General features: G+C 40.5%; 1 non-coding gene across 1 annotated transcript; it reads left to right on the top strand.

Annotated features, from left to right (window-relative positions):
* The first annotated feature begins 49,722 nt into the window (after nucleotides 1–49,722).
* LOC145080778 (small nucleolar RNA R71) lies at nucleotides 49,723–49,829 on the top strand. Its single transcript, XR_013695363.1, has one exon. It is a non-coding gene; the product is annotated as a small nucleolar RNA R71 (small nucleolar RNA).
* The last annotated feature ends 22,260 nt before the right edge of the window (nucleotides 49,830–72,089 follow it).

The raw sequence follows: 72,089 nt of genomic DNA, 5'->3' as shown, positions 1-72,089 counted from the left end.
TATGTATGAAGCTGTTTTTGTGAGGATAGAATTGAATCAAGTAGTATGATAATGTCGTAATCATAAGGAAACTTAAAGACATTAGATTTGAACAAAAGATGTTTACAGACAAAACAACCGTGCAACCATCAACAGAGTTTCGGTACTTTAGATTTACCACAAGACTATTGCTGCGAATATGATATACTACAAAAGACAAGTATACGCAGGACGAGAATTCCTATACAGACAGGATCTCGCAAAAGGTAAGACTCTAGTTGCACTAGTTCTAGATGGTTTATAAAAACATACATATTACTGACGGTTGGAAGTGAACCTATACTATATTAGGGTCCTTCGTTGTCTCTTTCCATAATGAGGTCAAACACCATCATTCTCCTCTGTTGGACAGTCCCTCTTAAAGTGTCCCATGACGCCACATAGATGGCATATTCGAGAGATTTCGACATTGGTGGTTGAAGTAATGTGTTGGATCCGACTCTTGCAGTAACGGACGGTGTGTCCCTTTTTATTGCAGTTTAAGCACTGCATTTTCCGACAAAATCCATGATGGTGATATTTGCATTTGCTACACTTTGGGAGATTGCCAGCATACTGTCTGGCCGGGTTAGGGATGGTAGTATGAGGTACAGAAGTCGTGGCTGCGAAGGTTGCCACATGTTGTTGTCTTTTGCTCGTCCCTTGGGGTGATTTGCCTTTAGTCTTAGCCCAGAACTTTCGTTTGTTATTCTTGGGCTTGGGATTCGGGGTGTCGTGGTAGTTTGTTTCTCGTTGAGGTACTTGACTGTTACTTGGATTGGAATTATTGTTAACGATCCCGCTAACATTCGCGTTGTTAGCGTTTAAGGAGGGTCAGAACAGCTGACACGGCAGCCGAGACTGCAGCTTGAAAGGTAGCTGCATCAATCTGAAGAGTTGGTGTTTGGTAGATGGGTTGATCATTTTTCTTTGGCGACATGATTATGTTATACGAAAAGAAAAATGAATTTGTGAGCGAGTATGGTTGAACCTAGACGTACTTCGATCGTCCATGTAAATAATAGAAGTATGTTTTTAAAGGATTGACCTACATCCCTATGATGCAGTCCTAGTGCTGGATGGAAGTGTGTGTATAAAGGGTTGACCCTGATGTACTTAGATTGTTCATGTAAAGAGTACGACGATGTTCTCGAAGGTTTGACCTACATCCCTATGATGCAGTCCTAGTAATGAATAGAGGTAAGTTCGTAGAATGGTCTCAAGACGTTTGTTGTACAAGTTGAGGTATCGTGGATTGGTGAAAAACAAAATCCAACCACTGAAAGAGACTTGGAAATGTCTCCGTATCTAACTTGCTATGGTCCAATGACTTAACTAAAGCAGGTTTCATATAGACTCCAATGAGAGTATGATAAGAGTACTTGAATGAAGGAAATGACACAAAAGTTAGCCGGCTGTCAATATCTTGGATATTTACGGCGTAAAGGTTCAGGAAAATGACCTTGTAAAGGTCTTACATCATATCCACAGGAGATAGTTCCTGACAGCATAAAGACCTAACTAAAGTACTTACGGTACCAGATAATTTCATAGAAAATGCCACATCAGGCATAGACAGAAAAATACGATTCCTCTTTTTATAAGGGAAATAAAGTAAAGCGTCTACTACTGGTGACGGTAATTCCTCTGGTGAATTTTTAGTTCAACCAATTGACGTTCCATGTCAAGTAGGTATCTCTAGTACACCCTCTGGCGTACTTGGAGCTCTATGACTTTGGCTCGGGTTTTCAGCTAGTGTTTGCAGCAGGTTCTCATGGTTTCTTTATGATCTCTTGTGAGCATCTTCTAGATGAGTGGTGTGGAGGGTATGCATTCTCGCATCGGTGACAACTTCGGCAATCTGATGTTGGGCTGTCCTGCCTTGAATCTCGTTTTGGGCCACTCTGCGGACCATAATTGGCAAGATTCTACCTGCTGAGCCCCCATTGCTCAGGTCGTAAAAGTTTCGGTCGCCAATAAATGGCATGGGCTGATCTTGTTCTTGGCTCCATGTTTCCAAGCATTCCACCGAATCAGGCGTCGGGCCTTGAAAAGCAAGACGAGGGTTAGGAATTGGGAAGGGAGTTGCTCGGGGTAGGTTCTCAACCTCTAGTTCGGAATTAGCATCGGCTGAAAGGTTTTCATCATGGTGATCATCCAAAGGGATAGGATGATCATTCTCTAGTTCTTCTCCAAACCAACCAGTTATGACTTCATTCGGAAGATACTGGTTGTCAAGGGGATTGAGTCCAACTATGATTTCTATGCGAGAATTTAGGGTAAGTGGATAATTATTAGATGAACTATCTAGATAATTATTTAGAAAACCCTCATTAGTTACATCACTATTTGTGAAGTGCATACCAGCTATGTGTAATCTAAACAGGATAGACCTTTGAATAAGTTACCTTATTTCCAAATTCACACAGAATAGGGGTAAGGCAAAATTACCACTGATTCTAAGTCTATAACATCCTAATTACATGTAGCCTTAGTGTATCCTCTTAGAAACTATCAACTTAGTAATGAGGATCCCGTTTTAATTCTCAAGTATAAAGTACTTATAGTAACACCAAATACTCCTATAGTATTTTAATTTTTATGTTATGTTCTATTGTTCTCATTGTGGTAGGGTTGGTAAGATTTTAGCATTGCTGCGACTACACACTTAAACTTAGGCACATGCTAGTCAACCCTCGGATAATATAGGCGATCAGGCTATATCTTCCCAGTTTTGACCATATGTCTCTAAGCCTACTTGTGTTGCCCAACAATCGTAATTCTTTTGTACTGTCCTAGTGACATTGATTTTAGTATGAATGCAGCACGTATACTTACTTATATATCTTATTATTTAAAGTATATACTCTAAATCAGAGTATTTTTAATCCCATTGTATTTATAGTTAGTATATCTTTTATGGGTTGATATACTCAATTCACTATAAACAATGCTCTGATACCAATCTGTCACACCTCAAAACCGAGAACGGCGGAAACGTTCTGGGGCGGAGGACGTCATGTATGCATCACAACAAATGTAAAGTAGTAAACAAGCAACAACATCATCCATTGCATTAATAGTATAATTTTAGTTACAAGTGTTTTCTTTCATAGTACAAGACATGATGATAACTTATCAAAATAAAAGACGAGTCTTGACTGCTCCGTCTTCTCTAAACCTTGTATCGACACCTGTCTATTTGTAACCTGAGAATACAAGTTATTTTGAAAGAGTAGATCAGCATTTAAGCTGGTGAGTTCATAAGTATTTAATGTCATTGCTTTGATTAGTTGATATGAAAGACTGGTAAATGAATGATGAAACATTTAGTATAAGTATGAAAAGCTCTAGAAAATCCCATATTTCTTACTAGTATAAAAGTAGTCTTCTACCAAGACTCGAATGTTTTGAAAGTAGTCTTTTACCTAGACCTGACTGTTTTGAAAGTACGCATCTCTTGAAAATGTGATGGTTTTTCCCTATTTAACTATTATTAGTAGTTTCTTAAGTATACCTGAAATGGTATCAACTTTAAAACATCCGTAGATTGTTCATTTACCTCTGTTGCTAACAGCCAGGTTTAGGAATAGTTAGTCCCTTATGTATACCCACGATGGTATCAACCTAGAACATCCGTAGATTGTTCATTTACCTCTGTAGCTAGCAGTGGTTGTCGGAATGGTTAGTCCCTCAAAGTATGATGTGGTACTAGGAGATAAAGTCCCAGTCTACCTCGTCGATGATGTGATTGAATCACAAGGTAAAGATAGAAAGGCGAACAATATAACCGTATCTAGACATATAACATGTAATATTAAATTGCCATATAATGTCTATGTAAAAGTATTCATGTATAAGTATTCATGTAAGAGTATTCCTTCATATAACATGTAGTAGTAATTTTCCATATAATGTTTATGTAAAAGTATTCATGTATAAGTATTCATTGATATAACATGTAGTAGTAATTTGCCATATAATGTTTATGTAAAAGTATTCATGTATAAGTATTCATGTAAAAGTATCCCTTCATATAACATGTAGTAGTAATTTGCCATATAATGTTTATGTAAAAGTATTCATGTATAAGTATTCATGTAAAAGTATTCCTTCATATAACATGTAGTCTGGACTCATGAATGAACTGACTCTGGTGTAATTTCTTGTAGTAGTGAAAATGTTTTGTTTACTCTAAACTATTCCTATAATAGTTTACTAGAATGTAATTGATGAGTGACCAAGTAGGTTTTTACACCATTGATAACTATTTGTATCGGAACTAAATTAACTGATGTAACATTTATGACCATATATGTATACATGATATATAACTAATATTTAATCGACTTTCGGACGAATACCCAATATCCCACCAGACCACATCTCAAGGCGCGAAAAGGAAATAGGGTGGATAGCCTTCCTAAGTCTTTTAAACATTTCTTATATAACTATACAGATAGAGGCATGCAATTTATAATATAAAAACATAAAGAAGTTTTGTAAAACCGTTGAAAAGTCTAATAAAGAATTTGTGACTTGATGTCAGTTTATAAAATGATTGAAAGTATTTTTTTTGATAAGACAGTTTAAGTACACGGAAAACCATTGTTTGAAAACACCTTTGTAACCGATTTTGAAAGGAAGCTTACAGTATGTAAGACAGTTTGATAACGAGCTTTAATCATGTAAAAACGTTTAAGAAAGTCATTTGAAGTAATATGTTTAGTGAAAATGTTAAACTTGTAGTAAAGCCATTTGTATACTAGTTATAAATCACATAAGATTGATTTATTAACAAGAAGTATCCCGAAATATTGATGTTTTTCGTGCCAAAATAATCGTATGTTTGTAGTATGATAGGTGGACACATATACATACAGTATAAGCAGTGTGTTTGATTTATATAAAAATAACAACACTTTTCATTTCAAAAGATATGATGTTATCGTGATACATTTTGCATACGAAAGTTTCTTTATAATAACTATAAATCACATAAGATTCCGTTGATAAAAAGTATAAAACGAAACTTTATATAACATACGATAATCATCGTGTGTTTTACTTGTATTCCCCCCCTTAAAAGCATATAAAAATATTTATAAAACATTTAAAAGTGTGGATTATAGGGGTATGAACTCACCTGAAAGTTTGAAGATAGCGAGATGGAAAACCGGGCAGAGTTTCGTCTCGGGAAACGGATTTTTCTCGGGATTCTCGGGAATCTCGGGAGTAAAATCGACCCTCGGGACTTGAGCAAAAAGGCCAGAGCTTCGGGTTTGAACGGGCACGGAAAACGAGGCAAGACGGGCACGGATTTTTTTCGGAAAGCCTCGCATCCTATTTATAGGAAGGCTGAACCGCCTCGGTACGCGGGGCGTACGCTCGTACAAAGCGCGTACGCGTACGTCATGCATGACCGAAGCCTCGACTGCCTCGGCTTCGGATGGGACGGGTTGCTGGGGAGGCGGGTCGGATGGGACGGCGGGTCGGACGGGTCGGCGGGTCAGACGGGTCGGGCGCTTCGGACGGGTCGGACGGGTCGGATGCCTCGGATAGGGCGACGTGGACGATCCGAGGCCCTGGATCTCATTACGCGGGGCGTACGAAGGTACGCAGGGCGTACTTCGGTCCTATCCATGACTCCCCTTCGGATAATACCGGAGGTTTTTAATTAAATTTATAATTATTTTAATTAAACTTCAAAAATTCATATCTCCTTCATACGAACTCCGTTTTCGACGTTCTTTATATCCCCGCGAAGGTGAGACTATGATGTACAATTTTCGTTTAGATTCCGTTGGCAAATTATGAAATAATTTTTATTATTTATTTATTAAAATGACGTGATTAAGAAATTTCTTTAAAAATTCATAACATCTTTATTTGACGTCGGTTTTTGCTAGACTTTTTACCGCTGAAATACCATTGACGAGACCTTCAATTCTCGTTTAGGTCATTTCGGCCAAAAGTCGCTCGATCTCCGATTCGAGTTTTACGTAACTTCGTATTGTCGTTTTTCTGTCGGAAAAACTTAGAATGGTCATAACTCCTTCGTTATAACTCGGATTTTAGCGTTCTTTATATGCTTGGAAACCTTGATACTATTCCTTCTACTTTATTTACCCCAAAAAAGATTTTAGGAAAGTTAAATTTTGACCTTAATTTGACTTGCGTCCCAACATATCGTCTTGAAATATCGGGTTGTCACAAAGTCCCTGAAAATTCAGTTTTCTCGGTTATAACCCTTCTTTTTCGCAATTTTGACAATTTTGGCCCAAATTGTAAAATTTTTGCAACTTTGGTCCTTTTTAAATTTAAAAAGCATTTTAAACCTTTGAAAAGAACTTGGAACACTTATATTCCACTGTTTTACAGAAAAACACAGTTTTGGCCCTCCAAAACAGAAAATTTCGCATAATGGGCCTCATTGGGCCGAAAATGTCATTTTTAGCCCATTAAGCTTGAAATTTATGTTTTTAATCCTCTAAATGAGTATATTTCCAGAAATTGTTTTATTGAAACTGTTTTGACACACCTCATCCATCAGAATTGGTGATATGTCAATTTGGGTCCTTAATTTTGTATTTTTCACATTTTAGGTCCAAAAATTGTGTTTTTAGCCCAAAGAATTTGTTACTAAACCACTTAGCTATTTTTTCTAGAAACACTTTGTAGGTAGAAATATATTAGATGCTAAAATCATTTAACATAAGGTATATCTCGGTTTTGAGGGGTTTTATGGCTAAATCCAACATTATAACTCACAAAAGCACACATATAAGCATGGAAATCATACAAAGCATACAAACACATATAGATCTACACTTTCACTTGTATTCCCCCCACCCCCACAAAACTCATAAAAACAGAAAATAGGGGGTATGAAGCTCACCTTAGGATGTAGTTTCGGTTTTTGAAGAGAATATGGAAGAACACTTGGTGATTTTTGGCCTTAGCACTCTTTCCTTGAAGATCTCGAGTTTGAGTGTTTCTAGGGTGTAAGATCATGATTTTTGCATGGATTAGGAAAAGATTTTGATAACAAAAAGAATCTAATTCATAGATCCAAGCATAATCTTACCTTAGATGAAGAATTTATGGAAATTTCCTCTTGAATGCTTCCTAAAATTCGAGATTTATGAGTGGGGAGGGAGGAGTTTTCTTGAGAGAGTTGAGACATTTTTGTGAATGTGTGTGTGTTGAGTATGGCCGAGAGTGAGAGAGAGAGAAGAGAAGAAGAAATGATATTTGAGGTGATGTGCATGGAAGAATGAGAAATAATGCATGGATGTCCAATGGATAAAAATGAGGTGGCATCCAAAGTCAACTTCATCTCTTATCTTCTTGGATTTGGGCCTTGGGCCGAGAATGTGAAAGGAAAAAGGAAAAATTTGGGCCTTTGCCCCGAAACCCACTATTAGAGTTAATCTTGGGTATGTTTTAAGTCTGAAGGAATGTGGTAGGGTTTTTATATTTTTATTGGACTAGTTTAGGTTATTCATGTATTAAAGCTTTTACTTCATTTCATTCTAAGCCCAACATGGCCCAAAATGTTGAAATAAATTAGTGTGGGTCCAATTAGAGCCCAAATAGGGTTCTAAGCCCATGATAGTCTAATTGGAAGCTTATTGGTCCATTTGGATCCAATAAGGGAGTCCTAGTCCAAAATGGACTTAAGCAAGGACTTCTAGGGTCTCCAATTATTTGATGACTATTTGTAGTACTTTGTATGATGTATTTGATTGAAGTTTTTGAAGTCATAATCATAGGTGTTACACATGTTCTTAAGCTTTTGATTCACTTTAGCTTGAGTGTATAGATTACATGACACAAAATTTCCAGTTGTGACATCATCCCCCCGTTAGAGGGAATTTCGTCCTGAAATTCTGTTTGAAAGCTAGATTTGAGAATGCTAGAATAGGTGAGGGTACTTTTGCTTCATTTGGTCTTCGCGTTCCCAAGTGAATTCTGGCCCACGCTTTGCGTTCCACCGTACCTTCACGATCGGGATGCGGCTCTGTTTAGTACGCTTCACCTCCCTGTCCATGATTTCGACTGGTTCTTCGACGAACAGGAGTTTCTCATTGATTTCGATTTCGTCCAGAGGAATGACAAGGGTTTCGTCTGATAGGCACTTCTTTAGGTTTGAGACATGAAACACGGGGTGTACACCGTTTAGCTCCGCGGGTAGTTGTAGCCTGTAGGCTACCAGACCTATTCAGGCGACGATTTCGAAAGGTCCAATGTATCGTGGGTTCAACTTTCCCCGTTTTCCGAAACGTATAACCCCTTTCCAGGGTGAGACTTTCAACAATACTCGATCACCGACCTGGAATTCTAAGGGCTTTCGCCGTTTGTCGGCGTAGCTCTTTCGTCGGTCACGCGATGCTTGTAATCGAGCTCTGATCTGGACGATCTTTTCTGTGGTTTCGCGAATGATCTCCGGTCCCGTTAGTGCCCTGTTCGACGTATGCGTTTTTGCTAGCTGGGTGTCACCTACTTCAGCCCAACATAACGGTGATCTACATTTACGCCCGTACAGTGCTTCGAAAGGAGCCACCTTGATGCTCGAATGGTAACTATTGTTATATGAAAACTCGATCAACGGTAGGTGGGTACCCCAAGACTTTCCAAAGTCTATCACACATGCACGAAGCATGTCTTCAAGCGTTTGAATGGTTCGTTCACTTTGACCGTCCGTTTGTGGGTGATATGCGGTGCTCATATCGAGATAAGTGCCCATTGCCTTGTGGAGTGACTGCCAAAAGCGCGATGTGAACCTACTGTCCCTATCCGAGATGATAGATTTTGGCACTCCATGGAGTCTTATGATTTCTCGTAGGTACAAACGCGTCAGTCTTTCCATTTTGTAGGATTCTTTGATTGGTAGGAAATGGGCAGATTTCGTCAGTCGGTCGATTATTACCCATATGGTGTCCAGTCCGTCCGACGTCTTGGGCATCTTGGTCACGAAATCCATAGAAATCCCCTCCTATTTCCACTCAGGGATTGCCGGTTGCTGTAACAATCCTGAAGGTTTCTGGTACTCCACCTTTACTTTGGCGCACGTAAGGCACTTACTAACATAGGTCGCGATTTCCGCCTTCATGTTAGGCCACCAATAGTGTTGTTTAATGTCCAGATACATCTTCTCCGAACCAGGATGAATGGAGTATCGTGTCTTATGGGCTTCCTTCATAACGGTCTCCCTAAATCCTCCAATTTTTGGGACCCAAATACGGTTCATGAAGTAGTATACCCCATTCTCTCTTGCTTCTAGGTTCTTTTCCATCCCGCGCAATGCCTCGCTAATTCTATTTTCCGCTTTCATAGCCTCCGACTGGACTGATGCAATTTGAGTGGCCAGATGAGATTGAATGGTTATCGAGTGCGCTTTCGTACGGCGATTAGTGTACTCTTTCCGACTTAATGCATCAGTCACCACGTTGGCCTTAGCTGGATGGTACTTGATCTCGCATTCGTAGTCATTTAGCAATTCCACCCATCTTCATTGTCTCATGTTCAGCTCCTTCTGATTCAAGATGTGTTGTAGGCTCTTGTGGTCCGTAAAAATGGTGCACTTTGTACCGTACAGGTAGTGCCTCCAAATTTTTAGAGCAAAGACCACGGCTCCCAGTTCTAGGTCATGGGTCATGTAATTTACCTCGTGCGTCTTTAGTTGGCGGGACGCATATGCTATCACTCTTCCACGTTGCATGAGAACGCAACCTAAGCCCTGATTCGACGCGTCACAGTAGACTACAAAGTCTTCCGTTCCTTCAGGTAGAGATAGTAAAGGAGCGCTACAGAGAGCTTGCTTCAAGGTTCGAAACGCAATCTCTTGTCGGTCTGTCCACTTGAACGGCACGCCCTTTTGCGTAAGCAAGGTAAGCGGCTTGGCGATCTTAGAGAAGTTTTGGATGAATCTCCTATAGTAGCCTGCTAGGCCTAAGAACTGACGAATTTCTGTGGGCGTAGTTGGAGTTGCCCATCCTTCCATGGCTTTGACCTTAGCGGGGTCCACATGAATTCCGTCTTGGCTAACCACGTGGCCTAGGAAATTCACACTCCGAAGCCAGAACTCACACTTGGAGAGTTTGGCGTAAAGCTTTTCCGATCGCAGAGTGTCTAGAATTTGTCGTAGATGTTGGCCATGCTCCTCTCTGCTTCGAGAATAGACGAGGATGTCATCGATAAATACAATGACGAAGTTGTCAAGGAACGGTCGACAGATTCGATTCATTAGGTCCATAAATGCGGCAGGTGCATTTGTTAGACCGAAGGGCATTACGACGAATTCATAATGTCCATAGCGGGTTCGGAAAGCGGTTTTGGGAATATCCTCTTCTCGGACTTTGAGTTGGTGGTATCCGGACCATAGATCTATTTTGGAGAAATAACTAGCTCCTTGGAGCTGGTCGAATAGATCATCGATTCGTGGGAGTGGGTAGCGGTTTTTAACAGTGAGTTTATTCAACTCTCTGTAATCGATGCACATTTTGAAAGATCCGTCCTTCTTTTTGACAAAGAGCACCGGAGCTCCCCACGGCGAGTAGCTAGGTCGGATAAACCCCTTGTCCAGAAGCTCACTGAGTTGGCTGGACAATTCCTGCATTTCAGCAGGAACCAACCGATATGGTGATTTAGCGAGAGGAGTCGCTCCTGGAACATGGTCGATTCGGAACTCAACCTGTCTCTCTGGGGGTACTCCTGGAAGATCTTCAGGAAACACCTCCGGGAATTCACACGCTACCGGAATATCTTGGATGTTAGTTTCTTCTTTGGTCCTGTCCACTATGTGAGCCAAGAACGCCAAATTGTTCTTTCGCAGATGTTTTTGTGCTTTGATGCACGAGATGAGGCGAAGATTCGTACTGGGTTTGTCTCCGTAAATTACTAGGGTTTCGTGATTCGGAAGACGAAGGCGAACGGCCTTCTCGTGGCACATAATCTCAGCATGGTGGGGGCTTAACCAATCCATGCCGATAATCACATCGAAACTCCTAATTGACACTGGCATTAGGTCTATTCGAAAAACGTGTTGGTTAAGGGTTAGGGTACATCCGGTGTAGATCTCCCCAGTGGATTCGGTTTTCCCATTGGCCATTTCCACCGTATAGGTTTCATTTAGCTTCTGGGGTTGTTGTTTTAATAAATGTTTAAACTTCTCGCTTACGAAACTTCGCTCCGCTCCGGTATCAAATAAGATGCATGCATAAGTGTGGTTTAGGAGGAACGTACCGGTCACAACTGCGGGATCCTGAACTGCATCACTCTGACCCATAGTCAGCATTCTTCCTGCTCCTCTGTTTCCTGAGTTGTTGTTAGGGCAATCTCGGCGGAAATGCCCCGTCCTTCCACACCCGAAGCAGGTGTGGCTAGGCCCTGCATTATTGCCGCCGGCATTGGTGTTGTTGTTATTGCGGTAGTTGTTGTTGTTGTTGTTGTTGTTCTAGTTGTTTCCCTGACTCTGGTTCCAAGGAGGGTACGTCCTGCAGAACCTTGCAGTGTGTCCCCTTCGGTTGCAACTGGTGCACTGGAGTTCCCTGCATTCGCCGTGATGGTGGAGGCCGCACTTATTGCAACTGGGAAGATTACCGGAGTAGGGTCTTGAAGCATTTGAAGCAGCTGAGGATGGAGCATGTGGTGTGGCTGGAACCGGTGTGGTGACAGCGTTAACTGCCACTGTTTGCTCTTTTTAGAGGTCTCGGGGCCCTGACGCCCCTTCCTCTTGAGGTTCTTCCCTCTCCTGCCATCACCCTCCTTTTTCTTCTCAGTCTCTACTGGCTTCTCGCCCCTTTTGTTGTTATGATCGTACAATCTCTTGGCCAATCTCTTCGCACTGTCAAATGTTTCAGGGTTCGCAGCTATCACATTCCCTTGAATGGGGGATGTCAGTCCCCAGATGAATCGTTCAACCTTCTTTCCTTCTGACGTGATCATACCCGGGCACAACAGAGATAATTCGCTGAATCTCGAGATGTAGGCATCGATGTTCACAGTCTGCACCGTGAGGTTCCATAGTTCCTGCTCCATCTTTTGTATTTCGCCTCGGGGGCAGTACTCAGCCATTAACATTTCTTTCATTTCTGCCCATGGGATAGAGTTGGCGACAAGGAGCGTCATAGCTTCCACGTGTCCGTTCCACCATGTGAGGGCTTGGTCCACAAAAGTGCAGGCCGCGAACTTCACCTTCATCTGCTCGGGGCAATCGCATATCTCGAACACCGACTCTACCTTCTCGATCCATCGCTTCAAGGTAATCACCCCTCCAGTGCCGTTGAAAGTCCAGGGTTTAGCGTTCGCAAAGTCCTTGTAGGTGCACGTTTTAGTGGGACTTTGATTCGTCCCGTTGTTCGAACTTCCGGAGCCTTGCCCATTGCCTCCCCCGTTGTTCCCTCGGTGAAGTTGTGCCATAGCTGCTGTAACCGCAGCGGACACGGCTGCCTGGAAAGCAGTGGTGTCGACTTCGGGCGAAGTTGGCTCAGGATTTCCGCGAGTAGCTCGGCGAGGCATCTTTCTGTCTTGAAACAGAGAGATGTTGAGTGTATGTGGTCTCTGTGAGGTCTTGATCCTACTAACTAGATGTATGGTATGAACCTAAACATTACTATCATCAAGCATACAACCATAACTTCTCAACACATAACAACTTGTAATATCATAGCAAAACACATAAAAGTTTATTAATATCATCCGCGTTTAATACAAGAAAATTTGCTCGTAAGAGCATACATAAGTGACACTAATCTGACAGCATAACGGCTCCATGAGTAGTGTAGTCACTTAAACATAGAGCCGAAGTACATAATATAGTTCCTAATGACCTACCATGATGAGTCTATCCCTAATCGCGAGGAGTTGCGTCTGGAGGTGGTGCCGAGGTCATATGCCGAAATGTTGCGCCACTAGCTGCGCCATCTCTGCCATGTCTCCGATAACCTCGTCCCTTTCATGCTCTGCTCGCACCGCCCGAGCTTCCATAGCATACAGCTGTTGCCGCAGTGCGGCGATCTCCGCTTCGAGAGAACGGTTCTCTCTTGGGGGATTCACTGGCGGATCGGGGTGATCTGGCTGTGCCTCGTTCTCACATGGTGGGACGGGGTCTTGATCCCCAACCTGACCTTCCTCGTCGTCGTCGTCGATCTCTCCAAATTCGTAGTCAGTGTCTACATATTCGTCGGGTCCGACGCCGTGTGCTTCCCCCGGATTCTCCCCTGGTTCCTCCCCAAGTATCCCGTGAGCTACTAGGATCGGATGAAGCTGGATACCCTACTGTCCTTCCTCAGGCTCCTCCTCCTCTAGCCACCCGTTGTTTCCCTGATTAGGGAAATAGGGGTCTCCAGGGTGATGAAAACCAGCCATGCTGTCTGCGCGAGTACGTAGATATGCTAACATTCTTCCTAGGTGCTATGACTATTGTACAGACCAAGCAAACGTTCTCTTGTTGGTGATAAAGGGTATAGTTTTAGGTTCCCTAGCTATCCCGATCTCATCAAGACGTGTGTTAGTTTTACTTTGGAGAGAATGTAGTTGATCAGGCTACATTCACTCCTTGGTATCACTAAGAACAGTCCCGAATTAACCGAGATACCAGCATTATTGTGTTTGATTCGGCGTTAGGTCCTTATTCCTAATGCAAGCAAGCGTGTTTTATTTACTTGTTTTGTTCAGAGTTATGTTAGTCCTACTTTTTGGTTTATAGTTACATATCAATGTGTGGCTCGACATGCTAGTTCACTATAAACAAAGCTCTGATACCAACCTGTCACACCCCCAAACCAGGCGGCAGAAACGTTCGGGGGCTGTCGTGACTCAATTGAATACCATAACATCGTATACATATGAAACGTAACAACATTCGTCACCATGCATTAATATAGTACAACCAATAAGTTTACATGAAGTACATTGTTTAAACATTACATTCCCAAAATAAATTGTTCGATTCGTACATAAATAATCTGCAAGCCATCACTGAATATGATTTCCTTTGATTCACTGGTTCCCTGAGAATACAAGTATTTTGAAAAACGTCAACATATGAAATGTTGGTGAGTTCATAAGTTGTATTTGAAAAACAATGTTTCGTATCGTTTGAAAACCACCAAAAAATCCGATATTTTCTGAAAAGAGAAGCTTTTGAAAACGTTTGTGAAGATCCATAAGTATGCCTGTTTGTTTCTATACTTGTAAAAATTGTTTATTGAAGTTGTATGTATTTCGAATCTGTATGTATTGAAAAACCCTAGGAAAACCCGATGTTTTCCTAATTCTTTGAATTCCATGAATTTACATTGAAACCATTGCAACGCGTGAAGTTATCAATACCAGGAGACATTGGATTATTTTTGAGCATGATTATCTGCTACAAACACGCGTTACACAAACGACTAGTCTGCAGCAATACTAACGATCCCGTAGGCGTCGTCCGTACTAATCACGTTATCCAACCGCCCTGACTACGTGTAGTCCCACATCCGAAGAGAAAGAGGACACGAAGGCCTCGATGACTCCATTAGCCGGTTGGGGATAAAAAGGTACGAGGGGTCCCAGACCCGCCTCGCATAAAGAGGTAGACTCTACTAGTGATACCAAAGGACCCTTGGGGACCAGTAGTATACAATCCATTGAAAGTCCGGTTACGTTGTGTCGGATCGGTAAAACCCAACACTTCGTAAGATAGAGGTCTTCGGGCCTTAAGATCAGGTCATTGGGCTAGCTAGGCTCAACAAACAAGATTTTACACTTTTGGGGCCCAAAGATGGTGCGTAGACGTCTGTGCACACTCGCATGTATATTGAATTCCCAAACGTTATTAGTATGAATCGTAGCGTTGTAGTATCATAGTGTCGTCGTGTTAGTAGTTTCGGATTTTTATTGGTTCGAGACCGAACCAATTCGTTTAACAACGACTTTTGGTGTTGTAATGTATTATATTTCATCGATAGTCGTGGTGCCATCATTTGGTCAAATTGCATGTATTGAATTAGCCTTGAAAGTTTTCTGTTTTCAGCCCCTGCTTGTTTGTAAAATTTACTTTTTCAACCCTTTATTTAAATACTTTCCGGTTTGGTCCTTAAATCAATTTTCTTGACATTTTAACACCAAAAGTTATTGAAATAAATATTTTCTAGCATATTTTTCATAGAAAACAGCTTAAGTCCCTGAAAATTCAGTTTTCTCGGTTATAACCCTTCTTTTTCGCAATTTTGACAATTTTGGCCCAAATTGTAAAATTTTTGCAACTTTGGTCCTTTTTAAATTTAAAAAGCATTTTAAACCTTTGAAAAGGACTTGGAACACTTATATTCCACTGTTTTACAGAAAAACACAGTTTTGGCCCTCCAAAACAGAAAATTTCGCATAATGGGCCTCATTGGGCCGAAAATGTCGTTTTTAGCCCATTAAGCTTGAAATTTATGTTTTTAATCCTCTAAATGAGTATATTTCCAGAAATTGTTTTATTGAAACTGTTTTGACACACCTCATCGATCAGAATTCGTGATATGTCAATTTGGGCCCTTAATTTTGTATTTTTCACATTTTAGGTCCAAAAATTGTGTTTTTAGCCCAAAGGAATTGTTACTAAACCACTTAGCTATTTTTTCTAGAAACACTTTGTAGGTAGAAATATATTAGATGCTAAAATCATTTAACATAAGGTATATCTCGGTTTTGAGGGGTTTTATGGCTAAATCCAACATTATAACTCACAAAAGCACACATATAAGCATGGAAATCATACAAAGCATACAAACACATATAGATCTACACTTTCACTTGTATTCCCCCCCCCCCCACAAAACTCATAAAAACAGAAAATAGGGGGTATGAAGCTCACCTTAGGATGTAGTTTCGGTTTTTGAAGAGAATATGGAAGAACACTTGGTGATTTTTGGCCTTAGCACTCTTTCCTTAAAGATCTCTAGTTTGAGTGTTTCTAGGGTGTAAGATCATGATTTTTGCATGGATTAGGAAAAGATTTTGATAACAAAAAAAATCTAATTCATAGATCCAAGCATAATCTTACCTTAGATGAAGAATTTGTGGAAATTTCCTCTTGAATGCTTCCTAAAATTCGAGATTTATGAGTGGGGAGGGAGGAGTTTTCTTGAGAGAGTTGAGAGATTTTTGTGAATGTGTGTGTGTTGAGTATGGCCGAGAGTGAGAGAGAGAGAAGAGAAGAAGAAATGATATTTGAGGTGATGTGCATGGAAGAATGAGAAATAATGCATGGATGTCCAATGGATAAAAATGAGGTGGCATCCAAAGTCAACTTCATATCTTATCTTCTTGGATTTGGGCCTTGGGCCGAGAATGTGAAACGAAAAAGGAAAAATTTGGTCCTTTGCCCCTAAGCCCACTATTAGAGTTAATCTTGGGTATGTTTTAAGTCTAAAGGAATGTAGTAGGGTTTTTATATTTTTATTGGACTAGTTTAGGTTATTCATGTATTAAAGCTTTTACTTCATTTCATTCTAGGCCCAACATGGCCCAAAATGTTGAAATAAATTAGTGTGGGTCCAATTAGAGCCCAAATAGGGTTCTAAGCCCATGATAGTCTAATTGGAAGCTTATTGGTCCATTTGGATCCAATAAGGGAGTCCTAGTCCAAAATGGACTTAAGCAAGGACTTCTAGGGTCTCCAATTATGTCACACCCCCAAACCAGACGGCGGAAACGTCCGGGGGTGGAGGATTTCATTTGTAGTATCACAACACATGCATCATAGTAATCAAAGTACAAACAACCATTGTATTTAAAAGTGTAATATTTACATGTGTTCAATCATTGTATATTGAAATCAAAACAGTTATACAAAGGAAGAAGATAAGACTCCTAATGGCTTCATCTTCTCAAAAAGCTCGGGGAGTACCTGTTATTATTTCCCTGATAATACAAGTAATTTGAAAAGAGAGTATCAACAATAAGTTGAGTGAGTACATAAGTCTTTATGTTTTGAATGGGTGTATTTGTATTTTGAATATGAAAACACTTCTAGAAAATCCCATATTTTCTGTGGTATGTGAAAAGTAGTTTTATTCCTATAAAACCGTCTTATTTGTAAACCATTGTATTTGTAAAACTTGTATTTGAGAGTGTGCCTGGCTTCACCAGCTGTTATTGAAAACTATAGTATAGCATTGTACTTTGCATTTTGTAAACTGGTACTTTGAAGATATACTTACGTTTAGTTGTTTATACACTAACGTGTTGTTAATATCTTTTTAATGAGTTATTATAACCATACTAAGACATGAACGCCTGAAACAAACGCCTGATGAGCGCTTAAACTGTTGATAACAATTGCCACTCATTGGCATGTATGCCTGACTGTAGCTAGCAGCCTGAGTGCGGGGTTGTCAATCCCGATATAGATCTACACACAACTTGTTTCGATCCCCGGACTGGAGATTCTGGTTATAATGTCAGGGCTTTACCTTGGTTGTCTAGACTGAATCTAAACAACCTGAATTGAATGTCTCATAAAAAGCATATAAACGTTACATGTATATTAGTTATGAAAACCCAATCATTCTGAGATAAATGATTGACATTATGTTCTTGACTTAGTATCCCGAACATGTATTTGATAAGTGTAAACCCTTAATTTGTTTTGAGTTAAAACTCTTGTTGCATGTAAAACAATGTATTCATATGAATTATTGCTCTATGTATCATAAACTATACCTATTATAATTTATATGTACTTTATGAATTGGTAAATAACTATTTTTGCATGTAATCCTTTGCTCAACATGTTACAAAGGGTGATTAAACTGATGAAATAACTTTTAATTTTATATACATATACAATTTTATAAATAAGTAAAATTTGAACGACCTTCGGACAAATAACTGGTACTATAAGTCCACATCCAAACAAGGAAAAGGACCTAGCATGAATTATTAGTCCTAAGCCTTTTAAATCTTATTTATATTAAATTATATATACAAATATGTATATTTGGGAAAAATATAAGTTTATAAAAGAGTTCAAAATTTGAAGTATTTTCGATGCTTTAAAATCATTTTATCGTGATTTGAAACCATTTATTTATAACACAAAGTTGTTGTGTTATACTTGTATTTCCCCCCTTAAAACAATAGAAATTATGAAAATACGGGGGTATGAACTCACTTGGTAGGTGGTAATTCGGACAGGGTTTCGTTTCACGAAAAGGAGTTTATTTGTCGAGAAACCGGCTCAAATTGGGCAGAGTTTTGACAGGAGAGAGGATGAATTCTCGAGAATTTCGGGGCTTCACGGCTTACTTCGGGCTCGAGTCTTGATACCGGGGGTTTAAGGGTTGTATATAAGCTTAAGGATGTGGAAAAAGTGAAAGAGAGTAAAATTTGGGGTGAAAAGTGTAAAAAATCCGGAAACCCTCGCATGCCTTATATAGGCCGAAGCCTCGGATCCGAAGCTAGTGCGAGGCTATGCGAGGCTGACATTCTGCGAAGGGAAGCAGCTTCGGTTCGGAGGTGGTAGGCTCGGATTGGTCTAGCCCTCGGTCCAATGCAAAGAAGCCACGTGCGAAGGGGTGTCCGAGGGTGGTGCGAGGCGTGTGCGAGGAGCATCCCCGGTGTGTCTCCTTGCGAGGCTGTCCGAGTGGGATTGGACCGCAGCAGTGGCCGAATCAGGAGGTGACACGCGAGACTTCGGTCCACTCAGCAGCCGACACGTGGAGGCTCGCATGTGAGGGGTGAGGTGGCGCTACTGTTCATGCGAATTTTCCCGTGTATTTCTATTTTTCTTTATTTTTTTGCCAAAACTTGTAAAATTCATAACTTTTGCATACGAACTCCGTTTTTGACGTTCTTTATATGCACGCGTAGCTAAAATTATACTCTACGACTTTCGTTTTGACTTCGTCGGCTAATTTTGAATTTATTTTTAATATTATTATTTTAAACAGATCGGGACGTGAATCTGTTATAAATTCATAACTTCTTCATACGACGTCCGTTTTTGTCTGTCTTTTTACCGTTGTACTACTAATGACGAGACCTTCAATTCTCGTTTAGGTCATGTCGGCTAAAAACCACTCGATCTTTATTTCGAGTTTTTAGTTGTACACTGCTATATTGAAACTTCGAAAAATCATAACTTCCTCATACGAAGTCGGATTTTGGCGTTCTTTTTATGAAAGTTCTCGGTTTAACATAAACTATAACTTTCATTTAGATTGTTAAGGCTAGAAAGCCTTTTATCAAAAATTCAGTTTTTACACTGAACAATGTTTTGCCGGTTTTGTCGCGGATTTTCGATTGGTCATAACTTCTTCGTTATAACTCGGATTTTAGTGTTCCTTATATTTTTGGAAACCTTGTTACAATCTCTATCACTTGGTTCAACCCAATTGAGATTATTTAATAATTTATTTTTGAGGGTCAATTATGTAAATATACATAGTATGCCAAAATTTCTCTTTATTTAATTAAAAAGAAGAACAAATTGACCTCCACTATTACATAAGTTTGAAATAACGGTTTGTTACATTATCCCCCCGTTAGAGAGAATTTCGTCCCGAAATTTACTTTACAGATAGACTAGGGAAAAAGATGTGGGTATTTTTGTTGCATTTGATCCTCGCGCTCCCAAGTGAATTCAGGTCCCCGTCTTGCATTCCAGTGAACCTTCACTATCGGGATGCGGCTTTGTTTGGTTTTCTTAACTTCCCTGTCTAGTATCTCTACGGGTTCTTCCACAAAATTGAGGCTCTCGTTTAACTCGATTTCCTCGAGTGGTATCACAAGAGTCTCGTCGGAAAGACACTTTTTCAAGTTCGAAACGTGGAAGGTAGAATGAATGTTACTTAGTTCTTCGGGTAATCGAAGTTTGTAAGCTACAGGGCCGATTCGGGCAAGAATCTCGAATGGTCCTATATATCTTGGGTTCAGTTTGTCACGCTTTCCAAAGCGTATCATGCCTTTCCAGGGTGAGACCTTTAGCAAAACTCGGTCGCCAACCTGGAATTCCAAGGGTTTTCTCCTTTTGTCTGCGTAGCTTTTCTGTCTATCTCTGGAAGCTTTAAGTCGTTCCCGAATTTGTACGATCTTTTCGGTAGTTTCTCGAATAATTTCTGGACCAGTGAGAGCACTGTCAGGAGTTTGACCTCTAGCTAGCTGCGTGTCACCCACTTCAGCCCAGCACAGAGGGGATCTGCACTTGCGACCATAGAGGGCTTCGAATGGAGCAGCTTTTATGCTAGTGTGATAACTGTTGTTATAAGAGAACTCAGCAAGGGGTAAATGAATATCCCATGCTTTTCCAAAGTCTATCACGCAAGCTCGTAACATATCTTCTAACGTTTGAATCGTCCTTTCACTTTGTCCATCAGTTTGCGGATGGTAGGCTGTGCTCATGTCTAGCCTAGTTCCCAGAGCGTTTTGTAAAGATTGCCAAAAACGGGAGGTGAATCTACTATCTCGGTCTGAAATAATAGATATTGGTACACCATGTAATCTAACAATCTCCTTGAGGTACGTTCTGGTTAGCTTTTCCATCTTGTCGGTCTCCTTGATTGGTAAGAAGTGTGCGGATTTGGTTAATCTATCGACGATTACCCAAATAGTATCATAACCACTTGATGTCTTGGGTAACTTGGTTATGAAATCCATTGTAATCCGCTCCCACTTCCATTCAGGGATTTCAGGTTGTTGTAATAAGCCTGAAGGTTTCTGGTACTCTACCTTAATTTTGGCGCAAGTAAGGCACTTGCCCACAAAGGTAGCGATTTCGGCCTTCATGTTAGGCCACCAATATAACTTCTTAAGGTCCAAATACATCTTGTCTGAACCTGGGTGGATGGAGTATCGGGTTTTGTGTGCTTCATTCATAACCACATCTCTGTAACCACCAAACTTTGGTGTCCAGATCCGATTCATGAAATAATAGACTCCATCATCCCTGACTTCGAAGTTCTTATCCATTCCTCTTAGAGTTTCACCTGCTACGTTTTTGGGTTTCAAGGCTTCAAGTTGGGCTTCCTTGATCTGCGTGGACAGATGCGAATGGATTGTCATGGTCAACGACTTTACTCGGAGTCCCGAGTATTCTTTTCTACTAAGGGCGTCAGCTACTACGTTTGCTTTACCAGGGTGATAACGAATTTCACACTCGTAATCGTTCAGTAGCTCCACCCATCGTCGTTGTCTCATATTCAGTTCTTTCTGGTCGAAGATGTGTTGGAGACTTTTATGGTCCGTGAATATTGTGCATTTCGTGCCATATAAGTAACGTCTCCAAATCTTCAGAGCAAACACCACTGCTCCGAGTTCAAGGTCATGTGTTGTATAGTTGACTTCATGTGTCTTTAGCTGTCTTGAGGCATAGGATATAACCTTTCCTCTTTGCATAAGAACACATCCAAGCCCTTGATTAGAAGCATCACAGTACACTACGAAATCCTCTGTCCCTTCAGGGAGAGACAGGATTGGTGCACTACACAAGGCTCGCTTCAGCAATTGGAACGCTGTTTCTTGCTTTTCTCCCCAACTAAAGGTTACACCCTTTTGGGTCAGAGTAGTAAGAGGCTTAGCTATTCGAGAGAAATTTTGAATGAATCTGCGATAATAGCCAGCAAGACCTAAGAATTGACGGATTTCTGTAGGTGTTTTGGGTGCTGACCAGTTTTCAATTGCCTTTATTTTGGAAGGGTCGACATGTATTCCTTCTGAACTAACCACGTGACCTAGGAAATCTACCTTCCTGATCCAAAATTCACACTTTGAAAACTTCGCATAGAGCTTCTCCGACCTAAGTTTTTGTAATATTTGATGAAGATGTTGGCCATGTTCCTCTTTGCTCTTTGAGTAGATAAGGATATCGTCAATGAAGACTATAACGAATTTGTCCAAGAATGGACGACACACTCTGTTCATTAGGTCCATGAACACTGCAGGTGCATTCGTCAATCCGAATGGCATCACTATAAACTCGTAATGACCATAACGAGTTCTGAACGCGGTTTTGGGAACGTCTTCCTCCAAAATTCGTAACTGGTGATACCCGGATCTTAAGTCTATCTTCGAGAAGTAGTTCGCCCCTTGAAGTTGGTCGAACAGATCGTCAATGCGAGGCAGAGGGTATCGATTCTTAATGGTAAGTTTATTCAGCTCGCGGTAGTCTATACACATGCGGAATGATCCATCCTTCTTCTTTACGAACAAAACCGGTGCTCCCCAAGGTGAGAAGCTCGGTCTTATGAAACCTTTACTTAGGAGTTCGTTAAGTTGGCTGGATAATTCCTGCATTTCAGAAGGTGCAAGACGATAGGGGGATTTGGCTACAGGGGTAGCTCCAGGGATTAAGTCGATTCGGAATTCGACTTGTCGTTCGGGAGGCACTCCTGGAAGATCATCGGGAAATACATCGGGAAAGTTGCAGACTTCAGGAATGCTTGCGATGTCTTTTACTTCTTGCTTTTTATCTACCACATGAGCTAGGAATGCACAATACTCCTTGCGAAGGTATTTCTGTGCCTTGATGCTTGAAATGATCTGAAGGTTTGTTCCGGGTTTGTCACCATAGATAATAAGAGTTTCGTTAGTTGGTAAGTTCAAACGAATAGCTCTTTCATAGCATAGGATGTCGGCATGGTTGGGGCACAACCAATCCATACCTATTATGATGTCAAAACTTTTGATAGAGACCGGCATAAGGTCTATTGGGAAAGGCAAGTCATTTAACATAAGGGTACATCCTATGTATATATCGTTGGTGGATTCTGATTTCCCGTTAGCCATTTCTACTGTGAAGGTTTTATTTAGTGGTTGGGAGTTATGATTTAGTAGATGTTTAAAGTTATGGCTCACGAAGCTCCTCTCGGCACCACAATCAAAAAGAATGCATGCATAAGTATTGTTGAGAAGGAACGTACCCGTGACCACAGCAGGGTCTGCCACCGCTTCTTCGTGACCTAGTGCTAGAATTCTCCCAACCCCACGGGCATTTCCAGCTTTTGGACAATCTTTCTTGAAATGCCCCACATCACCGCATTGGTAGCATGCTCGACTTACTCCAGCGGCAGGTACTTGGTTAAGGGGTTGAGGCAGTGTTCTACAGAATCGGGCAGTATGCCCTTTCCTGTTGCAGTTATGGCACTGCATTTCAGGGCAATTTCCGGTGTGGTGAAAATTGCACTTGTTGCATTTGGGGAGGCTACCGGCATAGGGTTTAGTTGGTGCTGAGTAGTTAGGGGCAACAACAGGTGTAGTAGTAGGTATGGTAGCAGGCACAGTAGTAGCATGGACTGCCACTATTTGTTGCTTCTTTGAAGGTTCCAGAGGAGATTTTACCTTCCTTTTGTTCCAGCCCTTCTTGTTGTTGTTGTTGTTCTCCCTAGGTTGTTCTGGGGCGGTAACCACAGAGTTTTGACGGTTTCTGTGGTCAATAAGTGACTGTGCCAGTTCCTTGGCACTGTCAAAGGTGACAGGTTTTGATGCAATGACACTTGCTTGTATCTGGGGTGACAGTCCCCAAATATACCTTTCAATCTTTTTGCTCTCTGGAGCAACCATATCTGGACACAGAATCGCCAAGTCACAGAATCGATTCGTGTAAGTCGTTATGTCGGCACCGGCCATAGTAATACTCCAGAGTTCTTGTTCCAGTTTCTGGATTTCCCCTCGCGGGCAGTATTCACGCATCAGCATGGTTTTTAGGTTCTCCCAGCTTATAGTATTAGCCACCACCAAAGTTAGTGACTTAACATGGCCATTCCACCATGTTAGGGCCCTATCTAAGAAAGTAAAGGCAGCAAATTTAACTTTGCTACCCTCTGGACAGGAGCAGATTTCAAATACTGCTTCTATCTTCTCAATCCACTGCCTTAAAACCATCACTCCTCCAGTTCCATTAAAGGTCTTGGGTTTGGCATTCGAGAAGTCTTTATAAGTGCACTCCCTCGAGCGCTCATGACCCTCGACAAGGTTAGAAGGACGTGGATCAGCTCCCGACCCACTAGTGCCGCCAGCATTGATATGAGATAAGGCAGCCGCTACAGCTGCTGTGACTGCCGCTTGGAACATGGCAGCATCGAATTGAGGGGGTGGTGGTGGAGGTGGTGCCGGTGCTTCCGTTTCATTGTTACGTCTAGGATTCCTACGAGGAGGCATCTTTTTCTATAAAAGTCAATAGATAAAAAGATAGTGAGATATCAAGAATGAATATGAATTTGATATCTCTGAACTTAAACACTTAATTCAACAAGAATCTTGTAAAGAATTGAAAATAGATGTCCACTGCAAGTATAACTTGCAATAGGATAATATAAATTGGAGTGGTTATTTTTCAAAGAATATCTAAATACATGTCGATTGTGTTGATATCTATGTAATCTGTATATGTGACCTTCAAGTAGGTCCACAATACTATGAAAGTATCGACATTAAACCGACCTACCGAAAATAAAAATTTTCGCGGCCGTATCGAAAAGTATGAAAAACAACACTGGAACATATCCTTAATCCCAAAACTTTGGAACGGAATGTATGTGAAAATTGTAATAGCTCTTGTTGAAGTAAGGTGCTTATTATTTTATTGATGCTTAATTTTGTACATGTCCTGAAAGTAGTCTATACATTCAGTATATTAAACTAGAAAAGTAGTGTAAACACTACTTGCGACGGTTGCTACGACGGTTACTGGGTTCTGCTTCGTCTTGTGATTTCCAACGCCTTTCTTGGGCAGCTTGATGCTCCCTCAGTCCTCTGATCTCTGATTCGGCAGCATTAAGTTGCCTTTGAAGGGCTTCAGTATGGTGTTGGGTATCATCTTGCATCTCGTCAAGACGAAGGATATCGGCAGCGTTAGCCTGTGCAGCCGCATTCACCTCTAGAATACGATTGATTGACATCCTTGATTGATCGAATTGTCGGGCAATTCGATTCACTATAACTGGAAGAGCTCTGTCAGCTGCTCCTCCTTCTGAGACGTTATAGAAACCCTGTTGCATTCCGTAGGGAGGGCGTTGGCCGTCTTGTCGACTCCAATGGTTTATGTATTGGCCCCACTCGGGTATAGGTATTGCTTCCTCTTGTCTCGGGGGACGTATCCCCGGGTTGCAGACTTGTGGCTCTGTATCGGTACCGCTTGACTCGCTGTCCTCAAATGGTTCTTCATCTGAGTCTTCTTCTGGATCTTCCACTATCCATTCCTGATTGCCATGATTTGGAAAATAAGGGTCCCCTGGTGGATGATGTCCTGCCATTGTGTCTGTACGAGAATAAGGTTATGAGAAATGCTTGAAAAGAAAACTAAAGCATATCGACGTTTATAATATTCTTATAGTATTTTATGTTCTGTTCTTAGAGTTTCTTTGGTAGTTGGTAAGTTTTAGATACGTCACAACACTACTATCACTCCCAAACATATGTTGGTCATGTCTGAAATCAATATAGTTGATCAGGCTATATTAATTCTAGACATGATTACATAACTGCTTGGGTTTAACTATAATGTTCAACATTCAAATACTTTTAAGTTCTTATGACTATGTACTTGTAGGGATGAGGGTTAGTATACTTCTTGTAAAAATACTTAAAATTCTTAAAAGTATACTTGTAGTCAGAGCTCTTAGCCCCAATGTATTTATAGTTTGTATATCTTTTATGGATTGATATACTGAGTTCACTATAAACAATGCTCTGATACCAATCTGTCACACCCCCAAACCAGACGGCGGAAACGTCCGGGGGTGGAGGATTTCATTTGTAGTATCACAACACATGCATCATAGTAATCAAAGTACAAACAACCATTGTATTTAAAAGTGTAATATTTACATGTGTTCAATCATTGTATATTGAAATCAAAACAGTTATACAAAGGAAGAAGATAAGACTCCTAATGGCTTCATCTTCTCAAAAAGCTCGGGGAGTACCTGTTATTATTTCCCTGATAATACAAGTAATTTGAAAAGAGAGTATCAACAATAAGTTGAGTGAGTACATAAGTCTTTATGTTTTGAATGGGTGTATTTGTATTTTGAATATGAAAACACTTCTAGAAAATCCCATATTTTCTGTGGTATGTGAAAAGTAGTTTTATTCCTATAAAACCGTCTTATTTGTAAACCATTGTATTTGTAAAACTTGTATTTGAGAGTGTGCCTGGCTTCACCAGCTGTTATTGAAAACTATAGTATAGCATTGTACTTTGCATTTTGTAAACTGGTACTTTGAAGATATACTTACGTTTAGTTGTTTATACACTAACGTGTTGTTAATATCTTTTTAATGAGTTATTATAACCATACTAAGACATGAACGCCTGAAACAAACGCCTGATGAGCGCTTAAACTGTTGATAACAATTGCCACTCATTGGCATGTATGCCTGACTGTAGCTAGCAGCCTGAGTGCGGGGTTGTCAATCCCGATATAGATCTACACACAACTTGTTTCGATCCCCGGACTGGAGATTCTGGTTATAATGTCAGGGCTTTACCTTGGTTGTCTAGACTGAATCTAAACAACCTGAATTGAATGTCTCATAAAAAGCATATAAACGTTACATGTATATTAGTTATGAAAACCCAATCATTCTGAGATAAATGATTGACATTATGTTCTTGACTTAGTATCCCGAACATGTATTTGATAAGTGTAAACCCTTAATTTGTTTTGAGTTAAAACTCTTGTTGCATGTAAAACAATGTATTCATATGAATTATTGCTCTATGTATCATAAACTATACCTATTATAATTTATATGTACTTTATGAATTGGTAAATAACTATTTTTGCATGTAATCCTTTGCTCAACATGTTACAAAGGGTGATTAAACTGATGAAATAACTTTTAATTTTATATACATATACAATTTTATAAATAAGTAAAATTTGAACGACCTTCGGACAAATAACTGGTACTATAAGTCCACATCCAAACAAGGAAAAGGACCTAGCATGAATTATTAGTCCTAAGCCTTTTAAATCTTATTTATATTAAATTATATATACAAATATGTATATTTGGGAAAAATATAAGTTTATAAAAGAGTTCAAAATTTGAAGTATTTTCGATGCTTTAAAATCATTTTATCGTGATTTGAAACCATTTATTTATAACACAAAGTTGTTGTGTTATACTTGTATTTCCCCCCTTAAAACAATAGAAATTATGAAAATACGGGGGTATGAACTCACTTGGTAGGTGGTAATTCGGACAGGGTTTCGTTTCACGAAAAGGAGTTTATTTGTCGAGAAACCGGCTCAAATTGGGCAGAGTTTTGACAGGAGAGAGGATGAATTCTCGAGAATTTCGGGGCTTCACGGCTTACTTCGGGCTCGAGTCTTGATACCGGGGGTTTAAGGGTTGTATATAAGCTTAAGGATGTGGAAAAAGTGAAAGAGAGTAAAATTTGGGGTGAAAAGTGTAAAAAATCCGGAAACCCTCGCATGCCTTATATAGGCCGAAGCCTCGGATCCGAAGCTTGTGCGAGGCTATGCGAGGTTGACATTCTGCGAAGGGAAGCAGCTTCGGTTCGGAGGTGGTAGGCTCGGATTGGTCTAGCCCTCGATCCAATGCAAAGAAGCCACGTGCGAAGGGGTGTCCGAGGGTGGTGCGAGGCGTGTGCGAGGAGCATCCCCGGTGTGTCTCCTTGCGAGGCTGTCCGAGTGGGATTGGACCGCAGCAGTGGCCGAATCAGGAGGTGACACGCGAGACTTCGGTCCACTCAGCAGCCGACACGTGGAGGCTCGCATGCGAGGGGTGAGGTGGCGCTACTGTTCATGCGAATTTTCCCGGGTATTTCTATTTTTCTTTATTTTTTTGCCAAAACTTGTAAAATTCATAACTTTTGCATACGAACTCCGTTTTTGACGTTCTTTATATGCACGCGTAGCTAAAATTATACTCTACGACTTTCGTTTTGACTTCGTCGGCTAATTTTGAATTTATTTTTAATATTATTATTTTAAACAGATCGGGACGTGAATCCGTTATAAATTCATAACTTCTTCATACGACGTCCGTTTTTGTCTGTCTTTTTACCGTTGTACTACTAATGACGAGACCTTCAATTCTCGTTTAGGTCATGTCGGCTAAAAACCACTCGATCTTTATTTCGAGTTTTTAGCTGTACACTGCTATATTGAAACTTCGAAAAATCATAACTTCCTCATACGAAGTCGGATTTTGGCGTTCTTTTTATGAAAGTTCTCGGTTTAACATAAACTATAACTTTCATTTAGATTGTTAAGGCTAGAAAGCCTTTTATCAAAAATTCAGTTTTTACACTGAACAATGTTTTGCCGGTTTTGTCGCGGATTTTCGATTGGTCATAACTTCTTCGTTATAACTCGGATTTTAGTGTTCCTTATATTTTTGGAAACCTTGTTACAATCTCTATCACTTGGTTCAACCCAATTGAGATTATTTAATAATTTATTTTTGAGGGTCAATTATGTAAATATACATAGTATGCCAAAATTTCTCTTTATTTAATTAAAAAGAAGAACAAATTGACCTCCACTATTACATAAGTTTGAAATAACGGTTTGTTACAAATTATGTGATGACTATTTGTAGTACTTTGTATGATGTATTTGATTGAAGTTTTTGAAGTCATAATCATAGATGTTACACATGTTCTTATGTTTCTGATTCACTTTAGCTTGAGTGTATAGATTACATGACACAAAATTTCCAGTTGTGACAGTTTTAATGACCATTACCCATGGAGTTTACGGTAGTAAACTCAAAGGTTTACGGTCGTAAACTCTACACTTTATCAACATATGTTGTTTTCAGGTTTTACAAGTCCTTTGAAGCATTTCTACTTGGTCGTTAGGCCTTTGGAAGGAATTAGGGCAACAAAACACTCCCTTTGAGGAGTTTATGGTCTCATGGTCATTTCCCTCTCGTTTTACTACCATAAACCCATATGGAAAATGGTATAACCATGTTTTCAAGTCCTTAACTCATCAAGGTAATTGTCTAGGTTAGTTTTTAGGCCTAATGAAGGAATACGGCCCAAATAAACTCCCTTTAGGGTGTTTACGATTTTGGGAGATCCCCAAACCGTAAACATATAGAAATGGTGGACTTTGGTGTTTTTCAAGGCTTAAACACATCAAGGGAAGGTTTAAACACATCAAGGGAAGGTTTAGACATCAAACTAAGGCTAGGTAAAGGACTTAGGCACAATTTGGTGCCTTACTTGGTGTTTACGGCCCAAGAACATTCTTGGACCGTGAAAACCATAATCCTTGTGTTCTTGGCACATTTTCTTGATGCTAACATGTAATACAAGATTAGTAAGACTCTAGGATGGAAGTACTTACTATAAGGAAGCTTGAAATGAGCTAAAAGTCCAAGAGCACTTGGTGTGTGTTCTTGGTGTTCTTGGTGTTTTTGGAAATCTAATCAAAACACAAAAATGGATGGATGAAAAGATGCACAATCACTAGATTAAGTGTTATACCAACTTGAAATGGCTAAAACACTTACAAGTTTGAAGATCTTGAATTAAATCTTGGATGATACTTGAGAGGGTTTTTGAGTTTACTCTTTTAGGGTGAAAATGAAAAGTGATGTTCATTGGGGAGTAAACATAAAATGACTACTTTGGGGAGTAAACTCATTCTTAATGCATGAGTTCACGGTTTTGGAAGATTTTTTGGCCCAAACTTAAAAGTTTGGCCGTGAACTTCTAAGACACAAGGTGTTTGCGGTTTTGAAATTTCAAGACCCAAGACGACACTTCTTTTCACCCGTTCGTTTAAAGAATAATATTAAAATAATCAAATGAACTTTTAAATTTGCTAAAAATAAGTAATAAAGAAATTGACTTATAAATTGAAGTGATTGAATTTTAGGGTTTGACCGAATGAAAATTCTGGGTTGTCACATCATCCCCCTGTTAAAGGGAATTTTGTCCCGAAATTACAGTCTAAAAAAATAAAGTAGTTACAAAAAAACTAAGAAAAAAGATGAGGATATTTCAGTTTCATCTGATCCTCACGCTCCTAGGTGAATTCCGGTCCTCACATGGCGTTCCAGCGAACCTTCACAATCGGGATACGGCTTTGTTTCGTTTGCTTGATCTCACGGTCCATGATCTCTACCGGTTCTTCCACAAAGTTGACGCTCTCGTTGATCTCGATCTTGTAGAGTGGGATTACTAGAGTCTCGTCGGACAAACACTTTTTCGAGATAGAGACGTGGAATGTAGAATCTACGTTACGAAGTTCATCAGGTAGATTGAGTTTGTAAGCTACAGGGCCGATTCTTGAGAGAATCTCGAAAGGCCCTATGTACCTTGGATTTAGCTTTCCATGCTTTCCAAAGCGTATCAATCCCTTCCAGGGTGAGACCTTCAATAGAACACCGTCACCCACCTAGAATTCCAACGGTTTCCTACGTTTATCAGCGTAGCTTTTCTGTCGGTCTCTGGAGGCTTTCAATCGTTCATGGATATGGACGATCTTCTCCATCGTTTCCCTTATGATTTCTGGATCTGTTAGAGTGCTTTCAGGAACTCGTCCTTTAGCTAACTGGGTATCACCCACCTCAGCCCAGCACAGAGGGGATCTGCACCTTCGGCCCAAGAACATTCTTGGACCGTGAAAACCATAAACCTTGTGTTCTTGGCACATTTTCTTGATGCTAACATGTAATACAAGCTTAATAAGACTCTAGGATGGAAGTACTTACTATAAGGAAGCTTGAAATGAGCTAAAAGTCCAAGAGCACTTAGTGTGTGTTCTTGGTGTTTTTGGAAATCTAATCAAAACACAAAAATGGATGGATGAAAAGATGCACAATCACTAGATTAAGTGTTATACCAACTTGAAATGGCTAGAACACTTACAAGTTTGAAGATCTTGAATTAAATGTTGGATGATACTTGAGAGGGTTTTTGAGTTTACTCTTTTAGGGTGATCATGAAAAGTGATGTTCTTTGGGGAATAAACATAAAATGACTAGTTTGGGGAGTAAACTCATGCTTAATGCATGAGTTCACGGTTTTGGAAGATTTTTCGGCCCAAACATAAAAGTTTGGCCGTGAACTTCTAGAAGATGCTCGCGACAGATCTGAGAGAAACCATGAAACCCTGCTGCAAGCACTGGCTGAATCACGAGCCGAAGTCATAGAGCTCCGAGTACGCCAGAGGGTGTACAAAAGACACCTACTTCATGTGGAACGTCAACTGGATGAACTGAGAGTTGACCAGAGGGATGACCGTTGCCAGTAATAGATGCTTTAATTTGTGTTCCTTGTAAAAAGGAATCGTTTTTCTGTTTATGCCCGATGTGGCATTTTCTATGAAACTATTTTGTACTGTAAGTACTTTTGGTTAGGTCTTTATGCTGTCAAGAACTATCTTCTCTGGATATGATGTAAGACCTTTGTACAAGGTCATTTTCCTGAACTTGTACGTCATGAATATCAAAGATATTGACAGTCGGCTAACTCCTGTTTCATTCTTTATTCAAGTACTCTCATCATACTTTCATTTGAGTATGCCTGAAACATGCTTTAGTCAAGTCATTAGACTATAGCAATTTAACTCCATAATCATTTTCAAGCCTCTTTCACGGGTGGGATCATGTTATTTACCAACCAACGATACCTCGGCTTGAACGACAAACGTCTTGAGACCATTCTACGAACTTACTTCCACTCGTTACTAGGACTGCATCATAGGGGTGCAGGTCAACCCTTCATAAACACAATTCCACTCAGTACTAGGACTGCATCATAGGGGTGTAGCTCAAACCTTCGCGAACATACTTCCAATCTGTACTAGGACTGCATCATAGGGATGTAGGTCAAACTGTCAAAAACAGACTCTTACCCTTTTCTTGAGCAATCGAAGTACATCTAGGGTCAACCAGAATCGCTCACAAAATCCTTATCTTTCATGTTATAGAATCATATCGTCATCCGGAAACAATCAGCCGAGCAACGAAACCCCTATCCTCCATATCGACGTCGCTACATTACAAGCTGCAGTAGCAGCTGCTGTGACAACTTTCCTTACACACATCAACTCAAGCAACACAAGCAAGACTGACAAAGGAGTCGAGAGTTTCGATGGTAGTACCAAACCGGGAAACCAACAAATGGCAACAGTCATATACTTGCGAAGCGGTAAGACAGAAAGGAACAGACGATATCGTCAAGCCCTAAAGGAGCGCAAGAAATCCCAAAGACTTGCCATGCCACAACAACAAGTGGCAACTCCTGCAGAACGCTTTAGGAAGCAATTTCCAAGGTGGAGTAGTGAGGATGGCACTCGTGTCCACATAACACTGGCTAAACACCTCAATCCCGCCACCAATGCTAGTACTAGCCAGTCATGCGACCAATGCGGTGAGATAGGGCACTTCAAGAAGGATTGTCCTATAACAAAGGACTCCGGCGCTGACGGCAGGATTGTCAATATCACAGCTGCAGGAGAACCTGCTCCGGAACCACGTTAATGTAATTAAGGCGTTTCTTTGTAACAAACTTATAGAACTTCGAAAACTAGTACAACTAGAGTCTTACCTTTTGCGAGATCCGGTCGGTATAGGGATGCTCGTGCTGCGTATACTTGTCTTTTGTAGTATACCTCATTCGCAGCAATGGCCTTGTAGTAAGTCTAAAGTACTGTAACTCTGTTGATGGTTGCACGGTTGTGTTTGTCTGTAACGCCTTATGTTCAAATCTAATGTCTTTAATTTTCCTTCTGATTCCGACATTATCATACAACTAGGTTCAATTTGATCTGCACCATACCAGCTTCATAAGTACATCTCTTTCTCAGTAAACGTCTTTTTAGCGAAGCCGTCATAACAGAACACTGAAGTACTCATGCATGGAGTACCTCATAGTTCTTTTCTTTTCCGAAGAATTCCCTGAAATACCACTCGTACAGTACGCCAAGTTCAATCCAAAGATCCATACGGTTGATCTGTCGCTGAAGAATGTATACATAAGGGTGATAGATAATCAAGGTTCTACAGGTTTAGAATTGATGATTCCACTTTAACTTCTTTTTTTCCTCGATGAGATGTGAGCTTAAAGAAGAACCAGTTATTCGACTACGATTAATCGCATCGTCATGTGAACCAACTTAGAACCCAGTATGACTCCCGTAAACTGATCGCCATACAGTCTAAACAACTATGGAGATACAAGAACAGTCCGGACAACTTAGTGAATTGCACAGAAATAGAATTGGAAGACTAGGCTTCTCACCCTGGAGAGCTCCGGTCTTATTCTTCCAGAGGTCGACGAATTGCATCGTATGTACCTCAGATATCGAGGACTTCGTCAAGATTTTCCATTCGAAAGTGTTGTCTCTTCCTCCATAGATGAATCGGTTGACCAAACATAAGGAAATAATTACTTTCATAAATGGACCTGAGATCCAAATATCACTAGTTTGAGTGTTAGGGAAGGATGTCCTGAAGACTACCCTCCGAACTCCATGTGGACACTTCGAGTCCATAGTGATACCCCTCGGATAGGACCAATACGCCCATAATATTCATTAGTTGAATGAGTAGGGTAGGCCATTCTTACTTGGATCAGTTCGTCATTCTCCTTGTAGTGACTTACTTATCTACCCTCGTAGTAAGAAGGAATCCATGGAAACATTACCTTCAGTGGAACTTTCGCGATGTTCTCTAAGCACGAGTTTTGAAATTGAAGAGTCAGATTCCTAAGACACACTATTAGTGATGTGGGAATTTTTGAGTACTCTTTCAATTTCTCAAAACCGTTGTGAATTTGTCGACACCAAAGACGCCGACAGAAATTCGCCAAATTCTAGGTCTTGCAGACCTACTGTCATAGTTGATCCAGCACTCCTCGCAAATCACAGAAACCATTACGACATTGACCCAACAGGGGGTGGCCCTTGACTGGGAAGCTAAGCAAGAGAAAGAACCTTGGAAATTCCAAGTGAGTGACCAAATTCTTTAGAAGTCTCACTCTGGGCATGGGTTAATACGCTTCATAAAGCATGGAAAGATAAATCCAAGATAGTTAGGACGTCTGAGATTCTTACCAGAATCGGTCCTATATCGCACAAACTAGACCTACTCCGCGAACTCAGTAACGTACATTTTACTCTTCTCGTCACGATCTTGAAACCGTACCTTTTTGTTAGGACTCTCGTAAGCCCACTCGACAAGATCGAGATTAACGAGATCCTCGCCTTCGTATTAGAACCGTAGTGACCCTCAATCGAGAGGTCAAGCGGACGAAGCAACGCCATCGCCCGCTAGTGAAGGTTCGTTGGGATACCAACCGAGGACTCGAATTCACTTATGAGCGCCAGAACCAATCGATTAGGAAGTTTCCACCTCAAGGACTCGATCATTCATGCCTACTTCCTTACCTAAATTCTAACTTCGGGATGAAATTCCCTTTAACAGGGGGATGATGTGACAACCCGAAATTTCCATTATGTACAACAATATCAAGTCAATAGAAGTTAGAACTATTGCAGTAAATTTCCATACTTTTAGTATAAGTTTGAGTATTTTAGGTTTACACTTAAAGGATAACAGGAGAGATGATGCACTAGGGTTTTGTGCAACCCTGTTATTTCAAAACTCTATGATATTAGAGTTCATTTCGTGAATAAAATATTTTTCTGCCAAAATTCCCAGGAGTATATATAGGATTCTGAGCCATATTTATTCATTAGTTACATTTCCAACTAGAGAAAAGCCGAATTCTCTCTCAAGGATCTTCGGACTTTCGTCCTGGAAAGTGAGTACTTTTATCTAGTTGTTTTATAGAGCTTGTTATATGTCTAATACACTAGAAATCATAGGAAAACATCAAGATTTAAGAGTTTATGGCCCAAGAACATCTTCGATCGTAAATCCTTCTTTAGGGTCAAATGATACCCTAGTCCCTTCCTCTTGCAATGAAACTAGTTTAGACTTGTACCCTAAGGTTATTAGGACAAGAAAACACTCTTAGAACACCAAGAGTAAGGTGTCCACGGCCAAAGAAGTTCCAGGGCCGTGAACACCAAACAAAAGGGCCAAAGTGTGCTTTAAACTCCCCTAAAGCGTTGGACACTAGCCTAGATTAGTTCTTAGTTGAATTAAGGACTTGAAATCACTAAAAACACCCTTCCAAGGGAGATTACGGCAGTAATCTCCAAGGGGTTTGGCCCCAGGGCTGTAAACTCCTAAAAGGAGTTATATAATGCCCTAAACTCTTCCAAAGACCATGCCATTAAGTAGAAATTCTTCTTAGGGGTCTTATAGAGCCTCAAACATCAATTGGTCATGTAAGTATGAGCTTACGGCCGTAAAATCATGAGTTTACGACTGTAAACTCATTTGTTAGTGACATTAGGGTCATTATGGAATTTTCTTTGAACCCTACACACAATAGCTTTTCCCTACAACACTTAGATGCAATCCTAGAGGCTAATAACACTTGTTAAAGGTGTTTAGCATGTCCTAGGGTGTCTTGAATTGTTTATTTGTTGTTTCTAGACTAATTTGATACATATATGTGATATTATATGTTAACTAGGATCATAGAGTGTGTTCAAGACTTCACTTGACACCTAGCAATCCTACATCTTCAGTTCATCCGTACCACTCACAACAGGTGAGTTCATATGCCTTAATCAATGTTTAAAATGTTTTTAAATGTTTTATGGGGGGATACAAGTAGAACCATGCTAGTTATTATATCAATCACATGTGATTAATAAATAACATTCAAATGATTTACTACTTATTAGCCGTTATACCAAACGGATTTCTTCAAATGATTTTCATAAATGTTTTATATGCTTAAAACTCTTTATTATACTCTGTATGTTTCATCTCAAACTCATTTACAATCGTGTTTCAAACAAATGTTTCTTTATACTTAAACTGTTTTATCAAACACATGCTTTCAACCCGTTTTATAGATTGACATCAAGTTGATCTTTTCTTAGATAGAAATCATGTTCAAAAGGTTTTACAATACTTATTTTATGCTTTTATATGGTCAATTGCATGCCTATATATGTATAATTATATAAGAAATGTTTAAAGTACTTAGGAAGGCTATCCACCCTATTTCCTTTTCGTGCTTGGGATGCGGTCTGGTGGGATATTGGGTACCCGTCCGAAGGTCGTTTAAATATTACTTATATATCATGTGTACATATATAGTCATAAAGGTTCTTCGAGTGCATTCAATACCCTTGGGTAGCAAGGGCATACATCCACGTTCATACGTTCCAGTTACATTACTAGTAAGCTACCATAGGGGTAGTTCAAGAAGATTCTAGAACTATTACTAGAACACGATATCATACAATGAGTCAGTTCATTCATGAGTCAATACTTGCTAGATGGAGAGAGAACTCACATTACAGCTAGTACACGCAGAACATTTCAGTATACTACTATACATTTACATGAGTACATTTACATGATTACATTTATATGAGTACATTTACATGATTACATTTACATGAGTACGTTTACATGATTACATTTACAGGAGTACATTTACACGATTACATTTACATGAGTACGTTTACATAGATAATATATGATGAGTTATTGTTACATTTTATATGTATGGATTATGTTATATAATCCTCATTCTTATCTTTACCTTGTGATACAATCACATAATCAACAAGATAGATTGGATTTAATATCCTAGTACCAAAGGATACGTTGCGGGATTAACCATTCCAAGAATCTCTATTAGCTATAGAGGTAAAGCACATCCACGGATGTCAATGGTTGATACCATTAAAGGTAAACTTTAAGGGACTAACTATTCCTATACCCAGCTGTTAGCAACAGAGGTAAATGTACATCTACAGATGTCTTTAGTTAACACTGTTAGTTACCCTAGTACCAAAGGGTAATACTTAGGTTATTTATATTATTACCTTTTTCTTGTGACTCATTCACATAATCGATGAGGTGAATTATATTTGAGTATCCTAGTACCAAAGGATATAATTTCATAAAATAATAATAATAGTAGCACAGTCGGGTCTTGTTAGAAGGCTACATTCAGAGCACCTAGGTCTTGGTAGAAGGCTACATTCAGAGCAGTTAGGTCTTGGTAGAAGGCTACATTCAGAGCAGTTAGGTCTTGGTAGAAGGCTACATTCTGAGCAGTTAGGTCTTGGTAGAAGACCCCCTTTTATAATAGTAGGAATCATAGGGATTTCTAGGGTTTTTCAAACATTTGTAGTTATTCTACAAACATTTTCATGTCTTTTTTTACAAGTTTTACAAATTAAGACACATTAATACTTATGATCTCATCAGCTTTAAAGCTGACACTCCCTTTCAAAATAACATGTATCCTCAGGTCAACGATAGACAGGTACCGATGCAAGGTTTAGAGAAGATGAAGCTCGTTCAAGACTCATCTTTCATTTTGATTATACTTTATTGTCTATTATAATTTAACAGAACACTTATATTAAAATTATATTAATAATGCAATGGATGATGTTGCTTGCTTACTACTTTTCATTGTTGTGATATTGTACATGACGTCCTCTGCCCCAGAACGTTTCCGTCGTTCATGGTTTTGGGGTGTGACACTAACCATGCTCAAAGCAAAGGCTACATCAGGTCAAGTACACGTCATAGCATACATGATCTATCCTATAACTGAAGCATAAGGTATTCGACTCATTCTTGCTATCTCAGCCTCTGTACTAGGGCTTTGTGTCTTACTCAATCTGGTGTTACTCTGAATGGGTAACTTACCTTTCTTGGAGTTATGCATGTTGAATCTTTTCAATACTTTGTCCAAATAGGTGCTTTGACTAAGTCCAATTAGTGTTTTACTCCTGTTTCTCAAAATCCTTATCCCTAGGATATAGGCAGCTTCACCAAGGTCCTTCATAGCGATACACTTCCCAAGCCAGGACTTTACTTCTTGCAGGGTTGGGATGTCATTTCCTATGAGTAGTATGTCGTCCACATATAGTACCAAAAAGCTGACTATGCTCCCACTAGTCTTGGTATAGACACAAGATTCATCTTCACTCCTTGAAAAGCCAAATTCTTTGACTTTCTCATCAAAGCAAAGATTCCACCTGCGAGGTGCCTGTTTCAATCCATAAATGGATTTCTCGAGTTTACACACTCTATTGGGGTACTCTGTACTGACAAAACCCTCTGACTAAACCATGTAAACATCTTCAACCAACTTTCCATTAAGGAAAGCGGTTTTGACATCCATTTGCCATATTTCATAGTCATGAAATGCAGCAATGGCTAACAGAACCCTAATAGACTTAATGTTGGCCACTGGTGAAAAGGTCTCATCATAATCATCTCCCGGAGTTTGAGAATAACCCTTTGCAACCAGTTGTGCCTTATAGGTGTCTACATTACCATCCATGTCGGTCTTCTTCTTGAAGATCCATTTGCACCCAACTATCTTACGATCGAGTACATTGTCTACCAACTATCAGGTTGAGGGCTAGGGTTTGAGGTTCCTTCATCACTTGTATCTTGAAGTTCCTCAAGGTCAATTTTCCCCCCACTGTCTCCTTCACTCATGAATTCTCTCTCTCGAAATAATCATCTTCTTCCTACAAAGACCACATTATCACTGGGTCTGTAGAAGATGTAGCCAAAGGATTTCTGTGGATAGCAGATGAAACTACACCTTTCGCTTCGGGGTTCGAGCTTATCATGAGTCTCACGGCTCACGAAAGCCTCACAACCCCAAATATTCATGTGGTCTAGATTGGGAACTTTTCCAATCCACATCTCGTGAGGTGTTTTGGCAACCTTCTTTGTAGGGACTAGATTTAGGATACAGGCGGCAGTCTCTAAAACATACCCCCAAAAAGAGATTAGTAGCGAAGCTCGACTCATCATGGAAGGAACCGTGTCCAACAAGGTCCGATTGAGCCTCTCAGCTACACCATTCAACTGTGGTGTCCTAGTAGGTGTCAATTGTGAGATAATCCCACATTCCTTAAGATAGTCAAGGAACTCAGTACTAAGATACTCACCACCACGATCGGATCAAAGCATCTTAATGTTCATGCCCAACTGATTCTCTACTTCTTTCTTAAACTCTTTTAATTTCTCAAAGGTTTCTGACTTATGCTTGATTAACTTGACATATCCATATCTACTAAAATCATCAGTGAAAGTCACATAAAACCGATTAGCATCTCTTCTTGCGGTTCTGAAGGGTCCACACATATCCGTGTGTATGAGGTGACTTTGTCATTTTACCAAGCAAAGAAGATTCACAACTATCATCTGACTTTAGGTCAAATGACTCCAAGACTCCATCTTTTTGGAGTTGGCCTAGTCGTTTCCTGCTTACATGTCCAAGACGACAATGCCATAAAGATGCTTTGTCTAAGCTAGTGGAAGAGTCAATATACAATACATTATTTCCTAGATTATCTACAACATATACAGTTTCATACACGTCATCACAAGGTAATGCATTAAAATAATGAACATTATTAAAGAAAGCATCAATACTACTATGATTATTATCAAAATAGAAGGTAAAACCTTGTTTATACAATGCATGAAAGGAAATAACATTTCTTGCCATTTCTGGCAAATAGTAACACTTTTTCAAGTCTAATGTAAACCCACTATTTAGAACTAAGGAATAAACTCCTATCTTGGTGATAGGTGAAGCTTTCCTGTTTCCCATGATCAAGTTTATCTTTCCATGCCACACATTCTCACTTCTTCTTAGTCCCTGCAAATAACAACATATGTGAATACCACAACATGTGTCAAGGACCCAAGACTTAGAATGAGGTGAGTTATTAGACAATATAGTGTATATAACTACATGGTTGGGTTTTACTTTCCCATCCTTCACATCTTGCCGCTACTTTGGGCAGTTTCTCTTCCAGTGTGACTTTTCATGACAATACAAGCATTCAGCCTCATTAGGGTTAGCAGAAGGAGTGACAAAACCTTTCTTGGTTTTGCTTGAAGAGGAGCCTTCAACGGTCTTACCCTTGGTACCCTTAGAAGGGTTATTTCTCTTCTTCCCTTTGCCATGCCCGACTGCCAATACATTGGCCGTAGTTGGAGTAGGAGTAGGAGTAGTAACAACCGACTTACCCTTTAGACCATTTTCGGCGGTCTTCAAGAGTCCCTGAAGTTTATTTAGGGTGACTTCTTCCTTGTTCATGTGATTTTTCATGCGGAATTGATCATAAAACGATTTTGTGGAGTGCAAAATGATGTCTATTGCTAACTCCTCACGGAAGTTCAGATTCAGCTTCAGTAAACGGTCCACATACCTTTGCGTTTTCTGCATGTGGCCCGTGATGGGTTCATGTGACAACTGTCAATTCATGACATTCTCGGACTCATGCATCTTTATAATAACCATTCATGCACATCATTCCATGGCCTAGTAGTATAAATTAGGTCAAAACCTTACATAAACTAGGATCCATCGAAGACCTAGGACTAATATACTTGACACTTACGATTCTAGTAGGTTGCTTAACTACAATAGGAAATGCCAATGCTATAATTTGAATGAAACTTTCAAGCTTTGTTATAATTGCAAAATGGTATAAAACCCTAAGAATAAATTAAAATATTCTAATTATACTTCATTATGATGATGAACATCAAACAAGATTCCAAAAACTCAAAGAGCCTGCCAAAATCTAAATTTATAAATCTTAAAGCATAAAAACTTTATAAAATTTGGCTATAAACTTCCAAATATCAAATTTTATTAATCAAATTATGGATTATACCAATGAAATAAAAATATAAATTATCATGCATTAATCATAATTAATTAGTTAAAAACAAGATTTTTAAATAAATCAAAAATTGCTTAAAGAATCACTTTTATAAAAATTAGATTATTATAAAAAAATGAAGAGGGAAATTATTAATTTGAAGTTTTGGAGAGAGAGGGCTACTAATCCACTCAAAAACTGACCATCTCCCCTCCCCCATGTTCTCTCTTCCCAAAACTTCAATCATTAAACTCATTTCCTACACTCTACCTGTTCTCTCTTCACTCTCTCACACTCCACCCTCCTAACACTCAAACTCTCTTCCTCTCTCTCTAACTCACGAAATTCCCCCCATTCCTCTGCCAAATTTCGAGATTTAGAAGACCTTGAAGTGTTGTTACTTCCCTCAATATCAAAACCAAGGTAAACAACAACATCTTCTCCCATAGTTTCATGATTCTACTTCCTCTTCTTCTTAGTTTTCTATTCTTTTTGGATTCTATGCCTTTCCATGGCTAGAAATCCTTATTTTTCCCTTGTGGTTTGTAGATTCTCACCATAACACAATGCATGTGTTTGAAATGGTGAAAATCCGGGATCAAACCCATGCAAGGAGTGAAAATGATGCACATATGTTCATGTGACTTTAAAAACAAGTATTACATCTTCTTCTCCATTTCTTTTGTGTTCTTGCATGATCAAAAGCATTTAAACCATTTCTAGTACATCTTGGATGCTCATTCACTCCATGCATGTGCTAGAAATCGGACCTTAACAAAGGCATGGATGATGTTCTTGTCAAAATATCCTAAGGATGCACTCAAAGCAAACATGCAATCTGCCAGATTACTTTATTCAGCTTTGAACGACCATATCTCGGTCATTACTTAACTAAATAATGATATTCTTTTTGTATTGGATAGTTCCATGAGTTGAATTTCAAACCCAACTGGTCTCACTGTAAAATATTAAATATCCAATTTTTGGCAATTTTTACCAAATGATTGCACAAACAGCTCTTTTTCTATGATCACCATTTTTGCCTTGCATGATCAATGGCCTTCAACCCAACCATAAATCTGGGGAAAATACTTTAGCATTTGGACTGGAGAATGTGTTGACTGAAGACTGCTACTGAACATCTTCAGTTAAATTATCTCTTGACTTTTCTCTACTGAGACTACTGAACCCAAGCTCCTTCTGATAGGGAGGCGATTGGGTACCGGATCTAAACGGGTCAGCTCCACTACTTCCTGAATAATCTGAGACTCGAGCATTAGCCACATCGTTAGCAAAACTATCCTCTTGCCATGATCACTTAAACGACTGGTGCTTAAAAACCTTAACATTCCTCTATCTGATCCAGGCTTTTTAGTAAGTGAAGGAGCCTGTTTCCCATAACGCCGTTCTTCATATTGATAATCATATGGTGGACTCTGAGAGTAAGAATGATATGAACTAGCTCTTCTTGTTTCATCTTCATGGTTTCTAAGGCTCTGATAAGTTTATAACCAAATCAGCACACACCAAAACAAAACAGGTTCACTTGTTAAGACTTAAGATGTTGTATCTTACCAGTGTATCTCTAGGAGGTTTTCCAGAGGCCTTTGAAGCGAAAAATTTCTTATCCACATACACACTCTTTATAAACTCTCTAACTTTCTCCACATTGCTGTAACAGAGACCATGCATGACAAGTCTATTTTTATCGGAAAAAAAAAACACACATGTAAAAACTTGTATTTTGTTTCTTTTGAAGCTATGGGTTGTAAACTTTTAAATTCTGTTATGGTGATGTATCATTATCTTTTGCAATGAAACCATTATTGCTGTCATACCTTGCGTTTCCGCTTTAGCGGGGTGTGACAGTTCACCATCCTTCATTTGGGTTGTTATCATGGAGGAGATTATTTCATATCGCTCTTGACAAGCACTTTGATGGTAATGGTCCATCAAGTCCTGGTGCATCCCAAAAGGATAATAGTCCTCATAGGACTTTTGTAGCTCGGCTGTCATGGTGGCCATCATGATGCATGCTAATTTTGTAGCATCTCTTTCATGTACCTCATATTCAGCAAGCTCTTCAGCAGTAGCAGTTGGCTCGGGAACCTTTAGCTCCTTGTCGAGAACATATTCTTTGTTCTCATACCGAGTGACCATCCCGATGTTCCTGATCCAATCAGTAAAGTTGGATCCATCGAAGATGACTCTCCCACAAAGATTCATGAGAGTGGAAGAGCTAGTAGGGTTAGAGCCAGAAGCATTGTTATTGGAAGACATCTGAAAAGAAGAGGGAATAGATTAGATTAGATTTAGAGATAGTCCTTAATAAAACACCCAAATGTAGTATTAAGGCTAGGACCCAACACAATATTTTATAACTTAGAAGAGGGATGCCGTAATCTAATCTATAAGATATTTGAAGGTAGGTGAATGACGATTCACTAATTTCCACCATGAAAAACGAAATTTTTAATTAGGTTTTTAATTGGTTTAGAAACTCCTAGATTCTTTGAGATTCTTTGAACTTCCTTCAATGAAATGTTTCAATCTCGACTCTTCCCTTCATGTTTTGTGATTGGGATGTCGAGGATCACAAAACAAGGTGTGAAGTAACCATGCAAATTACTTGGTACCCTTCATGTATTACCCCTCAATCGATGTGTCGGTTAACCACACACGGTCCATCGATATGAAGTGATCTACCATGATCTCTTGTCCATGATATGCAACTAAATTAGCTAAAAATGATAAAAATCTATAACAAATATAAGGCTAAATATGCAACTATCAAAATATCCCACACTTGACTTTTGCTTGCCCCCAAGCAAAACTGTATTTTAGCACATTAGAATCACATAGGTCAACTCCAATCCAACCCAACCATTATGCCTAGACCACAACGCGTGCATTTGTGTCTAAAATTTTCCTAGAACACCCCCCCCCCCAATATTCCAAATACTTACAATCCTCATAAACATTCACCCACTTATCCCAAACGATGCTCATTTTATGCATCCCTTCGAATCCATCCGCAGAAAACCTCCTATCCTCTAGGAGTTTTTGGTTGAGCAACCCAAACATACATAATCTAGAATTACAATTTATGATACCACTATGGAGCTCTTTTGAATTCTTCACTTCCTTGATAACTTGATCTTTGATTTCCTTGAATTCACCACCTTGTTTGACTTGATTTTTGGTATCTTCAATTTTTTAACTCTTAGAATTTTGATCTTTTGATCTTCACTTTAGTTGCTCCAAAAATCTTCAAACATTTCTTGTAATTCTCTCTCTTTTTTTTACATGTACCTCACTTTTTTCACTCAAAACCCTACATGCTTAAGCAGAGGCGCTCAACTTCAACCTTTATTGGTTAACAATAATAATTTTCCTGGATACAGTTCTGGTACATGATGCTAAACATCTTGCATCCTTTGGGCTAAGCAAGGTCGTGTTTTTGTCCGATGATTTCACTAGAATAAGGAAGCCATAAATGCACTAGAACGTATATAGGCTCAACTAAACATTTGGGTCTTCATGCAATCAACAACATAACTCTAACATGGAATCCTAATTACTTTTTACCAAAATTTTCTAAATTAAATCCTAAGTAACATTTTTGGTATGCAAAAATTTAAAAATTAACCTAAATTACGACATTAGGATTCTACATTTACTAAGATGACATCAACCCCCTACCCTACACTTATTTTATGCAATGTCCTTATTGCATGTTATGCATGAAAAATAAAAACAAAACAAATATTGAGGGAATTGGAACAAACTCCCATGGGGTAGCAGTCGCTAAGCTTGATCATCTTTTATTAAGCTCTAACTTCAATCGACTTTAGACATTGGGACACTCATCCATGTCTTGGGCATCAAATCACATGTGGGCAGCTCCAAATGTGCAGGAAAAATACTGTAAAATCTTCAGGAATTGATTGCAAAGAATAAGTGGTCAAGTGGTATGTCGAACAACATCGAATCAACAGTCTTCACAGTGTAAAATGAGTGACTCGTCGAGTCATATAAAAGACTTGTCTAGTATAGTCGCGGAAAGTCTCGAAAGTGTGCACATATATCGCGACTCGTCGAGTTTGCTTAGTGCACTCGGCGAGTCTGTGCTAGGTGAAAAAAATAAAAATTTTGCACTTGTCCCAGCTTGTGATAAACCTCAAGAACTTCCCATAACTTCTAGAATTATTCACTGATGTCTCTTAGGACCTGACTCGACACCTTAACTCTAAACTTCGCCCTTTCTTGACTCTTTTCCACTCTCTTCTCTCTTTTTTTTTCTTCTTTCTCTCAAACACTGAACCCTTTATGCAAGCATTCCTAATCCAAAATCTGAAAGTCACCAAGGCAAATAAAGCATCAAACACATGAATTTAAGTCCTAATTAAGAATTCAAAACACACCAAACAAAATAAACACACAAAACAAAATAAAAACAAAAACAAATTGTTCAATCAAAACAAAAAAACTAATCATCATGTTCCTCATCATTGCCATGTGCAGCCCCGCTCCCACCAACTCCACTCCACCTTTCATTAATGATCTCATCCCCGGATGGTATGTAGGGGAAGTTACCCCAACAATGCGTGGGATATGAAAATAGTCAAGAAACTGCACGTGGGATTCATTGCTGAAATTTATACCCGTCGCCATTTGGTCTTGTAGCTGTCTCATCTCGACATTGTACCAATCCATTGGCACTTCATCATTGTCCACCGGAATCACCGGCGGTTCCTCCTCCACTTCCCGCTCACATCTCGATCTAACCCTCCTTCCCGGTGCCTCAGGCATGACCACCGGATCATCAAGAGGGGTAGCATAATGACCTCCTCCATAATCTTCAATAATTCTTGCCCTCCGAAAAAAATTGGATTGAAGGGAGGTGTCAGGATCTCCGTCAGCCAGCTCCAAGCACCGCGGGTCATCAACCCATAGAAGTTGGCTAACTAGGTCATGAACATTTCACCGTTAATCTTGGAAGTTTTGCTATCCTTGACCGCTCCCTTCATCAAGTAAGAGGCCAAACACCATGGAATGTTGCAGAAGGTGTCGGGCGTGATGATACTCCAAAGATAAAATACATCAAGGTTGGAAACCTTGTCGTCGTCCTTTCTTTGACTGATTGTAGTGAAGATAAGACGGTGAATGAGGCGGTGTGTGGGTGACCTAATGCTCCCTTCTTGAGCCGATTTCAGAATATATAATTTGTTGGTGATGGTGTTCCACCCACCAATACTTGTAACACTGTTGGGGAATACCTTATGAGATTGTTCCAAGAAGGCGCGGAAGACAGCAGTAGTGACCAATGGTTGGTCATAAATCCCCAACCGACCTGCAAGATCAATGACAGAACATTGATGGAATTCGCCCCCAAGACAAAAACTAAAGCTCTCGGGGTGGTAGCAATCATCTCCTCCTCGGAAAGATACCGTGGAGAAAAATTCCCAGTAGAGTTCTCGAAACACCGGCTCTTGAATTCTGAAAATTCGGCTCCATCCATCACATATAATTGACACCCCATCGTAAGTAAATTCCTTAACAAGGTAAGGCACCAACTCTTCCTCATATTGGACATTCTTTAACCAATCCCAGTCAATCCTATTAGGTACATAAACCTCCTTCTTCCTAATCTCAGCCAGCCTCTTCCTCCATTTTGTCATCGTGGAAGCAGATTCAATCTGAGGGAAATTCAACCAAGGAAAATCTCCTTGGCTTCCACGAGAGCTTTTTCCTCTTAAAAACATTGTTCTTGCAAAATGAAGAACAAAAAACCCAGAATATACAGGTTAACATCAAAACATAATCCATTTGGGTCCCAAACTAGACTCGTCGAGTCCATGCACGACTCGGCAAGTCGGAAGAACTGCGTGAGTCAGTCGACGGGTCGAGCGAAATTCGACCATAAAAACTCAAAAAAATTTCAAGGGTTTTGTCCATGGACGTTCCTAAGATGTATTAGAGCAAGAATAACCATCCAAAACAACACAATTAATACAAAATCAAAACCCTAAAAATTCACTAAACTTCAAAATCGGGTATTCTATGAAATTGGTACCTTAGAACATCTAAAAATCATGACTTTAACAGAATTATGGAAGAAATAAAGTACCTTTGGTGATGAAATTCGAGAATTTTGAAGAAATTTTTTGAAGAAGTTGATGAGTGCTTGAGAGAGAAAGCAAGATGGGCGCATGGTGAGTCTGGAGGAAATATGATCTCATTAGGGTTAAAAACCCTAGTTTTACCAGATGTAAAAATAATATGATTATTTTTTTTTCTGTAAATAACATCGACTCGTGGAGTCAGGGTCAGACTCTACGAGTACAGTCACGAATTGAAACACATCCGGATTATGAGTAGACTCGTCGAGTCAAGGTCAGACTCGACGAGTCATTCGCAAATATTTTTAAAAAAAATTTAATCATTTTGTAAAAAAAAAAAAAATTCAATCCACCCCACACTCAGCCCATACTTATTCTCAAGCAGTCATGTTTGATGATTTAGAGGACGAAAACAGAAAAAGAAAATCCTAAAAACCAAAATAAAACAAGAAAGAAAGCAAACTCTCATAACGGGTTGCCTCCCGCCAAGCAATTCTTTTTAAGGAGTCGTTAGCTGGACTCCTTCCCATCTACGTTTCTTCATTTTCCTGCATCGGGAATGCACGCCTAATATTTTTCGGTTTATACTTCGTCTTATAAGCGTGTATCTTCTTCTTGTATGCCTGTCTCAATTCTTCTCTCTTTTTCCTTGTAGCATCATCTGCAGTTGCATGAATTTCCCTTTTCATCACCTTCTCCTTTTTTACCCCATTCTCTTGCACCCTCTTTTGCACTCCTCCTTCTTTAAACTTCATTACTTCATAGTTGGTCAAAACTCGGGCTCGAGGTTTGGTAATACGTGACTAAATGAATGGGTTATCAGCATCATCTTTCCTAACCCTTGCATTTTCCTCTTCTCCAAAACTTACCTCCTCTTCAAGTTGAATGTCATCATATTCTTGCATTATTGTATCGAGGCACGCTACTTGAACGTGTTGAAAATCATCATATGCTTTAACAATTCCGCCTTCTGCTTCTTGATCTTCTCAAAAATTAGGGAAAATCTTCATGTCCAGAACATGCAATGAGCTGGTGACAAGGAAGTCAAGGTTGTCCTCTTTTCTGCACTTTTCGAGGTGACTCATCGAGTCTGTCTAAGAGACTCGGAGCGTATTCCAGATAATCCTTTGTTTTTTCTGGATCAGCTCCCCCAAGCAACCTCTCCACCTCTTCTAATTCTTTATCAGCATCAAAGTTTTCTTCAGACGATAGCAAAAAGTTACTTGGATCTTCTTCTTGCAAGAGTGCAAGTTGTTTTTGTAGTATTTCATCATCCAAATCATTGAATGAAATTTCTTCTTTTCTTGCTTCTTCTTGCTTAATCTCTGGTAGTGCTTTAAACACTGCTGACTCATCTCCTACCCTCAACGTTAGTGTGGACTTGCATACATCTACCAATGTGCATGCGGTATTCAAAAATGCTCTCCCCAAAATAATTGGAATTTCGGGGTCTTCTTCCATGTCAAGCACTACGAAGTCCATAGGGAATACAAATTTCTCCACCTAAATGAGAAGATCTTCACAAACACCTGTTGGACGAATAATCGTCTTATCCGCTAAATGGATCTTCATATTCACAGGCGTTGGCTCCGGTAAATTTAGCTTCTTAAAGAAAGAAAAAGGCATTTAGTTAATACTTGCACCCGAATCGGTCAATGCTTGAGTGGCAAGTATATTTCCAAATTGGCAAGGAATCGAGATGCTTCCCGAATCGCCCTTCTTTTTTGTAGTTCATTCAATACTAATTCCACCACTTCTGCCATATCTATCCTCGCAGCAAAAAGACCCTTAAGCAAGTTTAAATATTTGGGTGTTCAAAGCATTGTTTCAACAAATAGAATGTTGACTTGAAGGGCTTTAACATGTTCCATGAATGCTCTGTATGCTTTGACCTTTTCATCAGGTATGGCCCAGATTGGGAATGGCAAAGGAGGGTTGTAAGGCTTTAAGGAAACAACAGATTTGTGATCAGGGCGTGGACTCGTCGAGTCCATTAGAGGGACTCGGCGAGTCTGGTCGGGTTTAGCTAAACTCGACTCTTCTGTCTTTTCTACATGCACCTTAGTTGAGACCTTCTGTTCAAGGGTCATTGGAGTGAAAGTTTTTCCATAGCTAGAGGTTATAGCATTCATGTTCTCCATTCTCGGATTATTCTCGGTTTTACTTGGAAGTTCACCCGGTCTTCTCTCATTCACTTGATATGCAAGTTGTCCTAGTTGTTTCTCAATGTTGAGAATAGATGTTTGCTGATTCCTAAGTGTAGTTCTGGTCTCTTGTATCACAGCATCACGATCATTGTGTCTTTTCTCGGACGCGACTATAAATCTTGTGAACATTTCATTTAAGTAGGCTCTCTTTTCCACCACCGGTTCTTCCTTTTGATAGTAACCCCTCTCTTTTTTCTTATATTTCTCTTCCTTTGCCTTTTTATATTCTTCGTACGGGAGCCATTCCTTCTTAGGTTTCTGCCAATTCTTGTCGTATTTGTCCCCGCTTGAGTAGAACACTTGTGCCTTCTTGTTTCCATTTTCATCCAAGTCATAATCCTTCGTGAGATGAGGTCCTCTACAGTTCTCGCAACCAACTCGAATAGCATGGATTGTTTGATCCATTTTTGTCATCCTTCTATCTAAACTATCGAGTTTAGCCGTCATCGCCGCCATGCCATCATTGACCGAGTTCACTACCCCCGACTTACTTCATTTCTTGGGTTGTGGTATTCTCTAGAATGTTTAGAGAATTCTTCAATTAATACCTTGATTACCCGGGGTGCCTTCTATGTGAGCGGGCCTTGCGAGTCGAGCAATTGCCTTGTGGGAACATTGACTCCATCATAGATGATGGAGACTTCTTCTTGGCTATTAAGGTCATGGTGTGGGCAATTTCTGAGAAGACCTTTGTACCTCTCCCACGCCTCATAAAGAGACTCTTCGTGTTGTTGCTCGAATTCGGCAATAGCTTTCTTCAATTTGGCTATTTTAGAAGGCGGGCAAAAATGGTCTATGAATTCCTCTTTCATCTTAGCCCATGTGGTGACCCACCCGGGGGGAAGTGACTTGAGCCAATCCTTTGCAACACCCTTGAATGTGAATGGAAGCATACGAAGTAGCTGGGTCTCGCGTGGCACATTTGGAACATTGAAGTAATCAGGTACATCATTGACTTCATCCAAGTGCTTTTAGGCATCTTCGTGGTGTTTTCCATAAAAGGGAATCTCCTTGAGTTGAGCGAGTATGTGGCCCTTTAGCTCGAAAGTAGCAGTAGCGGGAATTGCAGGTTGCACAAGTCCCGAGCCAATATCGTCACGCATCCTCTTCTTCCATTCCCCCATGGGGACATCATTGATATTAGCCATAGTAATAGTTAAATCGTCCTCAAAATCGGATTCGTGCTCATATGTAGGTTCTTCTTCTTCCTTGGTCTCGTACTCGATGTCTTCTTTAATCGGCTCTTTGATTGCTACAGAGGCATTGGATGCTCCTGATTTACTGCTCTTCTTCTTGCTGAAAACGGACTTGAGGTTCTTTAGTGGAGAATTCTTTGAAGAAACGGATTCTCCAATGGATTTTCCTTTGTTCTTCCTTAGTGCAGATTTTGGGTCTTCGAGAGGAGGGACCAAAGGTGTATCAGTTCCTCGGGTCATGAAACAACTACAAATAAAACAAGACAAACGCGTAAAAAGAAAAAAATAAAAAATAAAAACTAAAGCTGTGAACAGCGATGGACTCACCGAGTTGTTACGAGTGCACTCGGTGAGTTTAAAGGCAAAAACAGAAAAAATTTCTAATTACTTATTAAAACGGATATTTATTAAAACCTATACTAACTACTAAATTACCTAAAAATTAATTTTGTGTAAGATAAATCCCACACAAAGGATCGATAAAAATAGAAATTAGTGCTAATTTAGAACCGTTCCCCGGCAACGACGCCAAAAACTTGATATGTGTAAACTCAACTAGTTTTAAACCTACTTTTAATTATAAAATGAACACACAAAGGTAGTGGAACTATCAATTGTGGTAAAGCTAAATAAGTAGGGTATCGAACACAGGGAACGGCAAATTAAAAGTAAAGACTAATTTTATCTAAATTAAATAATAAATAAGGGTTTTCTCTAGTTTTACAAGACTAGAAACTTACTAAGTATCACATAAACTAAAAACTAGAAAAGCAAAGATTCAACTAAATTCAATGACGAAGGGAACTTTTGTTTAGTTCAACTCAATTGATCCTATGGTTGATATTATGGTAATAGTGCAATGGATTAATTCTTCTATAGGCTACCGATTCAAGTGATTAGCTTTGCGTTCACTGCACTAATCCTTAGAGAACAAACTAACTCAAACAGTGATCAGTTGTCTAATTTAATTTAATTCACTAGATTATTTATTCGGGTTAATTTAGACTTGTAATAGCTAACTAATTTGGTCCTTTAATTAACCTCTTGTTGATGATCATCACACAAGCTCACACATGAATTTACCTAATTTTCTATTAATTCTAGTTTCACGTTCGTTAATCCTAGACATATGATAAAGTGGTCACATAAACATATGAGGTTGACAATTAAAAGATGTTCATTCACACACAAGGTTCTTTAACAAGCTAAAATCAACAAAATCACCAATACTGAATTAATCCTACCATAAATCAAACCATAGTTTCAATATTGTATCCCCAAATAGAAGTTTAAGAGTTTTAGCTCATGATTGAGGTAATTAGCAACAATAAAATGAAATCTAATTGTCTAACCATGATTGAAAACAATAAATTAAGTAGAATGATGAGAATTTGCCTCAAATCTCCTTCGGAATTGAATTCTAGATTGTATCTTCGATCTCTAGGGTTCTTCTGACTCTCCAATCGCAGCTCGTTTCTCCAAAAAGGTTCCAGAATACCTTGTGTCGATCTGGACAGATGTTTTTATAGATTCGAACCGACTCGCCAAGTCCAAGACCGACTCGTCGAGTCCATCCCTTAATTCCTATACACGGTATGTCACAGAGTCTTTATCCTCTCGAATCTTCGATGCTACTCGCCGAGTAGTTGACCCTACTCGCCGAGTACCTTGAAATTTTAGCCTTTTTCTTCTTCGTTCAACTCCCGAGCTCCCAACCGCTTCTCCTACTTCCTTTTGCTTCTGAGCTTCGCTTTTGGACCGAAAACACAATTAAAACACTTTTAAGTATCTTTTGTCCATGATATACAACTAAATTAGCTAAAAATGATATAAAGATCTATACTAAATATTAGGCTAAATACGCAACTATCAATCACACCAAAGGATGAAGAGTTAGCCTCTAAATTGCTCTCTAAGCTCTCTTTGCTCTCTAGGAATTTCATAGGGGAGTAGTGGCCGCAAATGACGGCCATAAGGGCCTTTAAATAGGGCTCGGCGCCTGATATTTTGGGTTTCACTTTACATCGCGGACTCGTCGATTCCACTCATCGAATTGTCGAGTCCAGTCATTAATCCAGACAGGAATTCATGATCCTATTCGACGAGTCTGAGCATCTACTCGCCGAGTCCCTCCATAAAAATCAAGATAAATAATTAAAATAAGACACCTGGGAATCCGGATGTTACAATTTTTCCCCACAAGAATCATACTTCGCCCTCGAGGTCTCATTCTAAAAACAGCTCTGGGTGTAGCTTCCGCATCTCCGCCTCCGGCTCCCAAGTCAGCTCGGACCCTTTTCGATGTTGCCACTGAACCAGAACCAATGGCACTTCCTTGTTTCTGAAAACCTTGATCTTCCGATGCACCACCGCGACTGGCCTCTCAACATAATTCAGGCTTGCAGCCACCTTAATATCCTCCAATGGTGCCACCGCCGACTCGTCGGCAATACACTTTCTCAACCGTGACACGTGGAAGGTATTATGTATCTGACTCAACTCTACAGGTAGCACCAACCGATATGCTACCCTGCCCACCCTTGCGGTCACCCTGAACGACCCAATATACTAGTGCCCCAGCTTGGCCCTCTTCCTAAATCGAATCACTCCTTTCCAAGGAGACACTTTCAGGAGTACGAAGTCTCCGACCTGAAACTCGAGCTCGGATCGTCGCTTATCTGCGTACCTCTTCTGGCGACTCTGAGTTGTCAACAACCTCTGCCTGACTTGCTGTACCGCCTCTGTCTTCTAAAGCACTATCTCAGTGCTGCCCATCACTCGATTCCCTACCTCTCCTCAACAGATGGGAGTCCGACACCTCCTCCCACACAACAACTCAAACGGAGGCATACCAAAGCTCGAATGTTGACTGTTGTTATAGGAAAACTCAGCCAACAGCAAATACGTGTCCTAACTCCCTCCGAACTCCAACACACATGCTCGAAGCATGTCCTCGAGCATCTGAATTGTCCGCTTACTCTGTTCGTCCGTCTGTGGATGGTAAGCGGTACTGAAATGCAGCCTCGTTCCTAACTCCTTGTGGAACTTCTTCCAGATGCTGGAAGTGAAACGTACACCCAATATGACACAATCGAGATCGGCACTCCATGTCGTGATACCACCTCCCTCACATACAACTCTGCCAGCCTCTCTGCTGAAGAGCTCTCACTATTAGCAAGAATGTGAGCGCTCTTCGTCAGCCGGTCATCGACGATCACCCAAATTGCATCGACACCCCTCGCGGTCCTCGGCAATTTGCTGATGAAATCCATAGAAATTTGTTCCCACTTCCATTAGGGAACCTCAAGTGGCTGCAACTTGCCATGCGGACACTGGTGCTCGGCCATAACCCTGCGAAAGGTCAAGCACTTCTTAATGAACCATGGCACATCCCTTTTCATACAGGGCCACCAATACTCTCTTTTCAGATCCAAATACATCTTTGTGGCCCCGGGATGGATCGATAACCTCCATCGGTGCGCCTCCTCCATCAAAGTGGTACGTGCCCCGCCCTGCATATGACACACAAATCCGTCCCTGAAAGGTCATAAGCCTGCGGCTATTGGTAACGAACTCAGGTACCTGCCTAATCATCCGCTCTCTCTTACGGTTCTCTGGTGTCACGGCCTCTCCCTGGGCCTCCCGAATGTTGTCCAACACTGGAGTCATCACTATCAGTCGCACACAAATATCTCGAATTGGGGCACTCTCCGCCCTATGGCTCAAGTCATCAGCTACAACATTAGCTTTGCTCGGGTGGTACAGGATCTCACAAACATAATCCTTTACCACGTCCAACCATCTCCTCTGGTGCATATTCAGGATGGGTTGACCCATGAAATACTTCAAGCTCTTGTGGTCCGTGTAGATGATACATCGAACACCATACAAATGGTGACGCCAGATCTTGAGGGCGAACACAAACGCCCCCAACTCCAGACCGTGGGTGGGTTACCTGGTCTCATGAGGCTTTAGCTGCCTCGATGCATACGCTATCACACGCCCCCTCTGCATAAGTATTGCACCAAACCCCGATATCGATGCGTCACAATACACCACAAAATCCTCCATCCCTTCCAGAAGGGATAACACCGGGGCTTCGCATAATCTCTGGCGAAGTGTCTCAAACGAGGTCTGCGGCTCCAGACCCCATGAAAAAGAAACACGCTTCCGGTTCAACCTGGTGAGAGGCACGACGATCTTGGAGAAATCCCTGATAAATCTCCGATAATATGCGGCCAATCCTAGAAAACTCCTGATCTCGGTGGGTGATCTTGGCACCTCCCATCTCATAACTGCCTCAATCTTGTCCGGATCAACCAATATCCCATTTTGGTTAATGAGGTGTCCCAAGAACTGGACCTCTCATAACCAAAAATCTATCACACCCCAAAACCAATGAACGGCGGAAACGTTCTGAGGTGGAGGACGTCATGTAAAGTATCACAACAATGCAAAGTAGTAAACAGGCAACAACATCATCCATTTCATTAATAGTATAATTTCATACAAGTGTGTTCTTTCAAGTTATATAGACACCAAAAATTATATACATCAAAATGAAAGAGGAGTCTTGAACTAGCTCCTTCTTCTCAAAACCTGGCACCTGTACCTGTCTACTAGCGACCTGAGAATACAAGTTATTTTGAAATCGAGTATCAACTTTAAAGCTGGTGAGATCATAAGTATATTAGTGTCTGTGTTTGTATGAAAGTATTTCTAAGATGTTTTGTAAGATGTACTGTGTATGTTTGTAAAAGTTTTGTATCTGGTTGAACTCTCCTAGAAAACCCTATGATTTCTACTAAAAGTAGCCTTCTACCAAGGCATCTAGTATTTGTGTGTGTGTCTCTTGTAAAAGTGTGTATTTTCCCAAATCCGACTATCATTAACCAAAAATATAGTTTTTGCATCATTGTTTATTGTGTGAATATCACAAAGTAAAAAGAAAAGGGAAGATTTTATAGTACTGTAATGTAGTAATTAGTAACTGCAGCTGTACTAACTACCTTAAACCAAATGTAAATTTTAAGGTAACATGTGATCGGCCTGTATCTTGCTACCGACTTAGTTGAAAAACAACAATGTAAGATGTCGTACAAATGACGTTTGGCACCCGTAGACTTGCAAGTCCCACTGTAGCGAGCAACAAGGTGTAGGATAGTCAATCTAGTATAGATCTATACGCAAACTCATACGCTCCCCAATGAAGGAGATTCTGATACAAAAACAGTCATGGCAGGTAGTGCCATGCCCTGCTTAATGGCTCACATAAATGTGGTTAATGTATATGTAATGTGATTTGTGTGTTAGCTGTATTGTTTGTTCTTTCTCTCTCTAGCCTGTATGTTTGTTTCTCATCATAGTGTCTATTGTTTGCTTCTCATCACTCTGTTTCATGCTTGATTCTCATCATAGTATGTATTGACTCATGTATGAACGGACTCATTATATGTTTCGTTGTTCTAGTAATAGTATCTTGCTAAACTACCCCTATGGTAGCTTACTAGTAATGTATGAACATGTTTGTATACCCTTGCTACCCAAGGGCATGGAATTGAATGAAAGAAATAACCTTTTATATCTATATACATATACATAATATATAACTAGGATTCAGACGACCTTCGGACAACTAACCTTGATACCCTAAAACCACAATCAAACAAGAACAAGAAGCAGGGTAGACTAGCAGTCCTAAGTCCTTTCAGTCCTACTTATATAACTATATCTACACCGATACACAGAATATAAGTTTAAAAGAGTTTAAGTAAAAGTATTTGACAATTGAAGGAGTTTGTAAGACAGTTTGAGTTAAAACAGTTTGATAAATAGTTTGGAAAGTAAGAAAACCATTTGCTTGGTAGTCATTAATCACATGTGATTGATATAATAACTATAATTGTTCAACTTGTATTCCCCCCATAAGAGCATTTAAAAACATTTCAAAGTGTAATTTAGGGGTATGAACTCACCTGTAGTGAGTAGTTCTGATGACAATGTTGGATCAGTTGCTAAGTGCCAAGTGGTGACTTGAGTACACATACAAATCCTATTTAGCAAATATTGATACATATATGAATATAATTAGTGTTAGATCAACTAATTATTGAATTGGGACCACCTTAGGGACTGGTAAACACTTATATTGAAGTGTTACAACCATATATGATTGTACGAAGGGTTATAAGGCTATACAAGAGAGTGTATGCCCAAAATACACACTATATGTGTGTGTGTGGCCAGGAGTGCAGCCAGGTGTGCTGCCAGCACGTCTGTGCGGCCATGTGTTCGGCCAGAAGGTGTGTGCTTCCAGAAAACATGGTGTTCTTGGTGTTCTTGGTGTTCTTGGTGAAAGATGTTACCTTTTCGGATGATACTTGAGAGGATTTTCGGGTCCTTGCTTTGTAGAAGTGTAAGAAATTATCAAAATAACCAAGGATAGTATATATAGGAGGGTGAGTGCGGCTGGAGGTGTGTGTAGTTAGCCTGTGTGCGGCTGGCTGGCCACACACTCTAGTGTGCGGCCGCACACACCTGGTTTGGTGTGTTTGGCCCGTTTTTCCAATGCTACACCCAATCTAACATATCCTCCGACATGTATCTCAATTATACTAAGCTTTAAGCACTCTTTTAGACCCAAAACTTCATTATAAAATAGCAAAACGAAGCTAACTTTTATAACAATGAAGAATGAAAGCTAGAAATTCCGGGTTGTCACAAAATCACACTTGGAGAATTTGGCGAAAAGCCTATCCGACATCAATACCGCGAGAATCTCTCTCTGATGCTCCTTGTGCTACTCTTTAGATCTCGAATACACCAAAATGTCATGAATGAACACAATCACCCACCGATCCAGCATCGGCCTGCACACCCTGTTCATGAGATCCGTGAACACTGTCGGTGCATTGGTGAGCCCAAAAGGCATCACCACGAACTCGTAATGCCCATAACGAGTCCTGAACTTCGTCTTCTAGATATCTTCATCCTGCACTCTCATCTGATGATATGCCGACCTCGATTCTATCTTGGAGAATCAAGACGATCCCTGCAACAGATCGAACACATCGTCGATCCTTGGTAAAGGATATCGGTTCTTTACCGTCAACTAGTTCAACTCCCGGTAATCAATGCACATCCGATGTGAACCATCCTTTTTTCTTGACAAAAAGGATCGGTCCTCCCCATGATGAGATACTCGGTCTAATAAACGCCTTCCCCAGCACTTCCTGAAGCTGTGAGGATAACTCCTGCATCTCTGGCGGTGCAAGACGATAAGGCGCCTTGGCGATAGGCGCTGCTCCCGGAACCAAATCCATACGGAACTCTACTTGCCTCTCGGGAGGCACACCCAGAAACTCCTCGGGAAAGACATCCGGGAACTTTCGCACTATTGGAACCTCATCAATCGAACTTGGTCTCCCAGCGGCCACTCGTATGTCCATCACATAGGCTACAAACCCACTGCAGCCCTGCTGTAAACTCTGTCTCGCTCTGTCAGCCGAACAAATCGCTGACCCACATCGGGAACCCTCGTCGTACACTGTAAGTACTCCCCCACTAGGGTCTCGTATCGTCACCAACTAACACTCGTAGTCTATAACAGCCCCAAATCGGCTCAACCAATCCATGCCCACTATGACACACACGTCTCCCATTGCAATCGGGAACAAATCTATCGGGAACTCCACATCAAAGATTTCGAGTACACATCCTCGAATCACATCCGTAGCATGCACCACTCGCTCGCACAGAGGGGATCTGCACTTGCAGCCATAAAGGGCCTTGAATGGAGCAACCTTTATGCTTGTATGATAACTGTTGTTGTTGGAAAATTCGACAAGGGGTAAATGAGTATCCCATGCCTTCCCAAAGTCGATCACACAGGCTCGCAACATATCTTCCAAGGTTTGAATAGTCCTCTCACTTTTTCCGTCTGTCTACAGATGGTAGGCTGTACTCATATCCAGCCTAGTTCCTACGGAACTCTGTAGCGACTGCCAGAACCTAGAAGTGAACCTACTATCTCTGTCCGAGATAATGGATATGGGAACACCGTGCAGTCGTACTATCTCCCTAATTTAAGTTTCTCCATGTTTTCTGTTTCCTTTATAGGTAGGAAGTGCGCGGACTTGGTCAATCTGTAAACGATGACCCATATGGTATCAAGTCCACCCGTTGTCTTGGGCAACATGGTAATGAAATCCATAGTGATCCGCTCCCACTTCCATTCTGGGATCTCAGGCTGTTGAAGGAGGCCTGAGGGTTTTTGGTACTCGACCTTAACCTTTGCGCAATTAAGGCATTTACTCACGAAGGTAGCGATCTCTTCTTTCATGTTAGGCCACCAGTATAACTTTTTAAGATCCACATACATCTTATCTGAACTTGGGTGGACGGAATAACGAGAGTTGTGCGCCTCGTTCATGACCAAGTCTCTGAAACCACCATGTTTCGGGGTCCAGATCCAATTCATGAGATAATAAGCTCCGCCACCCTTGACTTCCAAGTTCTTATCCATCTCTCACAGGGATTCACTGGTCACATTTTCAGGTTTCAAAGCATCGAGCTGAGCCGCTTGTATTTGTGTGGATAAGTGTGAATGGATAGTCATAGTCAATGATTTGACCCTACGACCTGCATATTCTTTCCGACTCAGGGCCTCAGCCATTACATTGGCCCTGTCGGGATGATAATGAATTTCGCATTCGTAGTAACTAAGTAGCTCGACCCACCGTCATTGTCTCATGTTGAACTCCTTCTGGTCGAATATGTGTTGTAGGCTCTTGTGGTCTGTAACGATTGTGCTCTTCATACCGTAAAGGTAGTGTCTTCAGATCTTTAGAGCAAACACAAGTGCTCCTAGTTCAATATCATGCGTCGTATAGTTGACCTCATGTGTCTTCAGCTGTCTCGAGGCATAGGTGATGACCTTACCTCACTGCATTAGAACACATCTTAGTACTTCATTTGATGCATCGCAATAGACAGCGAAGTCTTCTATCCTTTCGGGGAGGGATAGTATTGGTGCGGTACACAAGGCTCGTTTAAGCGTTTGGAACGCTCTTTCATGATTTTCTTCCCAGTCACAGGATAAGCCCTTCTGGGTAAGTGTTGTAAGAGGCTTCGCTATGCGGGACAAGTTCTGAACAAACCTGCGATAGTAGCCAGCGAGGCCTAGAAATTGACGAATTTCTGTAGGTGTCTTCGGTGCTGACTAGCTCTCAATGGCTTTAATTTTGGAAGGGTCCATGTGTATTCCCTCTTCGCTAACCACATGCCCTAAGAATTCGACTCGGCAGATCCAAAATTCGCATTTCGAGAACTTCGCATAAAGTTTCTCCGCGCGCAAGGTTTCTAAGACTAATCGCAGATGTTGGCTATGTTCCTCCTTACTATGAGAGTAGATAAGTATGTCATCGATGAAGACGATGACGAACTGATCTAAGTAAGGACGACACACCCTATTCATTAAATCCATGAATACTGCGGGCGCGTTTGTTAATCCGAACGGCATCACTATGAATTCATAGTGCCCATAATGAGTTCCGAAGGCTGTCTTCAGAACATCCTCCCCTAGCACTCGTAGTTGGTGATATCCGGATCTTAAGTCAATTTTTGAAAAGAAGTTCGCCCCTTGAAGTTGATCGAATAAATCTTCGATCTGAGGCAAAGGATAACGATTTTTGACGATTAGTTTGTTGAGCTCCCTGTAGTCGATTCACATTTGAAACGATCCGTCTTTCTTCTTGACGAACAAGACTAGAGCTCCCCAGGGTGAGAAGCTTGGTCTTATAAAGCCCTTGCTGAGCATTTCGTTAAGTTGACAAGATAGTTCTTGAATCTCTGCAGGTGCTAGACGATAAGGCGATTTGGCTACGGGGGTAGCCCCTGGAACTAAGTCAATTCTTAACTCGACTTGTCGTTGCGGAGGTAGTCCTGGTAGTTCTTCTGGAAAGAGGTTGGGAAAGTCGCGTACTACTAGAATGTTCTAAATAGATTTCATTTCTTGGCTCACATGACCACATAAGCAAGGAATCCGCGGCATTCCTTTCGCAAGAATTTCTGAGCTTGAATGCTCGAGATGATACGACGGTTCGTGTCGGGTTTGTCGCCATAAACCACTAGGGTTTTGCCAGACGAAAGATTAAGGAGGACAACCTTTTCGTAACACATGATGTCGGCATGCTGAAGACTCAACCAATCCATGCCACTGATGACGTCAAAACTTTTAATTGAGACTGGCATGAGATCGATCGATAATGAATGACTATCTAAAGTTAAAGTACACCCTATGTATATCCAGCTAGTACTCTCTATCATCCCATTAGCCATTTCTACTGTGAATGGTTCTTTGAGTGTTCGCGATTTTTGCTTCAGTTAAAGAGCAGATTTTTTATTCACGAAGCTTCTCTCCGCTTTACTATCAAATAGAATGCATGCATAAGAGTTATCGAGGAGGAACGTACCAGTGACTACTGTGGCGTCGGCAACCGCCTCCTCATGGCCTATAGCCAGAACTCTTCCTACTCCACCGGCATTTCCTGCGTTGGGGCAGGTCCTTTTGTAGTGGCCCACATCGCCATAGTTGTAGCAAGCTTGGCCCACTCCAGCGCCAGGGACTTGGGTGATTGGCCTCGTCGGAGCTTTGCAGAAACGGGTAGTGTGCCCCTTCCTGTTGCAGTTTACACACTGCATTTCCCGACAGGCTCCCACATGGTGGTAGTTACATTTGTTGCAGAGCGGAAAGCTTCCAGAATACTGCTTTAATGGAGTAGCAGCAGTGGCAGGTGCTGTAGCAGCATGAACTGCCACGACCTGTTGTTTCTTGGCAGCTTTAATCTTTTTCTTGTCATCCCAGAATTTCCGCTTGGATTCTGCGGTTCTGGCGGGTTCTGAGATGGCTAGGGTAGTTATTGTTGCCGGGGTACGGACCCCGTGGTCAATTAGTTACTGTGCCAATCGCTTGGCACTATCGAATGTAGTAGGGCGTGATGACAAAACATTGCCCTGGTATGGTGGCACCGGTCCCCATATAAACCTTTCGATCTTCTTTCCCTCTGTATGAATCATATTGGGACAGAGGGCCACCAGTTCACAGAACCTGGAGGTATAGGCGACGATGTCGGAGCCCTTCATGGTTAGGCGCCAAAGTTATTCCTCCATCTTTTGAATCTCGCCCCTCGAGCAGTACTCCTCACTCATGAGATCTTTCAAAGCATCCCAGCCCATATCATTTGCCACTGGAAGAGATAGTGACTTAACATGGCCATTCCACCACGTTAGGGCTTTTGTTTCAAAGGTGCAAGTTGTGAACTTCACCTTTCTCCCTTCCGGACAGGAGCAAATTGCGAAAACTGATTCGGTTTTCTCGAACCATTGTGAGAGTACAATGACTCCACCAGTTCCTTTAAAGGACAATGGCTTGCAGTTCGTGAAATCTTTGTAGGAGCACTCTTTCGAGTGCCCAGGGGTTTCAACCTGTATAGTTGGAATAGGAGTCCCTCCTCTAGTGGAATTTGAGGAATGATATTCAACCATGGCTGTTGCCACAGCTACAGCTACAGCAGCATTGAGGGCTGTTGTATCAAATTGAGAAATAGGTGGTCGTGGAGGATTGTTTCTTGGTGATTTGCGTGGAAGCATCTTTTAACTGAAAGTTTAGAAAGATATAAATATTGATAAGAATTTGATAGGAGAATTGATGAGAATGACTAATGGACTAACTCTCCATAGCCCAACATCATAATTGAATGAATATGATTGAATGAAGATGAAAGCAATTTGGATAATAATTTCCATTAGATCAGACATCTGTCAAAGATACTAGAATTACACATTTAATGAGTTTGGGAAAAATTGACCTAGAAGTAGGTCTTACATCAACCATGATGGAAAATTTTGATAGGACTATGACCTAATCAAGACCTAACAGGTCTAAGATTTACAAGGATAGGAAATTAGCCTAAAGTTTTTACATAACTAGGTTATATCCAATAGAAAAGTTAATAATATTCTATCAGCGACGAGAACTGCTAGAGTGAGTTCTCGAATCCGACAGCAGACGCTCGATGTCCCTTAAACGCCTATCCGATCTTGCTTGCTGAGCTCGAAGTTCCCTGACTTCAGCTCAGGTTTCAGCAAGTTCCCTCTAGAGCATTGCATTGCTGACCTGAGCCCTTTCATGAGCGGACTCCAGTTGGCGAATGCGGACAGTGTTAACACCAGAATTGGCATCAACCTCCATTACTCGGTCGATAGCTGCTCGACCTTGGTCGGTGTTCCGAGCAATCCTACGAACCATAATGGGTAGGACTCTGTCAGTTGAACCTCCCTCAGTGAGGTTGTACAAGCTTCTGTCTCCATTGTAGGGAATGAGTTGACCTTGTTCCTGACTCCACTTATTCAAGTTTGTGGCCCACAGAGGTGTGAGTCCTTGAAATGTTGGACGAGGGTTTGGGTTTTGATTAGCTGGGGGTAGGTTGTTGACTTCTGGCTCTAAGTCAGAACCATCAGAAAAGCCTTCAAATTCATGATCATCCAATGGAATTGGGTGATCATCTTCTTCCCGCCATCCTGCGTTGCCGTGATTGGGATAGTACGGGTCTCCGGGAAGGTGGAAACCAGCCATTTATCTACGCGAGAAAAGGGATAAAGAATTAATAAATAAACTAGCTAACTATATAATTATAAGATGAACTTTACTCGTTACTCCAATACTTGTTTAGTGCATACCAGCTATATGTACTCACGACAGTATAGCCCTTCGAATAATTGAATCATAACTTTAAGCCCACAATCAAACAAGAACAGGAAGTAAAGCAAAGATTTATAGATTCTAAGGCTATGACATCCTAGGCAAATATACCCGTAATGTATCCACTAAGAAACTATTGACATACTAATAAAGACCTATAATTCTCAAATAAGTGATTATTGTAACACCAAATACTCATATAGTATTTTAAGTTTAATGTTATGTTCTACTGTTCTTGTTGTAGGAGTGTTGGTATGTTTTTAGACTTGTTGCAACCTCACAACCATACATAGGCACATGCTAGTCACTCCTCATATAATGTAGTTGATCAGGCTACATCTTCCTAGGGTTGACCATATGTCTCTAAGTCTACTTGTGCTATCCAAAACTCGTAATACTTTTCTTCTGTCCTAGTGACACTGATTTTAGTATGAATGCAGGTATGTATACTTGATTAAATATTTTATTATTTAAAATTATAAACTCTTTATCAGAGTATTTTAAATCCCGCTTGTGTTTATAGTTCGTATATCTTTTATGGGTTGATACACTCGATTCACTATAAACAATGCTCTGACACCAATCTGTCACACCCCCAAAACCGATGAACGGCGGAGACGTTCTGAGGTGGAGGACGTCATGTAGAGTATCACAACAATGCAAAGTAGTAAACAAGAAACAACATCATCCATTTCATTAATAGTATAATTTCATACAAGTGTGTTCTTTCAAGTTATATAGACACCAAAAATTATATACATCAAAATGAAAGAGGAGTCTTGAACTAGCTCCTTCTTCTCAAAACCAGGCACCTGTACCTGTCTACTAGCGACCTGAGAATACAAGTTATTTTGAAATCGAGTATCAGCTTTAAAGCTGGTGAGATCATAAGTATATTAGTGTCTGTGTTTGTATGAAAGTATTTCTAAGATGTTTTGTAAGATGTACTGTGTATGTTTGTAAAATTTTTGTATATGGTTGAACTCTCCTAGAAAACCCTATGATTTCTACTAAAAGTAGCCTTCTACCAAGGCATCTAGTATTTGTGTGTGTGTCTCTTGTAAAAGTGTGTATTTTCCCAAATCCGACTATCATTAACCAAAAATATAGTTTTTGCATCATTGTTTATTGTGTGAATATCACAAAGTAAAAAGAAAAGGGAAGATTTTATAGCACTGTAATGTAGTAATTAGTAACTGCAGCTGTACTAACTACCTTAAACCAAATGTAAATTTTAAGGTAACATGTGATCGGCCTGTATCTTCCTACCGACTTAGTTGAAAAACAACAATGTAAGATGTTGTAGAAATGACGTTTGGCACCCGTAGACTTGCAAGTCCCACTGTAGCGAGCAACAAGGTGTAGGATAGTCAATCTAGTATAGATCTATACACAAACTCATACGCTCCCCAATGAAGGAGATTCTGATACAAAAACAGTCATGGCAGGTAGTGCCATGCCCTGCTTAATGGCTCACATAAATGTGGTTAATGTATATGTAATGTGATTTGTGTGTTAGCTGTATTGTTTGTTCTTTCTCTCTCTAGCCTGTATGTTTGTTTCTCATCATAGTGTCTATTGTTTGGTTCTCATCACTCTGTTTCATGCTTGATTCTCATCATAGTATGTATTGACTCATGTATTAACGGACTCATTATATGTTTCGTTGTTCTAGTAATAGTATCTTGCTAAACTACCCCTATGGTAGCTTACTAGTAATGTATGAACATGTTTGTATACCCTTGCTACCCAAGGGCATGGAATTGAATGAAAGAAATAACCTTTTATATCTATATACATATACATAATATATAACTAGGATTCAGACGACCTTCGGACAACTAACCTTGATACCCTAAAACCACAATCAAACAAGAACATGAAGCAGGGTAGACTAGCCGTCCTAAGTCCTTTCAGTCCTACTTATATAACTATATCTATACCCATACACAAAATTTAAGTTTAAAAAAGTTTAAGGAAAAGTATTTGAAAATTAAAGGAGTTTGTAAGACAGTTTGAGTTAAAACAGTTTGGAAAGTAAGAAAACCATTTGCTTGGTAGTCATTAATCACATGTGATTGATATAATAACTATAATTGTTCAACTTGTATTCCCCCCTTAAGAGCATTTAAAAACATTTCAAAGGTTAATTTAGGGGCATGAACTCACCTATAGTGAGTGGTTCTAATGACAATGTTGGATCAGTTGCTAAGTGCCAAGTGGTGACTTGAGTACACACGCGAATCCTATTTAGCCTATATTGATACATATATGAATATAATTAGTGTTAGATCATCTAATTATTTAATTGCGACCACCTTAGGGACTGGTAAACACTTATATGGAAGTGTTACAACCATATATGATTGTATGAAGGGTTATAAGGCTATACAAGAGAGTGTATGGCCAAAATACACACTGTATGTGTGTGTGTAGTTAGGAGTGCGGCCAGGTTTGCTGCCAGCACGTGTATGCAGCCATGTGTGCAGCCAGAAGGCGTCTGCTGCTAGAAAACATGGTGTTCTTGGTGTTCTTGGTTAAACATGTTACCTTTCCGGATGATACTTGAGAGGATTTTTGGGTCCTTTCTTTGTAGAAGTGTAAGAAATGATCAAAATGACCAAGGATAGTATATAGAGGAGGTTGAGTGCGGCTGGAGGTGTGTGTGGTTGGCCTGTGTACGGTTGGCTAGCCACACACTCTAGTGTGTGGCCGCACACACCTGGTTTGGTGTGTTTGGCCCGTTTTTCCCATGTTACACCCAATCTAACACATCCTCCGACACGTATCTCAATTATACTATGCTTTAAGCACTCTTTTAGACCCAAAACTTCATTATAAAATAGCAAAACGAAAGCTAAATTTAATAACAATGAATAATGAAAGCTATAAATTTCGAGTTGTCACAAAATCACACTTGGAGAATTTGGCGAAAAGCCTCTCCGACATCAATACCGTGAGAATCTCTCTCTGACGCTCCTTCTGCTACTCTCTAGATCTCGAATACACCAAAATGTCATCAATGAACACGATCACCCACCGATCCAGCATCGGCCTGCATACCCTGTTCATTAGATCCATGAACGCTGCCGGTGCATTGGTGAGCCCAAAAGGCATCACCACGAACTCGTAATGCCCATAACAAGTTCTGAACGCCTTCTTCTAGATATCTTCATCCTGCACTCTCATCTGATGATATCTCAACCTCAAGTCTATCTTGGAGAATCAAGACGCTCCCTGCAACTGATCGAACAAATCGTCGATCCTCGGTAAAGGATATTGGTTCTTTACCGTCAACTTCTTCAACTCTCGGTAATCAATAAACATCCGGTGTGAACCATCCTTTTTTCTTGACAAAAAGGATCGGCGCTCCCCATGGTGAGATACTCGGTCTAATAAACCCCTTCCCCAGTAGTTCCTGAAGCTGCAAGGATAACTCCTGCATCTCTGGCGGCGCAAGGCGATAAGGCGCCTTGGCAATAGGCGCTGCTCCCGGAACCAAATCCATATGGAACACTACTTGCCTCTCGGGAGGCACACCCGAAAACTCCTCGAGAAAGACATCCAGGAACTTTCGCACTATTGGAACCTCATCAATCGAACTTGGCCTCCCAGCGACCACTCGTGTGTCTATCACATAGGCTACAAACCCGCTGCAGCCCTGCTGTAAACTTTGTCTCGCTCTGTCAGCCGAACAAATCGCTGACCCACATCGGGAACCCTCGTCGTACACCGTAAGTTGTCACACCCCCAAACCGGAACGACAGAAACGTTCGGGGGCGGAAGACTTCATGTGGTAATGTAACAAATGAATACATAGTAAAGAAAGCAATACAACCATCATATATATAATTGAAAGTTTACATTGTTAAAAGGTACATGTTCAAAAACCAATTACAATATGATGCCAAAAAATGAATTTAAATTGGTGTCGCAGTGCCCCTTCTTCAAAAGCTGTTTGTTACCTGTAATTACTGAATTCCTGGGACATACAATTAGTTTTGAAAGAGTAGATCAGCATTTAAGCTGGTGTGTTTCATAAGTATTAAATGACAATGTTTGTAAGATATGAAATATTTTGTTCTTGTTTGTTTGTTCCTATAAAATCCTGTATTTTCTACTAGCATAAATGTAGCCTTCTATCAAGACCAATGTTTGTTTCTAGAAAATGTATGAAGGTATAAAATTTCCAATACCTCTGAGAAACCCCATAAATCAATGTGTTTTTAATACTCCATGTGAGTTTTATAAACAAGCTATTGACTAGAAATGCCTATACACAATGTTCTTCAGGCATTGGAATGTTCTGACGTTTGTCACCCCAAATTGTGGACTGTAGCTAACAGTCAGGGCACGCGTTGTCAAGCCCATATAGATCTATACACAAACACCATGCTCCCCCTCGAAGGGATTTTGGTATATAATACCGGACTTGATATGTGTACTCGAACGTACGTGAAGTTAATGTCTCACAAAACTTAGTATAAAACAAATTTACGTGTGAAAAATGTTCATTTGTTCTTGTATGTGAAAGTAAACTTCTTGAAATAGTTTTTTGAGTATGTAAAAGTTCGTAATGTTCTCATAAAACTATACCTATTATAGTTTTCTAAAAGTGTGTCTCGTTTGTATAGAAATCCCTAGTGAAAATGCTCACTTGTTATGAAAAGTATAATTTTTATAGTGCCATGATGGACACATATACATATAGTATAAGCAGAGTGTTTGATCTATACACATATAACAACATTTCTCATTTCCATGATATGATGTTATCGTGATATATTTTGCATACGAATGTTTCCCTATAATAGTTATAAATCACATATGATTCCGTTGATAAAAAGTGTATAATGAAACTTTATATAACACATTATAATAATCGTGTGTTTTACTGGTATTCCCCCCTTAAAAGCATATAAAAGTATTTATAAAACATTTAAATGTGTGGATTATAAGGGTATGAACTCACTTGAAAGATCGGAAAAGGCGAAATGATAACCGAGCAGAACTTCGACTCGAGAAAGCGGATTTTCTCGGGATTCTCAGGAATCTCGGGAGCACAAACAAACTTCGGGACTTGAGCAAGGAAACCAGGGCTTCAGGATAGTACCTGCAAGGAAAACAAGGCAAAAACGCAACAAAGATGAGAGGAAATGGCTCTTTTCTTCGGAACCCTCTCATCCCTTTTATAGGGGGTGGGAACCGCCTCCGTACGCGGGGCGTACTCGAGTACGCTGGGCGTACTCGTGTGTCACCCATGAGCGCACCCTCGACTGCTTCGGACTCCGGATGTGACTGGACATAGGCTCGCATAGGGCGCAACGTGGACGATCCAAGGCCTAGGCCTTGAATACGCTAGGCGTACACATGTACGCTGGGCGTACTCGTGCGTGACTCAGCCATCAGATAATACCGAAATTTCAATTAAAAATTATATTTTTAATATTTAATAAACTTCAAAAATTCGTATCTTCTTCATACGAACTCCGTTTTCGACGTTCTTTATATCCACTCGTAGGTGAGAGTATGCTCTACAACTTTCGTTTAGATTCCGTCGGCAAATTTTGAAATTATTTTTATTATTTATTTTTAAAAGGTCACGGTAAGAAAATTTCGTTAGAAATTCATAACTACTTTATCTGACGTCTGTTTTTGCCAGACTTTTTACCATTGTAATACCATTGTTGAGACCTTCGATTCTCGTTTAGGTCATTCCGGCCAAAAGTCGCTCAATCTCCGATCCGAGTTTTTAGTTGTCTGTCGCTAAGCCGAACTTGGAAAAATCATAACTTCATTATATGAAGTCGGATTTGGGCATTCTTTTTACGTACTATCAGGGGTTAATGACATCTAACATAGTAGGCAATTTATTAGAGACTTTTTGGACATTTTATTTTCGAAGTTAATTTCATTATATCAAAAGTGGTTACAATACTTGACTTTTTAGGTCATTACATATAGTTGAAATATCGGGTTGTCACATAAATACTCCCCCACTAGGGTCTCGTATCGTCACCAACTGACGCTCGTAGTCTATAACAGCCCCAAATCGGCTCAACCAATCCATGCCCACTATGACACGCACGTCTCCTATTGCAATCGGGACCAGCTCTATCGGGAACTCCACATTGAAGATCTTGAGTACACATCCTCGAATCACATCCGTAGCATGCACCACTCGCTCGTCAGCTATAGAAACCCGAAGAGGTCGACTTAGCGCCTCTCATCAGATACTGATGTGATGACTAAACGCTTTGGAAACAAATGAACGACTCGCACCCAAGTCAAATAACACCAAAGAAGGTACAAAATTCACAAGAAAAGTACTTACGCATATCATAATATAAGCACAACACCTGAAAATCAACATAAATAATTGAAAGAATACATACCAGCCACGACATTGGGCGCTGCGCGGACCTCCTATGTTGTCAACAGGAAGGCTCTCCCGCGAGCCTTCGGTGCCTCGGCCTTCACCGGCCGAACCTCAATAGCTCGCACGACGGCAGGGGCAGATCCCTGCTGTGCTCACTATGATGTCCCCTGCAGCTACGAACACTCGTCCTTCTAATGGCTCGTCTGGCTGCAATGAAAGCAAACCATGCATCCCTAGGGGTAATCCTTCACTATATGCCCCTCCTTTCCACATTTGTAGCAAGCACCCGATCGACAAATCCCCTCATGTCCCTTGCCACACTTTCCGCAAGTGCGGCCCTTCTGGCCTCCAGATCTCGAATCGGTGGGCTATACCCACTTGGCTGCTGGCTGAGACTGTCTCGGCCACCGATCCATCCCCTGAGACTCGGCCTCCTCCCTATCATGAGTCTCCAACTCAATCTCCCTTGTCCGGGCATTTGCCTTGAGCTCATCAAATGTCCGGTAAGTCGATTTTGATATGAACTCGCTACTATCCCTCCTCATAATGACCAACTACCGGCTCATGCGTGCCTGCTCTGTAAACACTTGCTCAGGGCAGAACATCACCCTCTCATGAAACTTCCTGGTAACCACAGTAATAGAATCGGTACACTGCTTGAGGGTCAAGAACTCCTGAGCCAACCGTTCCCTCTCTATTAGAGGAACATACTCGTCTCTGAACATGGTGGTGAACCTCTCATAGGTCACCTCTGAAATCTCTACAAGAGTGAAGCTCGTCGTCACGAACTTCCACCAATCCTTCGCTCTTAAGCGAAGATGGTTTAGCGCAAACCGTACCCTCAGATGCTCCGAACATGAACACATGTAGAAGTATCCCTCGATATAAGAAATCCATCTCATCGCGGCGATCGGTTCTGGCGTCCCATCAAACTCTGGTGGCTTCGTGTTGCTGAACTCCTGAAACAACAACGAGCCACCTCCCTGAGGCCTGGCAGTAGCCACAGCTGCAGTAGCTGCAGCAACCACAGCCTCAATCACTGCTGCATACCGCCCATCCAAAGTATCAATCAATGTGGTCTTGATAGACCCAAACATCTCTGGAATCTCGGCTAGGATGGCAACAGCCACTTCCTCATGAATCAACATGCAGATCTCCTCATCAGCAACACCACTGCTCTCAGGTGTGTGGCGTGTCCCAACCATGATGTCTCTCTGAAATACAACATAAAATATCAGAGACCCACTCGAGCATACTCGCACTCGATAAGACAACCCTTCTTGTTCCCTAGTACCCTAAGGATTCTTACTCTGACTGCGCATTGATATAGTGTCTTCGATAGTACGAGCGCTTATAGTACCGTCTACACCACATCAGCATTCACCCCAAGTCCTCCTCCTTGGATCCCAGATCATAAGTACTCTACATCTTGCTAGCGTAGGCTACCCTTTGGTAGACCTCTCATAAGTTCCTCACTGCTACCTACTCACTCTCAAGCATCTAATAGCAGCAGAAATCTTCCTAGGCTAAGGCATCACAAATCAGGCCACTCTAGTCATAATATGAATACCTAGCCTACTCTAGCATGCATATCATATCATAACATATCTCATAGCACATAATGTAAGGGTATTTTGGGAAATCACCGTTCGGGCGCTGGCTGATTATACACACTGCTCCGTTCTGCCTTTCTCAAAATCTTTTACTCTCTTGGAAAAATTGTTTATTTATGAAAAAACTTTCTCAAATCCTCAGTTTGAGTTCAGATACATCCAAAGTTGCACCCGAATCCCTCAAACCAAGGCTCTGATACCAACTTGTAACAACGTAAATTTTCAAAACAATTTTTCATTTTTAAATCATATTTTCAATCGTCAAAACAATATCAAATAGACTGTATCGAATGTCATCATAACAAAACAAATCCCAGAATCTCAACAGATCTAAAATACATAAATCCTCTTAGTGTGTACGGATCATGTCGGCGCCTTCCCACGGTCCTCGCTAGTACCTGAAACACATAACACAACAGCTGTAAACATAAATGCTTAGTGAGTTCCCCAAAATACCACATACAACACATACTCCTTTCCAAGCCATAACTCTATGGGACCTTCCGGTCCAAGTGTCTCAGAGGACATTCGTCCCAAATCCCGGTAGAGCTTCCGTTCCTACCCGTATCGACCTTCCAGTCCGTAACCTCCTGACCTTCCGGTCCATGTCCTCTTGACCTTCCGGTCCATGTCATCTTGACCTTCCGGTCCTTATAATACATAGCATACATAACACATATATATCACATATCAGCATATAGCACAAACATCTCAGAGCATAAAAGACCTTCCAGAGACACATAGGTACCCTTCTTGGTACAGTATAGTGAGAAGACTCACCTCGGCTACCTCAGATAAACTCGCACACGTATACACTGATTTAGCCTCCGCCTAAACACATAAGTAATTATCTCAAATCAGTAACGGCTCTCCAGGATAGACTAGTCTCTTCCATGTCGTCTAAGAAGGATAAAAGACCATTTTACCCTTCAAATGGTCCATAAGTCCAATTGTTGACCAAACCCTAAAAGTCAACAAAAGTCAACGGACAAACTTTGACCAGACTCGCTCCTGGTCCTCACTCGACTCGCTGAGTCAACCCTACACTCAACGGGTTACCACAGGTAGCGAATCGC

Source organism: Lactuca serriola, chromosome 1, assembly GCF_051521515.1.
Source record: "Lactuca serriola cultivar US96UC23 chromosome 1, Lser_US96UC23_V15, whole genome shotgun sequence".
NCBI lineage: Eukaryota > Viridiplantae > Streptophyta > Magnoliopsida > Asterales > Asteraceae > Lactuca > Lactuca serriola.
This window is presented reverse-complemented; position numbering and strand designations above follow the sequence as displayed.